The sequence below is a fragment of the Haemaphysalis longicornis genome, unplaced genomic scaffold (genome assembly GCF_048455015.1).
Source record: "Haemaphysalis longicornis isolate Haplotype H1 unplaced genomic scaffold, Haemaphysalis longicornis Haplotype H1 scaffold_1, whole genome shotgun sequence".
Taxonomy (NCBI): domain Eukaryota; kingdom Metazoa; phylum Arthropoda; class Arachnida; order Ixodida; family Ixodidae; genus Haemaphysalis; species Haemaphysalis longicornis.
The window spans coordinates 354,028,567-354,099,699 of NW_027526203.1; the positions used below are offsets into that span (position 1 = coordinate 354,028,567).

A 71,133-nucleotide genomic window follows, 5' to 3' on the forward strand; every position below is an offset into this window, starting at 1 on the left:
TGAAGCGTTTTGTTGACTAATAAATCTCTGTAAATCTCCAAAATAGGTCAACATTTTTTGTTCATTTTCGCTCCTAAAAAATGCGCTACATGAAGAGAGCTGATGGGAGCTGGGAGTGCTGCGCCAGCGATAAGCAGTAGTATTAACCAGAGTTACTCAATATGTACTGGTATTAACTCTATGCGATAAGCCACCTTACCTGACCTTACCTGCGAGTACAGTGAACTAGAATGTCTTGATCCAGTGGCGCGAACGGGAGCGCTTTGCAGCGTTCGGGCTGAAGCAAAGCGCGTCTACCGCCGCCAGGGGCGCCACTGCGCCTTCTTCGAAAACGGTACCGCGGTTGCACGGGCCGTTCCTTGGGGCGCTCGCCAGCTATTGCCGCTGCCGTTTTTTACTGTGGTACAGTAATTAACCTTTATGGAAGAAAGATGCTCACTTTTGTTGTCCCTGTACTTTTCTAAGAACGTTTTGTTGCTTATCAGACCCGTTTGAGCCATCGGGCAACGGCTACAAACAAATCGTCTGCTAGCGGCGCAGACGATACGAGCGGATGTGCGATACGTTGGCGGCGCGCGGTCGGACAAACTCTCCGTCTGTTTATGGCTGAGGCCGGCCTTTCATTTTCTGCGTGTTTTACGTTTCCGTGATGTTCCACAGAAGCAAGAGGTATACAATCGTCAGGAATATAGTTATTGCGAGTGCTGTCGAATAGAGGTTGGCCAGGCCGGGTACGCGATGTCAAAACGAAGGACGGACACCTATTGCTTTGCTCCGGGTTGTCACAGTGGTTACCCTGCAGGTGCTCCCAAGGCGTCTTTGTTCGCCGCTCCTTTGGACGATGAACTGTGCAAAAAGTGGGGACAAAATTTGGGAAGACTGGACAAACTCTTGACCATATCTTCAGCCGTTGGTGAGCGCCACTTTGAGCCCGAGTGCTTATTGCGTGATTACATCCACGTAATAAACGGCTGTAAAGTGCGACTTGTACGCGGGAAGCTGTCACTGGCTCCAGGTGCTGTACCTACCATCCTGCCTGACTGTGCTTCGAATTCTGCGCGGAGCATGCACGCGGAAGCCGCAAAGGAAAAGGCGGACAAGAGTTTCAGTTTCGGCAGCCAGCAAGCAAGCTGAAGAGCCGAAAAAGATGAGGTGCACCAGCCACAACACGAGGCTCTCTCTCCGCAGTGCTCATCAAATGAAGTCGCAAGTTCTGTGGAATGATGCTTTCACAATGAGCCATCTTCAAGAAGTCAAGCTTCCTTCAAAGCTCTGGTGCCGGCTAAATTGTGCCGACGATCGAAACGTTCGTTTCGCTATACGACATCGATACGAAAAAAAAAAAAAAAGCTAGACATTTTCACGAGAAATCTGTGCTCTTCTATCCACATGACGACAAAGTGTCGCCGCAAACATTCTTTTCGTGGTGTGTTATGCGGAAGCGGTGACATATATTCCCTAGCTGTTGCGAACAGTGTGCTGCAAGAAGCTGACAGCAGTTCGGCCTGCAAAGGGGCCATGACGACTAGGAGGTTTAGTGATGTATTACACGCGCTAACACAGAAGCTGCGATCTCAAACGACACATTTGGAGACGCTGCCTTCAGCACTAAGTGCCTGGGGAAAGTTTCCTCTGAAGGTAATTTGTTTATTGCAAACTTTGCTGCTGAGAAAATCAGCCGGGTGCTACGTACTGGACGCGTGAATACTGGGTATAATTTGCTTTTGTAGAGTGAAATTCACAAGTAGGTTCATGCCGGGACTTTATTACAGTAAATATAAAAAGTAAATCCATTCGTAAAGAATTAAACATAGCAGTTGTCCGCCGGCAGCACATCGAACGCGTACGCTCGCATCGATCGTCTGCGCTGGTAGCAGACGACACCAAACAACTCGATTTATAGCCGTTTCCCTACAGCTCAAACGGGCAGATTTGCAACAAAACGTTCCTAGCAAGGTACGGAAATGCCAGACGCGAGTAGCATTTTTTTTAAGGGTTAATTACTACCCAACATCGGAACAGCGACAGCCTGCCGCGGCGGCGCCTTTCGAAGATGGCGCAGCAGCGCCACCTGGTGTTTTCTACACAGAAGAGCACGCCCCTTCCTCGCCGTTCGCGCCACTAGATCATTCTAGTTCACTATACCTGCGAGGCTGCAAGAAGAGCAGCAAGAAATCTAACCAAGCCGAAAAAAATGCAACGAAGTAAAGCCAAGCCATGCCAATGGTCTTCGTTAGATTTGATTTGGATAGCCAATATGGCGACAACAACAACGTGCGGCTGGCGTGTGTGTACGTTCGGGAAGAAGGGAAGCGGCTTCTAGCATTATTTCACATCAGACGCGTGTGCATCGCGTCATCGAGAAGTGTTGGAGATGTGTCTAACGCCCATATAACTTTGACAAGTATGAAACAGGCCGCAGCGCGATCCATCATGGACCCGTCACGTCGCGGCTCCGGACATCTTTGCTCTGTCTGCTATGCTGTGTAACGAACGCCTGACATCGAAGAAAGCGTGTGCATCACGTCATCCAGAAGTGTTGGCGATGTGTTTAGCGCCCGCCTAACATTGACAAATGTGATCCGGGCCGCCGCCCGACCCATCTTTGACCCGTCACCGCGCCGCTTCGGACTCCTTTGTTCATTCTCAAAGGAATGCCTCACGAAGAAGATACTCCATTCTAATCGCGTGCTGCGGAAGTGTGAATGCGGTTTTGAAGTTGCGTCGAAATGGGAATGGTGTTCAATCGGCCATTAATGCGCTCGATATGTACCTATGGCTGGACCGTACAGGTTTGACGAGCTTTTCTGATTGCATGCTGCAGCTATTTTGTGGATTCGCATTGCAATTTATTCGCTCGTTCTTAATCACGTTACGAAAGTATGTATCATTAAATTATTCAGCCAGATTTCTGTCAGCGAGAGGAATTTGCCTGTGTACCCGATAATAAAGTGTGTTGCCATGTTTCATTGCTTTGTTCGAACTTGCACTGGTTCTGATAGAACTAGTACACTCTGGTAGACCTATCAGACTAATACAATCTGATAGACCTACCAGACTAATACACACTGATTGACCTAATAGACTAATACAGACTGATAGAACTAATAGGCTAATACAAACTGATAGACCTGATAGACTAATACAGACTGATAGGTCTATTAGTGGCAATAAGCATATACGTGTATTAGAATTTCTATCAGAATTTTTGCTAGGGATGTGTTCTAGTGCGGGAAATGAGCTGGTGAGTCACATGGATTGTGTAGCTTATTCGAGCAAAGTTCACGTTAAAAGTGGTGTCAGATTCTAACGAGGCAATCTTTCGGATGAACCAAACTTGTGTTTTGTCTGCATGGCCCCTTTAAAGTGGGTTTCACTTTTAAGAACAATTGAACTGCCGGCAACACATTTTCCAGGGGCAGTATATGATATATCAAATATGAAGTGCCGGAGGTGTACAGGTGGCCAAAGGGAGAGGCCTTGCCAAATTGAGGAGGAGGGAGTGACATTTCTCGCTCTACGCACGCAAAAAGAAGTGTATGTATGCCATGTTTACTTCAAAAGTTGGCCGCGTATCTGCTCACTTCGCTGCAAATGTCGAGACGATAGTCTTCGGTCGCCCCTGCCACGTAAATGCCTCTCTTCTCTTTCCTACCCACCTCTCACGCTCTTCCTCTCCCGTTTCCCTCCTCCCACGATAAACACAGTGGAGGTTTGCTCAAGGCAATTAAATTTTGCCCCGTTCCGTTGCTCTTACCATCTACTAGTTACTTTTAAACTCGGAGCACTGTCACGAGAGGTCGCCTCGAACGCGTTGTGTATTTTGATGTGACTACATTATTTAATGTGTATTTTTTTATTTGCTCTTGCAAAATTAAGCAGCCATGTATGTTTTATTAAAAGAACAATGCAAATATCACTTCTGCATTGATGTCTTTCCTAAAATATGCCGAATCTTTTTGCTCAACAGTGTTGTCAAGTATGAACCTTGCCGCCAGATTTAGAAGTTTAGGAATGCCTTGCCTATATAAACGGGTCGTTCAAGAAGTCTGCTAACTTTTGGTGTGACGGCTCAATCTAAAACATACAGACATACATAGACCAAAATTTTCCCGTTGAAATAGCCCAAGAAAGACTCGTTCGGTTGTTCCCATCTATCAACTTCGGAATCTACGGGGCTCTGATAACTAATCTACGCAAAATGCACACCCAAGTAATGAAACTATAGAAGCAGTAAAGAAGACGAAAAAACTTATGAGTAAAAGGTATGGGCCGGCAACGAGGTATCATTATCGTCATCATCAGGAGGGGGAGATGAGGAAGAAATCGGCGAATGAGCGACACCCACGATGGGAGTGACGTAGGCAACGTAGGAGAATGTGACGGGCGGTGGAGCAGAGAGCCAGCAGAGGCAGAGAACGAGGCGGACCGAGCGGTTGGCGAGCTTCGCACCGTTGACAAGCTTCGCCCACCGGATTTGTCTCGTCGACGTCGAGCCGCAGCATGAAGGTAGGACTGTGCGCATCAACTTACTGTTTCTCTAGGGGATCTCACCGAGATTTATTTACATCACTCTCGGACGAAAGTAATGGAGGGACGATTTGGTATCAATTCATAGGACTGAAGGGAAATTTTTAGCTGTGGGTTTTATTGTTGTGTTATTTGTTTCTAATTCTAGAGCTTTATTATTCTTGTGCCTTATATTTGGGTTTCTTACATTGCATTTTGCCTAGCATGTGTCATTCTCTCGGTCTCATAAACCCTTTTGGTGTGTGGACGGTCGTTGTCCTCCTCCATGCTCCAAATGCGGCGAGACCCTATAGACGGTAAGGTTGAGGCCCAAGTAATTTTTATTTTGCACATGGGGCGTATTATTAACTAATCTACTTAAGACTTATATCCACGTGATGAGACATGTTTTGAATGGCATGCTTCTTTGGCGGTGACAGCGTTCTAATAGCACGCACACCGGGCCGTTCGTTTTCCAACGCCTCGCGCTTCAAAGACACGTCATCGGGATTTTGAAATACGGCAGTTTTTCTTGGGCTACTTAAACCGGAAAATTTGGTCTATCTGTCTGTCCCTCGATCCAGCCTTTCAGCCTAACGTTGGAAGTATACTTGAATGAGAGGTTAACGCTCGAACCTTTCCAAACCACTATATATGTGGAAACACACTACATACTTGTCAACATTGTTCAGGAAAAAGAAAACAGGTATATTTGAGGCAAAAACATAAATACGTAAGAGGTACCTGTGATGTTATTTTAATTAAATATACATGGGTGCTTGACTTTTGCGACAGCAAATAAACAATACGCATTGAAAAAATGTTTTGACCCGAAATACAAAGAGCGCTTGCGCCCTCGTGCCTCGTGGCGGCGTTCTATGAAGCATGGCCTCCGAAATTCCCGCGCGCGCGGTGGAATCACGGAGGCCATGTATGAAGTCCAACAGTTACGAAAGGTTCCAGTAGACGGCGCGAGTAGTCGAACGCTGTAAAAAATGACTTTATCAAGCCCCGCTCCGTGCTTATCGTGGGAAAAGTGAGGGGGAGGTGAAGAAGTTGAAAGGTTGGTGGGGGAGAGGAAAGACATTTACGCGGAGGAGGCGGCAGAAGACTGGTTTTTCGACGACATTTACAGTGAAGTAAGCAGTTACGCAGCCATTTCTTTTTATCACCAGACATGGAAACACACTGAACCTTAGCCATATAAGCCTCGCTCCAAAAAAGCGTTTTAATGTACTCAACCACGTTTTTTTTTATTACAAGGTGCGTGAGGTTTTTTTAACATTGAGGTTAGCTTGTGGGCGTGCGTCATTTCAACCAAGGCCTGGCAAAACCTCGTTTCCCGGTAAAAACCGCCGAAACTGGAAAGCGCTAGGGTTTGTTCCGAAGTACCACACTACGATACGACAATGATGATGACGATGATGATGGGGGCACGTATCATCATCAGCAGCAGCATCATCTCGGGGCGGTTAGTGGGGCGTAATTCCTCAATCGCGTAATGCCTCGTGCCTTGGCATCGCACGAGCCTGGCATATTGCTATTGGTTCGCACCGGGGCAGTTCGCAGGGACCGGGCGCCTCGGCTCTATAGCGAAGCCTTTTGTTCGATGCTGAGTGACAGTGGTATCCGCGGCGCGGTTGCGAAGGGCTGAGGCAGGAGTCCTTGAGGAGGGCAATCTCTCCCGACGTTTACAGGTGCGCTGTGTGTCCTCCTTCCCGCATTGCACCACGTCATGGCCGGTGGTGGGCGCGACGATGCCGCGTCCAGCCCAAGTGGTGTCTGCGCCATCCGTGCACCGTGATCGCCAGTTGGAGGTCGCACCGCTGCCGCCGCCGCCGTGCCCTGGTCCTTACGGACAGGCAAGTAAATACCATGGCTTTTCTGAAAGTTGGGTAAAATGAAAAAAAAAAAAAAAAAACTCCCACCTCCCCTCGCGGGAACTCCTGTGTAGATGCGACGCATAGGCGGAGCGGCGAAGGGAACGCGTTTTATAGCGCTCATAACGTTGAGGGGACTGCGTAAGCTGGTCCCAGTCGATGACGACGTTGGCGTACAGCGGCGTGGACTCTAGGTGTTTGAGCCAAGCGTGGATGTTGCTTCGCCGGAGAACGGCACACCGGTTATATGCGCAGCGCGCCCGAAGGAGAGGAAACCGCGGAAGAGAGAGTACTGCACATGCGCCGGCCCCAGCGCGTCTGCCGCGGCTATGACGCAACGTGCCGCGGCTATGACGCAACGCAATCCAACACAATCCACTTTAATCCAATCCAAATCCAATCCAACCGAATCCAAGCCAATCCAATCCAATCAAATCCAATCCAATGCCCCTCGCGAGAGAGTGTTCGTTATCGGAGAGGAGAGGGGGTGAGCGGCGGAGAGCGCAGCTCGCGCGGCGAGGAGAATGGCAGAGGGGTGGACAACGCCGACGACAACAACGACGACGACGCCGGAGGGACAAGGCGAGTGAATCAGATGCTCTGCATCTAAAAGGGGGGGGGGGGGGGCGAGGGGGCAACACTCGGGGAGACGGTATTTAGCAGCTCCAGATCTCTATAACATGACCTATATAGTTGCTTAATGCGTGGCATCGCTTAATTGCGCTTAATGCGTGGCATCGTCTGCTTGTTCTCACTTAGTTTGTTTGTCGTCGCTGTAATAATTAATGAGCACATTAAGTCAGAAAAATCACGGAAACGATTCGTGCCACGTTCAAAATACCGACAGTGAGGCAGCTCTTTGCGCCGCATGGAGGAAAAGCCGCCTGCAGTGATGAGGCGAGAAGAGTGGACATTTCATCTGTTAGTAGCTACTGCTACAGTAGAACCCCGATGATACGTCCCCCGGACTTACGACGACCCGCTTCTTACGACGGATCACCGCGGTCCTCGCAAGCTCCCCATAGAAACAATGCATTAAAAACCCGATGACATGACGGTCGAGTGCACACGGTCCGCTTCATACGACGGACACTGGCGGGGATAAACCGGCGCTTTTCCCATATTTTACACCGCTTCTTCGCCTCGTCCTGGCCTTCTTTATTCTTAACCCCCGTTGCCTTTCAAATCTGCGTTGTCACTCCGCTCTTTTCTTTGCTAGGGTGCCTCAATTCACGCGCGTCCACAGCAAGGGTGGAGGAAAATACAGGAGGCGATGGGTGCAGACACGTACCCGTTGGCACCTCATTTTGTGTCACTCGCTGGCCGCCGCAGCAAGACACTGTAGCAAGGCCGTCCTATAATTTTCGCCGCAACACGGTTTACCCGCGAAGGTTGCATTATGTGTTGAGCAGTGTCTCCACCATGTACGGCAAGGCCGTTTTTTGTTCGTCTCCGCCTTGGAATATCGTTCGTTTCGCTTGGCCTTGGCGGTTTCACACTCGCCTTTTCCCCTCTCAATTTGCTCGGCCACGTCGGCCTTATCTCGCGTAGCGCGCGGCGCTTGGCTGGCGGGCTAGATGGACGCCATGGAAGGGAGGGGGGGGCAAACCTAGGCGTTGCTTTTTTTTAACTTGGAATTTCAGCTAAATCTTTGCAAATCACGCGAGAACCCTCTAAATATAGTAGTTTAAATAGGTTCTTAGTTGACCTGTCGCGTGAGACCGTCTACTGGGCCCGCATTTACCCGCACCCCGAATATACGACAACCCGGTCATACGACGCCTTCTCTCGGTTCCTTGAAAGTCGCATTATCGGGGTTCCACTGTATATATATATAAAACTCAGCCAACGGGAACAGATCTAGGAACACCATGTGTCGTCTCGCAACGACGAGCGAGTTATTGACAAGGCAGCATTCTGGAACACAATGCACGTAGGTTTACAGCAGTAGCTTATACGCTTACATAGCGTGGGTTGGTGGGAAAGTGGAAAAACAGAAAGGGCACGTCTCGTGCCTTGCAAACATAAGGCGCGCATTTGCGTCTATCTTATCGCACCGATACGTGCACCTTCGGCTGCGGTCAGAATTAAGCTATTGCGCCGAATGTCTTCTCGTGAAATTAGGACTTTAGGCCAGACTTTGCAAACTTGTATAAATTTTTACGGAGAGCTTTATGCCTCGTCGGCTTCGCATCTTTTAAGGAAGTTTGTAAAACATGTGATAAAACATGTTGACGTAATCAGGAGACTCATTCCACATTTATAGGGATGCAGAGGTAGTTCGCAAAGGTGATTTCCGTGTTGTTGGTTACGGCCGCACCACCGTTATCCCTTTCAGCCCTGAAATTCTTATTTCGAGCGAAAATTGTTTTTTTTCTGTGTTTTAGTGGAGTTCTGCACTTCGGAAACATAGAAACAAAAAATTGAGCTGATAGTGGTAGTTATAATTAATTTACCGGCATAAAATTATTAGGCAATTAGGCAGTTAAAAATTTTCTTTCCAGGGGAAAAAAGAAACATTGGTGTCCTAAAAGCTACGACATCGTGGGCCTACAGAAAGAAAAACTTAAGCTGGTGGTGCAAGTATTTGCAGATTTATGGGCATTTTGACAAACCAGGACTTTTTCCTTACCCGCCCCGTCATCCACTAGAGCTGCTTCTTTTCAATAGCGTGCAGCTCCGGGAAAACGCACCAATGGTGATGTTTATATATTGCAAGAGGCATCCTTGAACTATTGTCCAGAAAACTGGCAGTTTTGGTTTTGTTCTCAAGGCGCTAGAAGGTTTTTTGTGTGGTATCGCCGAACCGAATAATCGGCTGCGCTTCGCTTCTGCGGCGCAGACTGCATGAATGGCCTAGTGTGCGGGGGAGGGGTGGGCTGTCCTTGGGACGGTGGGACGGTATTCTTCAGAAGCTGGCGAGATGTTTGGGGTACCTCTGCTCTTTAGACAATTTCTCCACCTTGTTCCTGGTTGGAGAGCGCGTGGTGACTTGCGGCCAATGCCAGAACAGGCAGTGCTGGCGACCCAGTGCTTCTCAAAGTGAGGTACACCTTCACGAAATATTACTTAAAGGGTAACATAGTGAGACACAACCCGCATTTGTTGCGCCACGTGCCCATATGGAGTGGTTCAGTTGTGCATTTACGGTGTCGTAGGCCGCCGTTCACCTCGAGTTCGCAGATGTCGGGTTAGTCAAGGCGGGTGACAGCAAGGCGCTTCCTCCGACTACGCGTGTGAGGGTATGCATAAGCCTCCTGTTGTGAGGAATTCGTCGCCGCGACGGTCTACAGAGTGAGCTGCTGCATTACGTACGGGGGGGGGACTACGCGAATTATTGAGACCACATGGGTTTGGGCGGCTGGCATCAAACCCATGCACGACCTTGAGCTCAGCAGCACGACGTCTTAGCCACCCGTGATCCTGCGGGGCATGTTCGTTTGTGAAAGGAGCAAACTTCCCGAAACATCTAGGATCCGCATCCGAAATAAAATGTTGGCTATACCGTTGGCTACGCCAGTGTTTTCGGATAGTGGAAGGAAAGTCTTATTGACAGGCAGTAGACGGGCAGCGCAGTGGTTTATCCAGAATTTGGATTTTGGGGCGCTTTTGGGCTTGTTTTTATATATTCCTGGGGGGGGGGGGGGGTGCTCGTGGTTGTAGAATCTTCTTGGGGGGGGGGGGGGGCTATCGAAATTCTTCTGGGGTGTAGCTGGGGGTGTTGGGAGGTGTATAAATCCCTGTGCCCGCACGAGATTCTCTCTCTCTCTCTCTCTTTTTTTTTTTCATAGCGCTTGGTGTCGCATTTCACAAAATCATGTCTGTCGTTTCGTCAGGGTGTGAAACTTGTCAGTCAAGGTCGCAGGAGGAAAGAAAGCTCCGCGAGCAAGAAAGAGTGTTGGCAGCCAACGCGCAGGTATACACTGTCTGGCATGCTATATTAGGCACAGCGGTTGCTGTACGCGCCCAAATGAAGAGCGCCGTAGTTGCAAAGGAAACTCCGGGACGAGAGTATTTGGAGGAAATTGGCATCTATACACATAGCCGGGTTTTGGCTTAGGGGTTTTATCTCCCCGTGCTTATATAAACAGTGCACGGTCGCTATTTAAGTCTCGCAGTAGTTCCAGAGAAAGCGACGTTCCAGTCCTTCCACCGATGTCGATGCTCAGCGTTGCGTTGCGTTTGTCAAGCTGCAGAACAGCGTAAACAGCGAGAAGAAAGAATGCTAAGAAACGTCTGAATACACTTAAGCACTTGCTGTGAGCGGCAAATTCGAAACTGAGTGTTCCTTCGTGTTTCGCATTCAAAGTAATGGTTTTTGCGCTACTGCAGTGGACGGCGCAGTACAGCTGTTTCTGAGGTTACGGCCGCCGAAGATTTAGATGCTTCATATTCCACAGTGTACGTACTGCCAAGCAGAGCGGGCTGGCGCGCTATGGAACGCGTCGCATAAATGGGTGATTTGTGAGCCGCTTTGCTGCTGCAGACGCCGGGCGCTGCCTTTTACCCTCAACGCAACCAAATGCTTTCGCGAGCTTTGGTGAGCTCGTCTCTGCGGGTATGTGCAAGTTCCACATGTGGAACTTGCGAGGGGGATGTTTAGGAGCAGTTTCGCCTTAGTGAAACGACTTTCAAAAATTTTAGCCGTGGTATTTGGGAGCTCTGAGAACAGGTTCTCAATAACGCTGCGTTATCCTCCGAAGACACGTAGGGAAGACATTTCCAGCTGATCTTCTGTACCCATCCTGGAAGCAGCCACCAGCCGAGGCAGAACGCTATAGAAGCAACGGCAACAAATGAAACATTTGGGATGTCTACGGTGCGCTCACGATTTCGGTCGAATTGTGCTTGACGTGAGCTTGTTACTGTTTTAGCATGCTACCAATATATCGTTTATTTTCCATCGTCATCGACCATAGGGCGGGGTGAACGTTCCAGAAGATGTCGAATGACCCACTTTAGGCCCTGTTTCAAAACATGATATGCCTCCGTTGGCATGCCCCTGCGTCTGATGATCCTAAACATGTTCGACGAAACTTCTCGGCCCTGCTATTTTATAGTTCCATAATGAGTGGGGCTAGACCCGTTAACACCCTTGAAAATCTCTTTTCAATACATAAGCAGTTAATTTTTTTTTATATCCACGAAGTTACGTGTTCTCGGTGGGGCTGGGCTTGCTCTGCTATATTCACGCTTCGAGAAATTGGGAAGCGGTCAGACGCAGTCCTGAGACGATGGGTGCGGACGGCTGGAGTTTTGGCTTCCGTATTTTTAAAACATTTTATCTTGCAATTGTTGAAGGCGAAATGTAGCACCAGTAGTCGTGATGGGTTTTTCTTTTTGTGTGCGTGTCTCTAAACGTTGTGCAGGAGCCCCCCACCGAGGATTCGTTGCAGATAGCCCCCCTCCCCACCGGAGGAAACTGCTCGGCTGTGGCCGCAGCCGTTTGCCGGCATACAGCTGGAGGCCGGGCTGCCGGGTCAACGTGGTCCGCGGCGACGCCATACCGGCGCGGACACGCCGTGTCTGACCAAACGCCCGCGTCTGTTCGGGGATTGAACCACGCGCAGCTTGACCACAGTCGGCCGCCCGTTGCCCTCGTTGCGGTGACGGAAGAACAGCGCGTTTGGCCCAACCGGTCTGTGAGCAGTGACGCGGGTACTGTGCGGGCTGCTCGCTTCATAGAGAGTTAATTACGACGAGAGGGGCGACGACGAATACGCGTTCCGGGACTCAGTTCGCCCGGCGCTAAGCGTGCGTCCGAAAAATCTCGGCTGCAGTCAAGGCCACCGAGGGAGCGAGCAAGGAAACGTGACGTCGGCTGCCGGGCCAGGCCTCGACACGGAATGGCGCAGGGGATCCATGCGCGGCAGGCCGGCAAGTCTCGGCGACAGTGGCACCGATGCTCGGGTGACGCGGGCGCACAAGCTGAAGGACGCCAGCGACGACCTCGGAAGGGTTGGAGGCGCCAGCCAGCGGCAGCCGCCAGTCCGGGGTTGGCTGGACCAGGCACCGTCGCGCGGCGGCAGATGTGGTGCAGGCGGAAGACTCCAACAGCGACTCACGGGGATTTTCATCGGCACTGCCTCTAAATGAAGACAGTGAGCGAGGCCCGTCGTCCCTCTTCTCTGAAGCGTCCCCTGCCTGGCAAGCGGACACCCCGCCCTTGAGTGCGTCAGCGAAACCGGGCCCTTCATCGAGGACCTTTCGTGTGCGTCGATGACATTTCGCAATTTCAAAACAGAATCTTATTTCGCAATTTCGAAAAAAAAAAACCTTGTTTACTATAGACGAATTAAGGATGTAAAGATTATTTGAACTCTGCAATTCTATTCTCTCGGCTCTGAATTCCTCGTCCCTGAAGTTTGCTAACACTCTAAGCAGCATTTACTGTGATGTAAATCGGTTTTGTGTACTTGCATAGCATGGCGAAGCGCTCATATATCACAACATGCCAGTTACGCTCGTCAACGCCTTAACCCTGATATTGACTAGCCAATCTAAGCTTTTCTGTTTCTGTTCGACTTGGAGACATTATCATGTCGTCGTTTCATTGAATTACCTTGCTTCTAGCTGTAAGGCGTCAGTGTGCAGGTATTAATGACGCAGAGCCTCGAACTGCGCCTAAAATTTTCGCGTGGCCCATATTGACATAAATGCACAGGTGGTGGTTTTCAGGTATTGTGCGAGCACATCCCCGCAACGTATTTTTCTACGACGTATGGAACAGCGGAGGAGGCGATCCCGAAACAATGAAACTTCATCTTATAATCTCAACATGACCCGAAAGTGTGCGGACAAATCGCAAGCGAATCTTGAAAATACTGTGCAGTGCACACGTGCCGCTTCAGCACTGTTTTTTTACAGATGATGTACGTGTGCCGGTAAATCGTTCAGGAGGATGCATATTCACCCTGGTTTGTAGACCGCTGGTTATTTTTAAGCGGCACTATTACATTTATCAATGAATTAATGCACGAATGAATGAATGAATGAATGAATTTATTGGTAACATGGTAACATGGAAAGGAAAGGCCACCAGCAGGCGTAGCTTGTCTCACCTAAGGGTGGACACCGGGACGCCTGCTGGTGTGGGGGGTGTGGAGAATGGGGAACACTGCAGTTGTACGAGAAAGGGAGGAGAAAGAGAAGCGGAGGATACATATGCATATATACAGGGCTAATAAGGACATATATAGAACACTAAGGAAAAAAAGAAAAGCCCAAACACACACACACAAAATGGGCCCATCTCCCCGCGAGGGGGACTCGAGTAAATGCGTCGCATAGGGGGTGGGTGTATTGCGTTAACGTTTAGTGTTTGGGGGGTTGGTGCTATCACGTGTACACCACGCAGCTATCACGCCGCTAGCACGCCGCTGAGTCGCCAACGCACGCCGCTGACGACGTAGTTTGAATGAGTCAAGGATATAAGGCGCGTTCGTAGCATTTCATTCTGTGTCGGCTTTGTGGCGCAGTGGGAAGAGCACCATGTACCTCGCGTTCCGCCCACAGGTAGTGAATGCGTTGTATCAGCAGCTTCTTGACGTAGTTTGAATGAGTCAAGGATATAAGGCGCGTTCGTAGCCTTTCATTCTGTGTCGGCTTTGTGGCGCAGTGGGTAGAGCACCATGTACCTTGCGTTCCGCCCGCAGGGTCGTGGGATCGAAACCAGGCGCCGGTAACTGTTATTTCTTTTTATAGTGTAGGGGAGGCTGGCTGCTGCGGACGCCGACGCACGGGTGACATCGTGAGTTACACAAATGCTCTGCATTTAAAACGGCCACAGTTCAGTTTAGCTGCAGTGAAAGCGGAGAGCCTGAATTCAGTTAGAGCAAACTGGAGGAGGAAGAGGAAGAAGAAACTTTACTGAGCAAAAATAAATTGTGGGGTGGCTTCCTAGTCCGGACGTCCATGGGCAATCCTGGCTCTGTCAGCTCGGTCAGCCAAGATCATCTGGTCGTCGAGGCGCGAGCTGGACAACATGCTCTCCCACTGCTCACGGGAAGGGTTGGGGATGGGGGGAAGGTCGGGGTTTCGGTCGCACTCCCAGACGATGTGATAGAGTGTGACTGAATTGCCGCAAACCCACACTCTGGGGAGTATTGTGTGGGGAATAGATGATTTAGTCGTACTGGATTCGGGAACGGGTTTGTTTGAATTCGTATTAATGTGTTTTCCTGCACTTTAGACAAACTGCGTTGGGCGGGGGGATAGGTCCTTCCACCTAATCTATAATATTGGGTTATTTCCTGGAAAGTCTCAATCGGCGTTGGACTGTGCTCCTCCTCTGGGGCCCGGTTGGTGAGAGCGCGGGCCAATGCATGGGCTGTGTCGTTGCCCGGGAAATCGGAGTGAACAGGGGTCCACACGATTCTGACCGTACGAGTGGGAGGGGTTTTTCTCAGGAGGCGCAGTGCTGTTGGAGGAACTGCACCAGCCGCGCAGCTTCTGCATGCCGCTTGACAATCGGTGATTATCGTAATCGCGGTGGTTTGGGTCATAACCAAAGCGATCGCTATCCGCTCCCTGGATGGAGCCGGTCTTGACTGTGAGACTGGTTGATCCCTTGAGGTGGCCACTGCAACCGCTGCTCCTCGGTAACGCTGGTATGGGGAGGTATCAGTGTACACTGCTGTGGAGTCTTCGGAATACCACCTGCCGAGTGCCGCTGCTCTTGCTTTTCTCCTCCCCTCATGATGGTCTGCCTTTTCTCCTCCCCTCATGATGGTCTGCGTGCATATTATTTGGGAGGTTGGCGACGTAAACATTCTTTCTGATTTCTGATGGAAGCGTCTGCGGTTTCTGTTTATCCTGAGCCTGCCATTTATATGTAGCCAACAGTAGTCGCCCGCAGTTGACAAGCCTAATCGCAGTTTGTGGCTTGCGAGGTGGGCCTCGATTAGTTCTTCGGCCGTGTTGTGAAGGCCGAGACTGAGCAGGCGGGCCGTGGAGGTACTCATGGGTAATCCCAAAGCTCGCTTGTAGGCTTTTCGGATGACTATGTTTACTTTTTCGAGTTCTGCCTTGAATAGGACTGTGTAAGGGGTTGTGTGCGTTATCCGGGAGATGACAAATGCTTGCACGAGTCGTATTGTGTCGTGCTCCTTCATGCCGCGCTGTCTGTTGGAGATTCGGCGAATCATGTGCGTTACTTGTTCTGCTGAATGCTTAAAGGTGGTTCACCAGGATAGTGTTCTTGGTATCCGCTTGGATTATCAGCCAGATAATTTTTAGGTGTTTTCAAGGGTTTATAGTGTGGCCGTCCAGTTTGATCTGAATGTCATTGGAGTCCTTAGCGGTGCCTTTTTTCCTGGCTAGTAGTAGCTCTGATTTTTGCGGGACACCGGAAAGGCCGCATTCCTGGGCATATTGGTTAACAATGTCGGCTGCCTGTTGAAGGCTGTGTTGAAGGCCACCCAGTGAATCAGAGCCAGTCCAAATTGTTATGTCATCTGCGTACAAGGCGTGTTTTATATCGGGAACCTCGTTGAGTCGCCTTGGAAGATCGAGTAGTGCTAGGTTGAAAAGTAGGGGGGATAACACTGACCCCTGAGGGGTCCACCTGTATCCTAGATGGATAGGGGCTGAGGAGACGTCTCCAGCTCTGAGCACTGCCACGCGGTTCGAGAGGAAGTCCGCGATGTAGTCGTAAGTTGGTTGTCCACACACCTGGTTGACCTCCCGGCCTTTCCTTTCTTTTTTCTTCTTCTCCCGTTACGTCTAGGCGCTGTAGGACTGCAGTACGTGCCATGTTGTCGAATGCCCCCTTGAGGTCCAGGGCGAGGATGGCTCTTGGGGAGTGGCGGGAGGCTGCAACTAAGATGTCTTTTTAAAGCTGGATCAGCACGGCTTGTGTTCCAAGGTGCTTGCGGAACCCGTACATGGTGTTTAACATCTGACCTGTGTGGTCCAGGTGTTCTTGAAGCCTGACGAGTATGATGCGTTCTAAAATTTTGCCCACACACGAAGTTAGAGATATCGGCCTCAGGTTGTCGATGTGAGGAGATTTGCCCGGTTTAGGGATCATCCGGACTTCCGCTGTTTTCCAGGCGATAGGGAGTTTGCCAGAGCGCAAACAGGAGTTAAAATGGTTTGTGAGGCTTTGCATGGCTCTGTTGTCGAGGTTTGTCAGGAGTTTATATGTGATTTTATCTTGCCCAGGTGTGCTGGATCGCTTGCTTTCGGCGATGGCTGTTCGAACCTTGTGTAGTTGGATGTCCCGGTCGAGCAATGGATTGGGTGTCCCAGTGTATGGTAAAGATGGAGAACCTTTCCCGGCCTTGAGGTACTTGGTTGTAAGATCTCGAATGAGGTCTTCCGTCGTGCCTTGGTAAGAATGGAGAGTTTTAGTTAACTGCTTTCACCCTTGCTTTTCAGTGGGTCAGTTAGGTATCGAAGCAACCGCCATGTCTTCCGGGTGGACAGTGTTCCCCTCCCACATCACCTGGCTCACAATAAAGTTTTTCCTCCTCCTCCTCCTCTTCCTCCTCCCCGAAGACCGTCACACATTGTCAACCAGTTTTCTTTGCATAGCGAGTTTGCATATTCCGCCGTGCTATACGCAGCTTGAGTTTTGTGTTATGTCGCTGCTTTTTCCACCTACGCGTAAGGCTGTGCCGTGCTCCCCAAATATGTAACAGCTTGGAGTCGATGTACGGGATCTGAAGAAGTGGTTATAATGTTTGTGGAGGCCTTCATGTCTTGAACGAGTTCATCGGCTCACTGCTAATAAGAAAGGTCCGGCGATGGACTCTCGCGCTCCCTCCGGATTTTGCGGAAAGTGTCCCGATCAGTGATATGCGCCGAACCAATACGGGCATTGTAGTCCTGTAGTCCCATAACCTGTATTTTGATAATGTCATGATCCGACCCTAAATATTCTGTTGTGTTGATCTAGGTGACTTCCTGGACGTTGTGAGTGGTTGAGAGGTCAGGGCATGTGTCCCTTGTCACACTGTTCCCAGTCATTGTGGGTGTATTGAGGTCGTTGATAATTGAGGTCTTGTTCGTCTATGGCTTTTGCAAGCTCCAAACCTCTTTTATTGCTGTAGCAATAGCCCCACAGCTGGAGGAAGAGAGAAAAGCATGGCTGAGCGTCCATACCAGAGGAGTGGTCTCGGCGTCGTCGCATTGCTTCGCTGCCATGGCGATATCTTCGGGGGCCTCTCTGTGGCACGTTCCGTCGCATCTCGTCAGTGGCGGACACGACCTCGAACGGCCGCTTGCAAACTTCGTGCTTGAGCGCTCACCTTCTTGGTCGTTTGTTTTCTAATTCGTGCGGACAGACAGTTGTTGCGCATTTCATACGATTGGCGATTTTTGAGAGGAAAGGATTCATCCATTTTTATTGATATTCCTGTCAGCTCTCTCTCTCTCTCTCTCTCTCTCTCTCTCTCTCTCTCTCTCTCTCTCTCTCTCTCTCTCTCTCTCTCTCTCTCTCTCATTTATCCCAGATTCACGCTTTCCATCTAGCTGTATGCCTTGGACTCTTAATATCAGTCTCTCTTTGTTTTTCTGTCGTTACTTTGAGAAGGAGGAACAAACATTTATTTTACAGATTTAGAGCAGATGAACGGCTGTTCTAGTGCAGGTAGCCGCGTGCTGTTGCTGCTCGGGTGGCCCGCTGGATCAGGTTTTGCTGGTCCTGCAGCTCCGAGCTGATCAGCGCGCATTCCCACTGCTCAGGAGTGGTGAGGGGTGCTGTGGGCAATATGGCGGTTCCATCAGCTTACCAAGAAAGGACGTAAGCGAAGTGGGGCGTAGATGCTCGAGTGTGGGAGTTTTGTTCGGCTTGAGGATTAGAACCCCCTTGGCGTGTTTCCACGACCAAAATATAGGGTACCTTATGTCCAGCAGTAGTTCATGAAACGCGTTAGGGATGTAATCGATTTGTCATGCAGATTGCGGTGCGCATTGTTAGTTACGTTGTCCGGACCTGGAGCTAAGTAACTAAGTTGATGCGAAATTTTGCGATGGCTGCCCGTCTCCGACCTCCACTTCCGAGGTGTCTCGGTCCGTTTCAGGATTTGTGAGGCCCGTGTAATTTGGTAGCTTGGGGGAGAAGTGGGGGAAAATATGTGCCACGAATTTTATCAGTGAGTTTGGTAGCTGATCCTGGGAATTAATTTATGACCTAGCTGTGTTAGACGGTTCATCAGCTCTGTCTTGGGGTAGGATCGATAAGGTTTTTGAGGAGCTGCCATGTTTTATTCGCCTCTAGATTTTCTTGAAGCTGGTCGCAAATTTGGCCACACTGGTTTCACGCGAGCTCGGTGGCGTGCTCCTCTATCTTCCCTTCCAGTGAGGCCATGCGCAACTAAGCTTGCGGTTGTATTTTTGTCGTCCCAGCGCTTCTGAATGCTTTGTGGGCAAGCCTGGCATCAATGATTAGGGATGGGATGTCGTAATAAAGATTTTTTTTTTGTGGTGTCTTTCATGTCCATTAGGAGTTGTTCAGTTCCCGTGTTTATGTCCGAGATTGGAACATCATCTGCATTGCTGTTTGGGAGAAATATGAATTCGTCCTACTCAGCTAGTGCGGCTTGATGGTTAGTGTATTTGATTTGGACGTGCTATTAGTTACTGACTCCCCACTCTTCGCAACTCGTGTGTAATGCGAAGGTAAGATCTGGAGCAGTGTCAACTTGGACGCTGTTACCTATCCTGGTGGCTATTCCGGGGCCGATAAGGATGCTAAAGTGGTGGAGTTGTATTTGCTTCCACAGATCCGTTTCTTTTTGTTATCGGAGCTGTAGCCCCACGCGGTATTTGGGGCGTTAAAATCTCCTACTACGAAAGGTTAAATCTATGGTCATGGTTCCGCTGTGCCCTATATGCCGTATTTACTCGATTCTAAGCGCCCCCTTTTTTCCAAGATCGCGATGCCCAAATTCGGGGGGCTCTTAGATTCGAAAAGCCTAAAATGACTCCCCCCCCCCCCCCCCCCACACACACACACACACTTTTCGCGGCAGTAGCTAGAGGAGACAGGCGCAAGGAACAATGTTTTATACAGCAAACATTAAAAATTTTGTAGAATTCAAATTTGGCGCCCTTCGAAGACCGCCTCATAGTCTCTACAATGGCAGAAAGAGGGCGCCAGGAGTCCGCTAGAAGTAGGAGTTGTTGCGGATTTCTCTGCTGCCAACATGGACAATGATGAGGATTTTAGAGACGATGAGAAAGAAGTGGCGCGTTTGCACGCACGCGGAATGCAGCAGGCACGCGCACAAGTTCGGAACGCTGCGCTTGGATTACCGTGCACGGCTTTGCGTCGCTCTCTTCACGGCGCGAATAAACTCTGAAGAACGGCTTTCCCTTTTCGTATCAGGAGTTCCTGTATAAACATCCCCCTCGCGAGGGGCACGATCAAATGCAGAGCATTTCCGGGGGCGCACGACGTTAAGTAGTTTGCGTTACTCAGGAGTTCCTGTATAAACATCCCCCTCGCGAGGGGCACGATCAAATGCAGAGCATTTCCGGGGGCGCACGACGTTAAGTAGTTTGCGTTACGTTAATGTTGTTGCACTTGTGGCAACTGCTGATGAGAGAGCGCTCGTCAGCAGTAATTTGAATGAGTCAACGATATAAAGCGCGTCCGTAGCGTCCCATTCTGTGTCGGCTCTGTGGCGCAGTGGGTAGAGTACCATGTACATTGCGTTCCGCCCGCAGGGTCGAGGGATCGAAACCTGGCGCCGGATAGTACAGTCCAACACGGATATATCGAACACGGGTATATCGAATTATTGTCTATATCGAACTCATAAATTATCCCCTTGAATATTCTGTGTAAAAGTATAGGAATTCGTACGTTTATATCGAACGGCATTTTCCCGGACATTGGGTATATCGAACACCGCACGAGCTGGAAGGTGCTCTTCGGCGGTCGCTGCACCCCCGATTTCCGCGGTCGCTTAGTGCCTTCGCCGAAACCCAACAGGGACAGAAGCCGGGGCATTGGAGCGTCACGCTTGCCTTCTCATGGATAACTACTCGGCCAACTAAACCACCTGCGAGCTTGACAACATCGAGCTCAAGTTTCTGCCTCCGAACACAACAGCCAGGCTGCAGCCGCTCGAGCTTCGTTCAAGGTTGGGTACAGGAGGCAATTAACTCCTCGATAGGCTTTTGATGAACCTCCGCGTGGGCACCGAGCTTAAAGTTGACCAGCTGGGGGCCATTCACATGATGACGGGTGCCTGGAACAGCGTAAAGCAGAGCGTGGCCAACTGCTTCCGGAAGGCAGGATTCGTGACGGCCGAACATTCGGAAGCTTGTGAAGACGGCGACGACGGCGAATAGGGCATGGTCGACACGTTTCGCGAGCTGTCGTCCCTCTTCCCGGCTGCTGTTCCAGCCGGACTGTCTGCCGGCGACTTCGTGAACGCTGACAGCAATGTTTAGGCGGTTGCGAACGTCGGTGACGAGGATATCGTAGCTGCCGTTGCAGGAACCCAGGCTGATAGCTCGAGTGGCGAAGATCGTCCGGACGAGGATGCGGCTACACGATCGTACTCCGCCGGTGAACTGGCGGCTGCGTTCAGCTTGATTCTACGTAGTTGCGGCGACATGGGAGGAACTGGGCTGTCACACCTGGATAGCCTCGAGAATATCGAGACCAGCGTCTTTAATTCCATGTACAGGACGAAGAAGCAGGCCAAGATCAGCGATTTCTTTTCACGCAAATAAAGCATCCTGTTGCGTCGTTAGTGCATAATTAGTTGTCATTCTTGAATGCGCCGATCGGTAAGTTGTCGTCCGCCCCAGGTGAGCTCTCAGAGCCCATATTTTTTATGTCGAATTTTTCATATATCGAACTATTTCGCGATCCCTTTGGACTTGCGCCATAAAAACCCAACCATCATCATCATCATCAGCGATCCCTTTGGAGTTCGATATATCCGAGTTCGACTGCATTTTCTTTTATATAGTGTAGGGGGAGGGGTGCGGACAGCGACGGTGCGGACTACGACGGGACAACGCGGGTGACATCGTGAGTTACTGAAATGCTCTGCATTTAAAAGAATGCGAGGTGGGGGTTGTGGCTGAGGTGTGGCAGTCAGGGCAGTTGTAGGTGAAACGGCTGGGGGAGATATGAGACAGGATGGTGCCGTTGTAGATGTATTTGTTTGGAGACGTCGCCAGATGCGGACTTTTTTGTTGGTGAGTGTGGAGTTCGGAGGAGGGTATTCTCGGCGGGTGTGGCGATAGTGCGCTAAGATATCGGAGTAGGTGGTTGGTAGTGGGTGTAGTGTATCTGTCATGTTGTCGAAGTCTCCCGTCCTCGTCGGGAGTGCCCGGTAGTGGAGTTCGTGGGCCGCAGCGTGGGCTGCTTCGTTCCTGGTGTGGGAGGCGTGACCTGGGGTCCAGATGGTGGTTGTAAGTTAGGAGGTGGTACTAGGGCTTGTAGAAGCTTGAAGGCACGTAGAGGAATTCTTCCAAGGAGGTATATTCGACAGGCTTGCTGCGAGTCTGTGATAATCGTGAGATTGCTGTATGCACTACTGGGGCTATTCCAGCAGCTTCCGCGGCAGATCGCGCGGTAAGTGGCCGCAGTGTAGATTGTACCGTTGATGTCGGTGACCGCTAGGGTTTTATGGGAAGGCGAGGGAGCGATGGGGGTGCAGCAGGTGTCGTTGTCATATCAGATTATTAAGGTTTGCCGAGCTTATATTAAATGCATCCGTAGGACCCCATCTCTCACTGTGGCTCTGCTACCACTACTATGCCACTACTATTCTCAAGTGCACCGATAAGACGTCTTTCCAAGGGAAATAGCAGCCCGATACCAAGGTAAGAAGGCCTTTTATTAAATACCCCAATTGACCCCGGGTGTATCTACGGAGCGCATCGTGACACACGTTACGGACAGACGGACGGATTTCGGGGGGAGGGGGGGGGAGTAGCCTAAGAATGGTTACGCGTGAAAGGACGGCAGGCAAGCGCTTGTCCGTCGCCCTTTCCGGTGTCTCTGTCCCTTCGCGCTGTACACTGGGCTGTTTCCCACGATGTCCTCTTACGTGTACATTTAAGATGTACATTTAAGATGTGTCTCGTCTTGCGCAATCAGTACAGCAAGGGGTGCAGACTCCCTAAAAAATCTCCTTGGATCAGCTGCTTTGCCGCGATGCAGTTGGATGACCAATCTCGAGTCCGTGGGAGTAAATTCGTCAAATAAAGAGGCCCGACGAAGGACGCGACTCGAAAAATGTGGTCTGCTCAGCAGTCACATCGCGCAGTGACAAGCGTCATGCTTGCATCGTGCGGTGTCACAGCGTATAGACCCCATTTTTCGATTCAAACCTTGTGTTGGTTGTCGCATTGGCTTATTGCATGCCACCTTGGTTGCAGTGATTGGCCTTGTCTGTGCATTGTTGGGAAGCAGTCTCGCGGACATTGTTTTGAGTGTGACAAACGCCCTAATGGCGATGTTGCTGCAAGTGGCGAATTTGTAAAATTTGTTGGATTACAACTTGCATGATTTGTGTATCTCGAAACTTCGTTTCGTCCTCATTACTGTGCTTGATTTGTAAGTACCCACTAATCAAAATTGGCGCGCGTTTTTGCATAAATGATGGAAATATTGTCGCTTAAAGAGCCTATTTAAATGATATGCAGGCAGGCGCTTGCTTGTGGGAATTCCTTCAGCGCTGAGTAGCAAGGTTAGGCTATAGCTTTAACTGGAAATTATTAAATTGCTCTTGATGCGAAAGCCGTTGTCGCATGATGAAGAGGGGTCTCATATTTATATTATTCCTTTAATGCATATGTGTGATGCAGCTGTAGACGTACGTACCATCTCCGGAGAGAGTCGGGACCGGGGGAAGGCTTCCGACACATGTGCACTCGATGGCTACGCGGTCAGCCTCTCGCACTTCAGACTCGAGCGTCAACGGTTCCCTCCACCCCACACCCACCCTTCCTGAGCCGAAGCGGCCACACTCAGCTGGCTCCAGACCAACTCCTACCCCCCCCCCCCCCCTCCACCCTCCTCCACCATATCTATCCCACCCAATATTCAGCACCTGCAACTTTTGCCCCCAGCCAGGCACCCTGTATCATCTGGTATGGGAATGCCAATAATCGCCATCTCTCACACACAATTTTCTTCCACGTACGGGGAAGGAAATTGTGTGTTTTTCCCCTTTTCTTTTCTTTTTTTCACCTCACTATGTTCACCCCCATCTGAAGTAGCAAGCCCCGTCGTTTGTGGGGCTAACCTCTTCAGTATCAATTAAAATTTTCTCTCTCTCTCTCTCTCTCTCTCTCTCTCTCTCTCTCTCTCTCTCTCTCTCTCTCTCTCTCTCTCTCTCTCTCTCTCTCTCTCTCTCTCTCTCTTCCCACGTACGAGCAGTGGGTGGACTGGCTGTCCAGCTCGGACCTCTCGACCCGGCGCATGCTGATACAAAGGGGCACGAGCACCCAGCAAGGAGCAGGGCATACCGTTCGAACGGACGCGCGCGCCACAGGGCCAGCGCTCTCACCATCCTGCACCATTGAGCTTGAAATTAAAGATGTCTCTCTCTCCACTGCGTGTACTCGCCGAAATGCACCTGGGGTAAAATTAAAACCTTCAACCTTTAAAATCTGGAGGCGTTGTGCTTTCAAGCTCATTGATCTTTTTGTTGTGCCGATCTTTGCAAGACAATACTTTAAGCGATTATGTGACAGCGTTAGTCTCAAAAGTTGGGGGCGAACCAGCATCCATTTACGGGTACTTCTACTGCTCTCGGTTTGAATAAAAGTGCCACAAGGTTCCCCTTACAATTTTTACATTCCAGCACAATAATGTTCGGGAATCGAGATGTTAGAGGTTGTCAAATGGGCGTCAAATCGCAAGAAGGGAGTAAACAGCGGGCCATGGCCCCGAAATCACCTTGAATTGGTGCATATTTGTGCAGCACTTGATATTTCGGGCAGTGCTGGATGTGGGAGGCGGGGGGGGGGGGGGGGGGGAGGCTAATAAAAGCCATTGAAAACGCCTTTAAGTCCAATGTTTGAAGGGCTGGTCGTTAGGAAGTAATGGGGAACAAGGAAGTTTGTGCTGCAGTGCCCAGAGTGCCCAACAAATATAGAGGAGTAGTTGCAGGGAACAGAACAGTTTATTTGACTAGATTTGCGAAACGTAAATAAGCATGACGAGTTGCAACACCCGTGTATTCTTCCTTGTTGGACTCCAAGCTTGTACAGCTCTAAAACTTGCAAACTATGGGAGGTTATTCTGTTTAATCTATCCCTGACTAATGTGATACTGTAGCTATGTTACGCCACTATTAAATTGCGGCATAATTTGATAACGTCTCCCCTATTCTGCTTTTGGCGCCAATAGGGTATAGTTAGTAAATTTGGAAACCACCTAGTCTCCAAACTGTAACATATCAGGCTTCCATAGATTTTCAAACGAATGAACCTGAAACATACAGGATTTCTTTATTATCCACGCTTGTAAAGGGTACATGCATGCTACTTACCTAGTGTCATTCATATGCTGCTTCCATCGTATTCTCCCAGTCTCGTGCTAAGAGTGACGAGTGACCGGTCACATCCTATTGGGAACAAGCATTACACTGGAAAACCTCTGCGTATTGCAGTTATCGGGCGGTTCAAAACGCCAGAGAAGCCGTGAAGACGCACTTACGTTCTGTGTTGCAGCTGTTTGGGTCAACAGCTGGAAGATTGGAAAAATAATTTTGTTTAGTGCACGTAGTCATAATTTTGCTTCAATAATCTTTGAGGTATCTGCTGTATAATCGCTCCCATAAACATTTAAAATATCTTGATTGAACAGGTAGCTCGCTTGTGCCGAAATTCGCGCGAAAGTACCATTTTACAGTTTTGTCTGATTAGTAAGTTGAATGGCAGAACCTATTTGGCACCTGCTTAGTCGAATAGAACGAAAATCTAAAAGGGACGGCTTTCTGGGCTGCACTAGCTCTGAAGATAATTGAGTAATACAAGGGCAGTTAACTGTGCATAAGCCAAGATTTTAGTGCGGCTTCAAACAGTTGGAATGAAAGTAACGTGATGTGCCAATTTTGTGTGGTGGGGTAGCCATTCACGAGCCGTAACTGATGATGAGTCATTCCGGAATTTAACTAGCCTTTAAGAGACACTGAAGTGAATTTGCGAAACTTCTGTTTTTGCTTGCATTGAATAGGCAGCTGCATCAAATAAGCACACGTTTCATCGTTTATCCTATCGATAGAGCAGTATTTAATTCATAAATCCTAAAAGAACAAAAAATACCATGCGACATTTGCGGCGTCCCAACAACTAACAGTAGTGATACGTATTCGTCTTGCAAGCAATGTGATTGGACAATGTCCAAGATTGGAGTTCAAACCAGTTTCGGTTTCGGTTCCCGGTTCCGTGCAACAACATGCTTGCTATCCGACGTTATCATTTGTTGGGCAGTCTCAATTTCTCAGGAATCGGCATACCGCGCTTTTGCCACGTTTTCGGCTGTAGAATGGGTCAGATAAGCCTGACAGCATTGCTTAGAATCGTTACTTTCTCTAGCCGAGGCGTTCGCAGTGGCTGAACGCCCTCCGCGTCATCGGTGACGCTGAACTAGAGCACTGCACGGGCCGCAATTTCTAGGCCCGGCCCGACCCGGCCCGACAGGGCCTCGGCCCGGGCCCGGCCCAGGTCCGACAAAATTTAAAATGTAAGCCCGAGCCCGGCCCGAGCCCGGCCCGAGCCCGACGAATTTCAAAAAAACTGAGCCCGAGCCCGGCCCGAGCCCGACAAATTTCTAAAATATGAACCCGGCCCGAACCCGACAGAATACAACAAAATGAAAAAGGCGCCTCTTTCCTGCCAGTTTTCCTTTTTCCAGTTGTGCCTGGCGCATATTCTGTTTACATGATGATGTACCAACTAGCTCGCATCGACACATTATAAGCATAAACTCGAAGAAGTTTGCTGTTACCCTAAAAGGCATCAGCAAAAAGCCAATACGACTACTTTGGATTCAATTTTCCTTTCAATTTGGATTGAACTTTGTACAACTTAAATATTCTCACTTATGAGCTGTATTTTCGGCAGTTGTTTAACTTCATTTGCCACTTCATTTGCAACTTCATTTGCCAGTCTTCGAAATCAAGGCACACCGAGGATACCTTAAATGATTACGAGCAAAAGAATAATTTTTTAGTCTTGCAATTCTTCAACAGATATTGCGCCTTTCGTTGTTTGAGCAGACGATGCGTCAGGTTTCGGCACTTCTTTTTTGTGTTTTCCTCTGTTAAGTTGGCTGCATTATTTCATTTGCACTTCTGTTCTTTCTTGCCTTTATTCATGGTTTTAAAATAATTCTTACCCGAAAAATTATGGGCTTTGCTTCAAAAATGGGTCCTTCAAACTCTGCACACGTGCAAAGTCCAGGTGACGTTTTTTTTTGTTTTGTTTTAGTTTGAAAAGCAGAGGGAAGAGACAGTCATGTTGTAGTCTGTGGCTGGAGAGCCCTTGTTTTCTAGCCCGCTTTCTCCCACTCATGCTGATGGGGCCAAATCATTTTTTTTATTGATGTGAAGGCTTTCTAAGCGCAATAGTCTTTTTTTCACATCTTTTAATGGCGCCGTAGTGAATTGGCCTTTCGTTTTTTTTTTGTTTTGTTTTCACTTAACCTGAGAGATCAACAAGAAAACATTTTGTTGTCAAGAATTTAGAATTTGCGGCACAGGATTGCCAAGCCTCAGGGTCTGCCCGGGCCGGCTCGGGCCGGCACGGCCTGAGCAAGTTTTGGTTGAAGCCCGAGCCCGGCCCGGGCCCGAGAAACTGCGTGCTACCCGGCCCGAGCCCGGCCCGCGGGCCGGGCCGGGCTAGGGCTTTCGGGCCGGCCCGAGCCCGTGCAGTGCACTACGCTGAACTGCGAGGCGCATCTAGCATGGCTCGTCCCTGCGTCGTAAGAGGCGTGTTAGCACGATGGTTCGTACCAGGCTGAGATTCGGCTGATTCGGCACTGTGCAAGCTGTCGGTGCTTATGTCAACGCCACGCCAACGAGCACGCAGTCTGCCAACTCGCTCGTGGAGCAACTAACGTTGCAGTTCGAAATGGTGAATGCAGTATTGAAAACATTATTTAAATAAAATGAGATCAACACAAAAAACACAGCCGGGGAACCGAACTTGCTCATTGCGACGCCCTTTATCTAGTTTTTCAGACTACCCGGCCTTTTTTGTTTTTACCTGTTAAAAACGCCCATGGCTTCGATATTTCGGTGCACGTTAAAGACTCCCAGGTGGTCAAACTTAAGGCGGAGCCCTTCACTACGGCACGCCTCATCGCCTGTGTAGCGTCGGCGCATTAAACCTCACAATCAATCAATCAATCAATCAATCAATCAATCAATCAATCAATCAATCAATCAATCAATCAATCAATCAATCAATCAATCAATCAATCAATCAATCAATCAATCAATCAATCAATCAATGTTTTTACCTGTTTCTGACCTCGGGCATGGGGTGTCTATTCGCGTCGCGGTATAAGAGTTACGTGCACACCAGCGGCGCGGCGCCGTGGCGCGCGCCGTTTGCCGACGTCAGCAGCCGCTGGAAACCTGTTTCCACCGAAAACGACGCGTTTTCGTTGCCGGAGAGCAAATGGATCTGAGACTCGTTTCTGCCGTGGCGCAGAGCGCCAATGAGCGATGGAGAGTGGCATGACGCGCTGGTGACGTGGCGCCAACCTGATCCCGCTTCCCCACCACCGCACGGGCCATCTCGGCAAGAATGCATATTAGTATGAAACTCTATGGCGGCGAGTTTGTGTGGCCCTCACCGGCGGCGCGGCGTCACGCCGCTGGCGGCCGTCGGCAAGGTGGCACGGCAAGTTCGCCGCTAGTGTGCACGTACCTTCATGTGCGTCAGCCATGCCATGAGGACATCTGCTGGTTTTTTGCTCCTCGTAAGGAAGTTGCCCAACCCAGCAATGCAGGAGGTTACGTCTTCTGACAACGGTCGCCTCATAGCGTGTGATATCGCCCATTGGGAATGACCAAATTTCGCATTGTCTTTGTGTACGCTCCTAATACGGTAAATGAGCACCCTTTATTTTTTCAGAACCTCGAGCAACATCTTAACACAGAGGAACTTCTTTTATTATTGGGCGATTTTTACTGCGTTCTGTCATCCATGAGATAAGTCATTCCGATAGAGATTCAAGCACCAATGTGCTGGCTGGAACGTTAGGTAAACGTGACTTGGTGGACATGTAGGAGCGCTTTGAAGCAGATAGAGATTTCCGCTACACTCACTATCAAGGACGTTGACATACACGACTTCGCAGAATATATATTCCCTTAGATCTAGTACAGCAGTGCCACGACTGTGACGTCAACCAATTTTTTTTTTCAGGCTCCCTTTTGGTTAAAGTGCACCTATTGGAAAAAAGCAACGACAAAGTTTTCCTGGGACTTGTGGAAATTAAATTGCCATCTCTTGAAAGATGAATGGTTCATGTTTTTTGTTGTAGATAAAATTTAAGGGTACGATAAAATGGAAAGCAGCGAAATTGGAGAAAACTGGGAGATGCTTAAACAAGAAGTTAAAATTAGCCCATGAAAAATCGGGATCAATTAAACGCCAAGAAACAAATAATGAAAAGTGCTTGAGAGCAACCATGGAAATTCTAACATCCCAGGAAAACAAAGCCACGGGCGTCTTTAACGACTACATAAATTTATTTATTTATTTATTTATTTATTTATTTATTTATTTATTTATTTATTTATTTAGAAATACCGCCAATCTCGTGAGAGATCATAGCAGTTGGGCAAAACAGAGTACATTGAGGTGTAAAAAAATGCAGCAAGTGTAAAAATAATATAAAGCACGAACTGGAAGTTATCGAAGAGCGCTACCGCGGTGCACTCATACGCGCGAGAGCCGAGCACTGGCCTGTAGGGGAAAGGCCCACTCAGCGAGCGCTTGGAATCGAAAAGAAGCATGTTAAGCGCACCCTGATCAGAGAGATAGAGTGAAACGGTAAGGTAACGACAAACAAAGACGAAATAATAAGCGCGTTCAAGGAGTATTATAACGCGCTTTTTGATCGAATACCAGTTGACTTGGAGGGATTTAGACGCAACTTTATCGAAGTTTTGTCTCGCCTAGATGATGAAACAAAAGAGTGGCTAGAAAGATCTATATCATCAGAATAAGTTAAGGATGCAATTGATAACTTAAACCCAGGTAAGTCACCTGAACCCGATGGATTCATCGCAGGCTATTACAAATTATTTATATACAGGCTATTCTTAGTTCTTCCCAGAATGCACAACGAAGACTATAACATAAATGTTCTGCCTCCGTCATACGCTGCTTCACATAAAGTGACTAATACCCAAATTAGAGGAAATAGAAAATCTAAAAAACGTAAAGTTACGGGCCAATTTTTTTAACCAAAGTAGATTACGAAATATTTATGAAGGATCTTGCAAGAACGCTTCAAACAGTTATTGATCGAATAGTCGGCCCGCATCCAACATGCGGAATCAGAGGCCGCAGCTATTGACAAACGTACACACGGCGAGATGTATGCTGTAGTGCGCTGACGCCGTGCACAACGGAGTCGCGGTTGTCCAGCTCGACTTGGAAAAGGCGTTTAACGTGTGTCCCACTGCAGATTCTATCTTTGGTATTTGAATATGTAAGTGTAGGTAAGGTTACTAAAGAGGGCAGACATGGCGCTTGCATACAGGATTTGCACTACCCGCCTGATTGTGAATACGTAGTTGGGTGAGATAGTTACGTACGGCAGGGCTGCCCCCTCAGACCCCGATTGCCTTGTATATTTATTGAAGCTTTATGGCAGAACACAATCCGGAGTGACGCCACGGAGGGAATTAAAATACACGAGGCCCAAGTTACGGTGCTTGCTTATGCTGATGATGGGGCTGTTTTTTGTTCTAACAAGGAAGGCATCGTGTTGGCAGTTGACACACTCGTTGTTGGTGGAGGTACACATGTCGTATGTATAGGCTGTTTATTTTTTTTTTAGTTTCAGTATTCCCTCGTATGAGTATTTCGTGAATAACGCCTGTGCACTCAGCGTCCCCCAAATATCCTTTATCTAGAGATTGCTTCTTAAAGGCACAAAAAGAGATCGCAAATGTGTGGTCGTGCCGCTGACTGCTGTGCTAGTTCACCCTGAGCAAGACGTGCTTCCCGAACCTTGGTTTTACGATTTACAATAAAAGTTTCAGTTCATTTTAATTCCTTATTACCTCTATCAACTTCGCTGACTCCTCTCCCGCCTTTAGTTGGCCCTAGATTTTCTACTAGCGGTGCAGTAGCACAGACATATGCATGCTTACAGCTCCACTGAAGCGAAATCAGCGAAGCGTAGCATGTGCGCTTGTAGAAGAGCTGAGAAGCAGGAGCGGTTCCCTCGTCCAGGAATCCAAGTGATGTGGAGTGTGCCCATGTGCTCTCGTGTGCAGCTACCTTGACTTCATAGACTTCATTAAGCTTGATACAGTCTACAAACTAAAAAAACTAAAGCCACGTTCTTCTGGGCACAATTTTGTTGTGGCTTAGTTTTAACTGAGCGAACGAATTGCGACGACCCGCCGGCGGCCGGCCGACTCACCCGGCCGCCGGCGGGTGGTCGAAACGCACCCAGAGCGGTCGAATCATACTCTAGGGACTCCATGCTTAAGATTCGCGCAGCTAACCCCACGTTTACAAATCACTTCAGTGTCCCTTAAATGGGAAGGAAATGGCAACGGATTTGGGCGTTTTTTTGTCCAGAATGTTAATTGAATGGTATGAGCTTAAAGCCAGCTGTGCTATCAGCAGCTGCAGTTTAATATTTGTTGGGAGTGCCAGCACACGTTAATGCACCTTTTTAAAACAGCTGTCATCGCGCCCACTCTGCAAGAGTAGAATATCTTGCACCGAGTTCCTGCTAAAGTGACAATGCCTGACAGGATGCAGCTCCGTGTAGGACGATTGGGCATATTCAGTGGAGTCAGTAATTAGAAGGACGTGTTCGACGAGGGTGAGTTTGGTATGGCTAGTTTTAAAGAGGTTCCGAATATATTACCCTGGTCCGGTATTGTACTTGGCATACTGGGAAAAGCACCTCCTTGTAAAGTTTAATTCAACTACGACGCTAGATAACATTTTTGGTGCACCGAGGAACTAAACCCCAGACGACGACAATAAGAGCAACAGCAGCAGCATTGTTCGGAAGTATGCACATGCTAGGGGCAAGTGTGGAATAGCCGTGCTACTATACTGCATGCTGTTCTTAGGACTAACAGCAATCGCATGGGACAATCCCCGGTATTTCAGGGAGACCCAGGGCTGACTCCGACATGGAGGGATGCAACACTCGGTAAGATTAGTGTACTTACTCATTGTGAAGCTGTCAATATCTGTAAATGAAAGAAAACTACAATGAGAAAGTTTGTACCCTCGTAACTGATTTTGAATGACCAGTAACATTTCAAACCCAGCAGTGCCGTGAAACAGCACTCTGAGAATGCAGGAACAAACGGCGCACAGAAACTTAGAAAGGCATCATTGTTACGAACAAAGGAGGCGCCGCTGCGGGGCGCAGAAGTAGAGCCAGATATGGGGAAGCTATGGGGAAGAAATGAAAGCTAAAACGTCTTTAGAGATGCACAGGGCAAAGAAATGGCACATTAGAACGGAAAATTTCTACAATAATTCCTAGGGCAGTGCTTTGCTTTTTGAGGCTAGAGCAGGTTGCTTGAGAACTAATATCTTTGTGGGGAAGCATACAGAAAATGATGGGGTGTGCGGGATCTGCGGCAAAGAAACAGAAGCTATGCGGAACATTCAAAGGTTTAAAGGAGTTTAGTGGCTTAACTGCCATACGGCTGCGAGCCCGAGGCAGCCAAAAGGCAGAAGCCCGTAAAACCAAGTGCTGGCTGCCTCCACAGGTGGATGTTATAGGACGTACAGGACAGTGGGATAATGAAACACGGAACTTAATTATATACAGGTGAGGTGGGTTATGAGGCATAATATGATTATAAGATAGTACAGGTGAGGTGGGATTATACAAAAAGTGCAGTGCAGCTGGTCACACATCTCTGTATCGCACCAAGTCTCTGAATTCGGTGTTGAAATGTTCGGTGTTGGAACATAGTGTCAAAAGGTGAGTGTATCCATCCAAGGCTATATGAGGGAAATATTCGGCTTCCCGTAGCCTTAAGGATTAAAGGTAGCACAGGGGGAGTAAACTTCAAGGCTGTCGAGGTGCGTAAAAGAAGATTGCAATGCTGGTGGAAGAAGAGCATAGAGGGGATATTGCCTAGGCCAGCTACCTCCTGTAACAGACAGCATTTATTTTGAGCCTGGAGCAGTGGTAGAATTAAACCAAGAGTACAGCATAGATATATTAGATTTTTTGGTAAGATGATACGTCATCACCCCGTTAAAAAGGCGGCACCACTAACAATTACCAATCATCGTCACGTGGACACCAAACCGCGCTTTGTTTGAAAATGCGCTAGTACTTGCTTTAGTCAAAAGGTTTAGTTTGTGTCCTTAATAAATATCCAAACGACACCGCGAATATTATCTGAGAGCCGCGACTTGTTCCTCTTGTTTTCAATTTTCACCGCAGACCTAGCTGTGCGTATACGCAAGGACTCCGGTATGGTAGTTGTTTTAGAGATAACAGGTTGAGAGCACAAAAAAACCAGTAGGGGTTGCAGACGTTATACAAATCTTATCAAACATTTTTAACAATAAAATATTGTAGAAAATACAACATATCGTGGAAAAAAATGGAAAGTTGGAATCAATTGACAACAGAACAAGAGGGGGAAAAATGTCACACTAGTAAAATGTTTAGACCTTGATACCTGTCCGATCGTTGAACGTATCTCAGCCTGGAGAAAGTTCTCTTGACATCTCAGCTGCCGTTAGGTAGGTACTACAATGTCAGTGCCGCATTTGCCAGCCTGCAGTAGCGAGCGATAAAGTTATATCAATACTGAATGAGTTAGGAAGCTGCGTTTGTGGGGCTTGCTTCCAGCAAGTACTGGTTGAGAACGGTGGTCCGTCAGCGCACGATTGTGCAGATCGCTACTTTGAAATGGTCCATTCGGGGAGAAATCGGGTTACATCGGGTTTAACCCGATTCTCCTGGAACATGCATGCTCCGTGTGTAAAAAACGAACAAACCTATTTATACTCGTTTCCGTCCCTGCCTCTTTCCGGCGTCGCTTGACCGTTCCATCGGGCGAGGGGGAAACGTACTCTCACACTCAGCGGTCGCGGCGCGCGGGCCCAACACCGACTGGAAAGGGCCGCCTTTCCCCCTCTCTGGAGTGGGCGCGCCGATCAACGGGCGCCTGGTTATGGTGGCTAGCCACCATAGCCTGGTGCGGCTGCTCCTTTGCCTCGACTATGCTCTGTAGGCATCGCGCAGGCGGGTCTACCACTAATTTATGCATTATTTTAATGAAATATTGCTAATATAAATGAGCCAGACTAGCAGTTTGTGAGTTGCGCGCTTTAAAGTACACAAGATACTTGGCAATTTAGTTCTGCTGAGCTCTTTCGTACATTTATTTCCGAGGTTTTCTTGACTGCCAACTCTTATTTCTGTGTTATATATATATATATATATATATATATATATATATATATATATATATATATATATATATATATATATATATATATATATATATATATATATATATATATGTGTGTTCGCCAGGTGGGTTCGGATCCCACCTGGCGGGCATTCTTTCTTCGCTTTCTTTCTTTCTTTCTTTCCATTTCTTGATCTGTTTCAATGGCCTACCACAACCTCCCCTTTGCTTTCCGAGGTCTTCTTGACTGCCAATCCTTATTTCTGTGTTATTTCTACGAGTCCCTCATTTCCTATTCTGATTCGCTACATGCATAGCGAGGGCCTCTGTTCTGGCAGTCTTGGTGCCATAGGGAGCTTAAGAGGGTTCAACGCTGGTTGACCACTCTCGACATGTCGTAGACACTCGAGTCACGGCGCGGGGATTAAAAAGAAGGTCCCCTTCACCCCGAGAAGTCAGAGTGGCGCTAGCTACCACCCCCAAGCACAGGAACAAAATTACATTGACATAAATACCCCAGAAAGCGGGGGAGAAAATCGCCCCGCCGGTAGCGTAGTGGTTATCGCACCAGACCGGTATTCTGGAGGTCGTGGGATTGGATCCCACCTGGCGGGCATTTTTTCTTCGCTTTCTTTCTTTCTTTCCAAATTCTTGATCTGTTTCAATGGCCTACCACAACCTCCCCTTTGCTTTCCGAGGTCTTCTTGACTGCCAATCCTTATTTCTGTGTTATTTCTACGAGTCCCTCATTTCCTATTCTGATTCGCTACATGCATAGCGAGGGCCTCTGTTCTGGCAGTCTTGGTGCCATAGGGAGCTTAAGAGGGTTCAACGCTGGTTGACCCTCTCGACATGTCGTAGACACTCGAGTCACGGCGCGGGGATTAAAAAGAAGGTCCCCTTCACCCCGAGAAGTCAGAGTGGCGCTAGCTACCACCCCCAAGCACAGGAACAAAATTACATTGACATAAATACCCCAGAAAGCGGGGGAGAAAATCGCCCCGCCGGTAGCGTAGTGGTTATCGCACCAGACCGGTATTCTGGAGGTCGTGGGTTTGGATCCCACCTGGCGGGCATTTTTTCTTCGCTTTCTTTCTTTCTTTCCAAATTCTTGATCTGTTTCAATGGCCTACCACAACCTCCCCTTTGCTTTCCGAGGTCTTCTTGACTGCCAATCCTTATTTCTGTGTTATTTCTACGAGTCCCTCATTTCCTATTCTGATTCGCTACATGCATAGCGAGGGCCTCTGTTCTGGCAGTCTTGGTGCCATAGGGAGCTTAAGAGGGTTCAACGCTGGTTGACCCTCTCGACATGTCGTAGACACTCGAGTCACGGCGCGGGGATTAAAAAGAAGGTCCCCTTCACCCCGAGAAGTCAGAGTGGCGCTAGCTACCACCCCCAAGCACAGGAACAAAATTACATTGACATAAATACCCCAGAAAGCGGGGGAGAAAATCGCCCCGCCGGTAGCGTAGTGGTTATCGCACCAGACCGGTATTCTGGAGGTCGTGGGTTCGGATCCCACCTGGCGGGCATTTTTTCTTCGCTTTCTTTCTTTCTTTCCAAATTCTTGATCTGTTTCAATGGCCTACCACAACCTCCCCTTTGCTTTCCGAGGTCTTCTTGACTGCCAATCCTTATTTCTGTGTTATTTCTACGAGTCCCTCATTTCCTATTCTGATTCGCTACATGCATAGCGAGGGCCTCTGTTCTGGCAGTCTTGGTGCCATAGGGAGCTTAAGAGGGTTCAACGCTGGTTGACCACTCTCGACATGTCGTAGACACTCGAGTCACGGCGCGGGGATTAAAAAGAAGGTCCCCTTCACCCCGAGAAGTCAGAGTGGCGCTAGCTACCACCCCCAAGCACAGGAACAAAATTACATTGACATAAATACCCCAGAAAGCGGGGGAGAAAATCACCCCGCCGGTAGCGTTGTGGTTATCGCACCAGACCGGTATTCTGGAGGTCGTGGGTTCGGATCCTACCTGGCGGGAATTTTTTCTTCGCTTTCTTTCTTTCTTTCCAAATTCTTGATCTGTTTCAATGGCCTACCACAACCTCCCCTTTGCTTTCCGAGGTCTTCTTGACTGCCAATCCTTATTTCTGTGTTATATATATATATATATATATATATATATATATATATATATATAATCATTTATATATATTATCAATCATATATATAGTCATTTCCAGCCTATCTACGCCCACTGCAGGGCAAAGGCCTCTCCCCCAGATCTCCAATTATCCCGGTCCTGTGCTAACTGCGACAAATGAATCCCCGCAAACTTCTTGATCTCATCTGCCCATCTAACTTTCTGCCGCCCCCTGCCACGCTTGCCTACTCTAGGGATCCACTCTGTTACCCTTAATGACCAAATGTTATCTTGCCTGCGCATTACATGCACTGCCCACGCCCATTTCTTCTTACTTTCTAGTAGTATGTCCTTAACACGCGTTTGTTCCCTGACCGACTCCGCTCTCTTCTTGTCCCTTAATGTTACACCTATCATCTTCCGTTCCATTGCTCGCTGAGTCGTCCTCAATTTAAGTTGAACTCTCTTAGTGATCCTCCAAGTTCCTGCCCCATCTAGAAGGACTGACAGTAAGCAAGGCTCCGTAGTCGGCTGCCGAGCCTAATGGCGCACTAGCTTCAAGACCTGTTCTTGTGACGTCATTGCAGAACGTCACGAAAACACACGATTTGGCGGGACAATGAAAATTTTAATTTTAATTGATTGATTTCTCAGTGAACAAATCATCACTTGCTTCCGGACAAGTGCTCGGGCACTATAAAACACTAAATCTTTTGAATAAAACAAACTTGTATTTTGTCTGCATGGCCCCTTTAAAGCATTTACAGGTAGCCCCGGCCGTGATTTTCCACGGGTAAATGTTGCAATTATAGATCCACAAAATTATAAAAAAACCTACCTGTCTCTGGATTGTTGGGTGACGGCACAGATGGACTGACGTAGTCACCTTCCAGTTGAAATTCCTGATCTTGTTTGTCAAGTCCGGGTGGTCTTGTGGACGTGTCAGGCGGAACATAAGGTACCAGCGGTGACATTGTACTGCTAGGATGTGCTGTGCGCAGTTCAGGCTTGCGACTTGTCGTTGTGAACACTTGGCGTGTTGGTGGTGGTGCTGTCGTTGAAACACGAGGTTGACTGTGCTGCCAAGTTGAGTGGGAAAAAACAGAGCCTTCTTTTAGCCACTGTGGCGGGGTGTACAGAGGAAAGCCATCTTCCGTCAGCGGCCGCGCGGTCCTGGGTGCCGCCGTCATAACGTAATTTGGGATTTCAGTTGGTTCAGGTTCTGTAACGGAAACTGTTACCGGTGGGATGTATGCGGGCCGAGCGGTTGGATACGACGTAACTTGCCTAGGACTTTCGCTTATGAGCGTCCGAAAATCTGTTCGTGTAAACGGCATAGTTCTGCGCTCGGGATTTTCAAAGGCAACAGATTGTCCCTTATCATCCATTGTTGAAAGCGGTTTTACATAGGGAGGGTAATGTTCGTTCGGTGTGATGGCACTTGGACGTGTAGCTGGGACTCCTGGCGCAGCGTTGGGCGGCAAAATGCTCGATTCCGTGAGTTTGGGGTCCCTTGGCCGGATGTAAGGAGGTCTCGTAGAAGTTGCTGTTTGTTGCTCTGATATTGCCGGCACCGTTGTAATGGCGTGAAGTGAATTTGATGATCCCGTCTTTGATGGGACGTTCGTCCTATATGAGGTGTACTTTGGGGGGAAGAGTGTGACTGGCACACGTATTTCTGTTGTAATCTGTGGCCTTAAGTAAGGTGGTAAGAGGTTACCTGGGACTGTAGCTGGTTTCATCCGGGATGTAGCGTAATCCGTATGTGTGGCTGCCGGTGCCGCAGTGTCCACTTGGGGCAACCGTGGAGGAATATATTTTGGCAGCTGAGTACTCGCTTCACGCGGTTCTTGGGGCACCACAATCGTGCTGGAATAAAATGATACCCTGCTACTCAAAAATGGAACTGTGCTCTCTCGTGGTAATGACGGTGGCTGCGGCCTCACATAAGTAGGCTGTTGGACAGGATCAGTAGCTTTTTGTGTAGCCGTTGATGAAAATGGGAATTTTGTTGGCAAATGGTCTGTGCCGGTGTTTGGCGATTCTTTCCCTGGTTGGGCGTGCGTAGAGGTATCCATATATGAAATTGTGGGCTTTGTCACTGATGAAGTGAAGAATGTTTGTGGTATTTTTGTGGCTGTCATTGTTACAGGCATTCCGGTTGGCTGCATTTCTGCGCTGCCGGATATCTGGGGATCAACTGTGATAGTTGTTTTATAGCTCAGGGTAGAAACAGCCTCACGTGTTGATAGAACTGTTGCAGCAGTATCCATTTCAGACATAGTCATTTTTGTGTTGTGAGGATGTGTGGTGGGAGCGAATTTAGTGGGAGATGTTCGGCCTTCTGTAGGTGAGTACACACTCGAGATGATTTTAACTGTGGTGTCTGTATTTGGGTTTAGGGCATAAGTTGGGCCGTTAGCCGTAGTCGTTGGAGGGGACATCGTAGTCGTGTTTACTGTCAAGACCGTCAGAGTCTCTGCCGTACTTGGTTTCTCACTGGTCACATCAATTGTGGGGATAAGGGTGAAAGGTGTGGAAGCCTGCGTAGTTTCAAACACTGAAGATGCGCTCGTAGTGACTGTAGTGCTGGAGCTTTCACTCGCGGTTTTTTTCAGCGTGCTGAAAGGGCCTGCAAATCTTGAAAAGGTTGGAGTTGTCACGAGTACAGTTGGAGCGGTCGTAACGCTTGTAGTGCTGGGGTTTTCAGTAGTGGTCTCAAGTGTGGTGGGGATAGTGGACGATGTAGAAACGTCACTAGTTTCAGACATTGAAGAAGCAGTTGTAGTAGCTTCAGTGGTGGGGCTCTCACTTGTGGTTGCTGTTGTCAGTATCGTAATGCGACTCGCAGTCGTCGAAGAAGGCTCGGTACTTGTGAATGCAGTTGCAACGGTTGAAATGTTTGCAGTGCTGGGGTTTTCACTGGTCACTTCCGCTGTGGTCGGTATGGTGTAAGGTGTGGTAACCTCTGTTACTTCGTACACGGGAAAAGTAATCGTGATAGCGGTAGTGCTGGGACTTTCACTCGCCACGGTTGTAGCCTGCGTGCTAAATGGATCCACATCCGTTGAAGGGGGCATTGTAGTGGTGAACACAGTGGGAGCCACTGTGATGTTTGCGATGCTCGGATGCTCACTAGTCATTTCAGTTGTGGTTGGTATGGTGGAAAGCGTGGAAACCTCTGTAAACTCGAACATTGTAATAGCGGTACTACTGGGGCTGTCACTCGCTGTGGATGTTATCGTTGTACGAAATGGACTCACGTACGTTGAAGATAGCCCAGTGGTTGTAAGTACAGTGGGAACCGTCGAAATGTTTTCTGTGCTCGGGTTTTCACTCGTCACTTCCGTTGTTGTTGGAAGGGTGGAGGTTTTCGAAATATCTGTAACACCAAACTCGGTAGAAGCTACTGTGCCAGTGGTATTGCTGGGCCGCTCACTCGTAGTGGGTGTCGTCAAGGTGCTAAATATACCCACATAGGTTGAAGGAGGCATGGTAGTCATGAACACTGTCGTGCTCGGGTCCTCACTAACTACAGTCGCGGTGGGGATGGTGGAAGGTATCGGAATATCTGTAACTTCAAGCGTAGGTGAAGTGACTGTGGTAGCGGTAGCACTGGTGCTCTCACTCTCTGTGACTGTAGTAAATGTGCTGAAGGAGGCTTCAGACGTCGACGAAAGTTCACTGCCAGTCGAAGGATTTGATGTTGAAACAGATTCAGAACTAGTACGTTCAGTGGTGATAATCGTAGCTGTAGCATCAGTAGTGGTAATTGAAGGTGCTGCACTTTCTATTGTTGCTGTAGCATCAGTAGTTGTAGTTGAAGGTGCTGCAGTTTCTACTGTTGGAAGATTTTCTGGAACCCTCATAGTTGTGCTTGGGCTTTCAGTGGTAGTGTCCATAATAGTGGAAATAATGGATGTTTGGGGAACTTGAGTGGTTGTAATCTGTTTAGAAGTCACTACGGCTGTAGAGGTGAAAATCGAAATGCTTGTTGTTTGCTTGGTCGTAGGTGAAATAGTCGTGGTTTCAGGTGGTAGAACAGTAGAATCTGTAGGTACACTTTGAGACCTCTCGGTCGTCGGGACATCTGTGACTGCGGACAGCGTAGGACTTGTCGCAGTAGTTGGAGCAGTTTCAGGACTTGTATTCGGGGATGTCGACAACATGGCAGTCGAACTTGCGCTCTCAGTAGACGTCGTTATAGGTACGTCAGTTGTAGTCACTGTATGGGTGGGTTTCGTAGTGGCAGGCTGCGTTACCCTTTCCGTTCTAGTTGTCAAGGCTGCTGCCGTGGAAGTCGTGAAAAACGTTGGATATTCTGTAGTCAGCACTGGGGGGAACAGTTCTGATGTGGTCGTCGACTGCACGGATGTTTGATTGAGTTCCCTTGTCACAACAGAGGGTGATTCAGATGTTACTGCTGAGCCACCGTCTTCACCTAAAATTAAAAGGGGGGTGGGGTTATATTCTTTATGCACATGCTTCGTTTAAACTTAGCGTTTATGCATGCGTCTACTTACCGGTGTAAGATATACCTTTCACAGCAGCAAACACGCGCTCAAAGGCCACCATTGCTTCGAAAGCCAGCTGCCGAGACAGAAAGAGGGGGTAAAATAAAGTTAGGCTAGATAACTTATGTTTAATTTTCCCAAAGCGGAAAAAGACTTAAGTTGACGTTTGTGCTAAGCGATAAGTGTATTCTCTTCGAAGTAAGACCTCTGCAAGTCCGAGTCCAGTTTTTGTTTTCGTTTGAAATGACTGTGCAAAACCCCGTAGCAGCCGATAGGCTGTGCAAATCGTCAGTAGCTAAACAGTGTAGTTTCGGGCTGGAAGATGGTCAAACATTTGCAGCGCTTTCACAAAGTCACCGTAGCAGAAAGAGGGCACAGCGGTTACCTCCAATTTATATATACGAGATCAAATTCCATTCATCCATCCATCCATCCATCCATGCATCCATGTGAGCGGACCGCTTCCCCGTTCGTGCCCAAACTTTATATGGAGGTCGCATTTTGTGCTTATTTTTTTATCACCAATAATGGCGACGGCGGTTACCTGCTTATTTAGGTGCCACCTGCTGTAGGCAAAACGAAGTGCGCGATAGCGTTTCATGGTTGGAAGGAGCCAAATGAGGTGACAGAAGATGAGAAAACCCTCTTTCCTCGCTAGTTTATGATGGTTACAAATAGTAACATGAGCTCATATAAATCACAATAAAGTATTCCCACGGCTCATTGTTACCAATACCAAAAAAGATTTAACAGCGGAGCTGTTTAGGGGCTCTCAAAGTCAGGCGATGATGCCCGTCACGCCAGGCGAAGGTACCCCGCTGGGCCGACAGATGGCCCCACCGCCTCGACGGCCGTAAGCCCTTAGACAGCCGTCCAGTGCAAAATCTCGGAAAGCGGCGGTCGTTCACCTCCCTATTGGCCGCGAGGCCCACCACTGGAGAGGCCGGCGCTGCGATCGTTTTGACGTCACTTGTAGGATCACCGTTCCTATCTCGCTGCGTAGTTGGCTTGCTGCGCGTGACACTTCGCTTAGGAAGCGCGTTCTAAAAGTATTTTCGTATTAATTTCCTTCATTTGAAGTTAATTCTCAGTGCGTCAAGCGCAGTTCGACCTAATGTTGACTGTATAACCGTGCCAACTGCGGTAGATTATCCGCAAACACCATGAGCATGGTGGTGTATTACGCATGCGACCCGATCAAAAATGTGGACTACGACGATCGTCGAGTGAAGTTTCTAGATTTCTCTTGTTTGCAAGAAATGTATAAAGCAGGAAATCGTGAAGCCTTAACTGCTCGCAGAAGCACACGCAGCCGCCGTGCCTGCCCGCACAGCCGATGCGGCTCGAACTGACGCAGGTCGCGGCAGCAACATCTTGTCGCCGCTTTTTAAAATAACACAAGTCGTTGAAAAGAAGTTCCAGATTGGTGAAAGTGGATGTTAGTGTGATGAAAAATTCTGATAGGTAGTGTCATCAGCTGTGGTTTTCAACGATGCTCAAATATCTGCTGCGATTTACGCCGACCGGCCGCGGAGGTCGGTCCCCGCAGCGCCGGCCCGTTCACGCACGGTGCGGCGAGCGGCCGAAGGATGGCTATGCTTGCGCGCAAGAACCGGCCGAGGCCGTGCAGGTATCTTGATCGTCGATCGCTTCAACGGAAATCACCGCGCTTACAGAGTTCCCAGCGCGGTGAAACGTTCTGTTAGGGACTGTCACTCGCAACTCTAACGGCGATGAAATATCTGCTGCGACGCCAAGCCTAAAGCTCCCAACATCCGATTACGTGCATCCGAAGCCGGCTGGGAGCTGTTGGCGAAGGCCCTCCCGTCGCGCGCGCGCGCGTGCTGCGTTTGGGTTCCTTTAACTTCTTGGGGGCCCCCAACGCTCGGTTCTCCTATTCTAAATATCCCCATTACCCGAAATCGACGTGTTCCTTCTCGTACGCAGCCTCGCCTTCTTGAGCAGTCGTGAGTTTCGAAATTGATGCTTGAGAAATGACGGCTTACTGTAAACATACAAAACACGCTGCAATTATAAATTACCCCGCCGAGCACCTAATGAAAACTAAATATAGCCTTGTCCGAACCCGCTCGAAGGCGTTAAAAACTCGCATTCATACCGTTCATACATTGCGGACAAGTCGCGAAAAGTAAACATCAGCCGTGCAGAGTACAGGCTACGACAGTGATCGTTAATCAAATCCTGGCATGACTATAAAAACATCGTAGGGGAAATAGGCACTGATCAAGCCAAACTGCAGGCCATAACAATACTTTAAGCATGTGCGGCGAAGCAATCTGATCAGCGTTCTCGCGTCATTCATTTACCAGGCAATACGAGCAGTTCGCGCTGTGAGATCATAAGTGAGCGACGCGTTTCCGTCGCTGTTACAAGGTGTTTGCTTGCACACACATGTCCCATCACAAGTATTTCATAATGAATTTACAGCGTACTTTTCTCGGCATCAGTTGCATCGTCCTTGGCGTTAGCTGGCTGCATATGTAAGAGCTGTGTGTCGCGATGGTAGCAACTACCTAAACGCGGCGGCGTCGCCGGGAACAAGCGAGTCGCTGATTGCTTGCCCGAATTATTTGGTTTACAGACAACTTTTTTGGTAATTTGCATCAAATACACAAGGAGCGGGCGAGACGGTGGCCACAAGAAAAACACGCTTCCGCATACGCACTGGGAATCTGCTGTAGCAGACGACAACACGATTTGGCGTCCTACAAGTGACGTCACTCGTAGGTGGCGCCACGGTATGTCCTCGAGGCCAATATAGGCACCGACAGACTACGAGACCTCTATGGGTGAGCTTCGAGTACGACAGCAAATTCTTGGCTTCTCGTGTGCTGCTCCATTGTGCTCAATGGCTTATGCGAAATGCAAGTACACCGAAGAATGACAGGGTTAGGTAATGGCTTTGTGCCGAAGCGCTGGTTCTACCCCGCTTCAAGAAATTTGGGCCGAGGAAGGCTTAGTGCGGGCTGACCTGAAATGGTTTTCCGTGCGAGTCTGGGATGGCGACGGCGGCGTAAGTCCAGTCCTCCGGGAATCGGTCCCTCCAGGTGGCCCAGGTCTCCCACAGCTGCAAGGGGGGCGCAGCCACGCGCAGGAGTAGCCGCAAGTACACCCGGTTGTCGCCGAACAACTTGTAACCGAAGCGGAGCGCCCGGTTTCCCCCGGAGTGCGGCGCCTCCAATGTGGGACTCCACATGCGTGCCACGGAGCCGCAGCTGGAGCCGTGGCACCGCTCGGCGCGCACGAAGTCTGGCATGCAGTGACCGAAACAACGCCAGCGCTCTTCAAGTATCAACAGCAGATACAAATTTTTTGTTTGTCCTCAACGCAGATTGCACAACGCTCGAGGCCTAGTGGGCTAGGCCGTTCGCACCATTTCAGATGGTGATATGAGCATTTGCTAATACTCCGTCGGCAAACCATTTTGCGACTGAAATTGGTTTTAGGAATGTTTTCTCTCGTGCTTAGCTATCCCCTTTCCCATGCCACGCTAGACGTCTGTGTCTGTCCGGTTTGCGAGGAACTATTGAGCCTCGCTAGCCGATCTTAGCTAAAAATTGTCAGCTGTTTTTGTCAAAGTGCCATGCGAATAGGCCTCCTGCGCTGGAGTTTTGGCGACATGCAGCGCCCCTAGTGGCCGACGCCTCTGGGTAGTACAAAAGCAGACGACCCTCGCCGCCCTCCATGTGTTTTCAATTACAAGCCAGAGTGAAAGTTGGTTGTGGCGCTTTGTGGCGTGTTTAAATGACTGCATACTGTATTAAATAGCCCTTAAAGTAGTTGCAGGGGGTAAAAAAAATAATGTCCGCTAAAAGAAGCCGATTTGTCGGCTTTCTTTTGAGCGAGCTGTCGTGGTGGTCGCGGGGTGGGACAGTATCGCCAGGTAGGGTGGTTTAACTGTTTGACGACAGTTAGTTTTATCTTCTTGCGTGCGGTCGACAAAGGAAAGTTCACGAGTAGCACAAACACGGAGCGCTGCTCATCCTATATCCTGAGGTAACTGCAAAAGGTTGCTTCAGCGGGAGCATGCAAGCGAACGCAAGAATTGCGCAGCGGACTCAGCTGACACTGCTGGCCTGGCACCGCCTTTGAAACGAGTGGAAATTTTGTTTCGTATTTTCGCAAACTAAATGATTCTTGCGTAACGTTTTACGCCGCACGATTTACGAACGGCAGGGTACATGTATACTAGCGAGTAGGTGGGGCAATAGCGTCAAATAAACAAATTAAGCGCTATTAAAGGACGCAAAAAATGCACCAAATCACACGCCCGCTGCCTGCAGAGATGTGTACTTCTATAAAATCACATAACACAGCCGCATACACGGCGCGGGGCCCCGAATATTTACATACGATCAGCACTGACTGTGTTGGTTTTCTAGTGCAGGGGTCGTCGAATCTGAACGTCGACACGCCAGTTTTGACTTCAAATGGAGTTAGACAGCGAGACAAGAACAGAGAATTGGCGTCCTCCAGTTGAATTGCCCCCCCCCCCCCCCCCCTCCCCAATCTTCGCACTTCGCCAGGTTATTGTCAAATATTATTAGAAATTCGCTGAATTGTTTCTTTTTGCATTCAAAGCACCCTCCTCCTCCCACCCGATTTGCCGTCCAGCCCTCCGCCGTGTCGGCTGCATGGAACTCGGCCGTTGCTGACCCTCATTCTAGGCTATTAAGTGCGGACTGGGAATGTATGCTGCAAGAGCGTAATTAGGTAAAGTGAGAGCAAACAAGGAAAGCGAGCGGCCTCTTAGTTCGCCCGACCACTTTGTTTTACGGCCACTCATTTCGGAATCGCAAAACAGATTTCACGCTTCTGACGGTCGCGGCATTTTGTCACTGAGACACGCAACAAAACGGTAAGCTAACGCTGCAGCATGTATTCGTAATGGCGACGCAAACGAGCACTGTTTAATGAACGTGCACGCATAGTGTGCAGGTACGCAAAAGAGCGGCGTACCGCAGCAGGCGAGCCTGCGGTCCTCCGGACTCGCTGGCTTTTTAAAGCGCGATCATCGCCGATTGCGACACTCTTCTTTTTTGATCGGCTGTTTTTGAGAAGTCTTTGTCACCTAGAGTATTAGTTTCAACTAGAAATTTCACTTAAAATTTCACTTCGTACGACCATCGATCGGTGAACCTGCGAGTAGCAGACGCCGTCACGGTCCCGGCACTTTCGTCGGCGTTGTAAACATGTTTAGCGCTGGAAAGCGTTTTCCTCTAATGCCAAGTTGATCGCTGAAATAGATCGGACGCGTCGGGGATGAGCTCCACGTCGCAAAATAATCGGGAGCGTCGAGCTCATTTTGCTTCTGTCAACACGGGATCCTATATGGGACCCGTGCAGCTTTGTACTACCCGGAAGTACTGCCCGGAAGCCGCTTGCGCAGCGCCCCCTGGGCTGCGCAGGAGGCCTATTCGCCGCGAGCTCGACATGTAGGTGGCGACACCGTCGCGCTGCTAGTGTGGATGCTCCGCAGAGCGGCCCGTAGGAATGCACACTGTGGGCGCGCTTCGTGTGCTTTTTTCTCGCAGTATGAGCGCACGAAAGGTGCAAACAAGAGTGGTATGCTGTAGTTCGGTTCCTCAACGTTCAATGTATAGCATGGAAGCGGCAGTCAGTTTTTATTACTACGCCAAAAAAAGCGACGGCTCATCGGGAATCTCAGAATGGCCGTAATTGTGACAATGAACTTGTACGCTGTGGCTCGTAGCAAGCTCGATCTTTCCCGACTATGGCTTTGAGCCTTCAATAACAGCATAAATAGAAACAAATCAGGAAGCCTCGATCTTTGAAATTCAGTTTACAACGGCAATCTCAATCGCTTTCACTGGTAGCATGACGCATTCTTGCATTTGTGGGATGCTCTGAAATGGTAACACTACTTAACTGCCCCGAAATTCTTTCTAAGAGCTTACGATATTTTTTGTGTGTTCAAAAGGCAACATAAAATTACTGAATTTTGATCAGCGCAGAGATATAAATGTAACCGCTCTAACGGGTCTTTTAAATGAAATTTTAGCGACTCTGAAGGAAGGTTTGATGAATAACGGTTTCGGATCACTTATTTACGGCTTTCGTCGCAAGTGAACTTGCGAATTGAATTGTCAACGCACGCAGTACAATCAACATCTCATGTTTAGCTAGGTTTTTGCAAAGTGACAAGCAGGTTTACAGTGTGCAAACCAAGCTTCTGGGACCTCACAGTGAGCACAAATTTTCTGTTACGGCTGCTCTGTTGACCAATTGCGTTCCTTTTAAAATCTAACAGGTGCCTGCAACACTGAGATGTGTTTGCATTCTTGCGTATAAGGTCACTTACGAACCCTAAAGATGGCAATAAATGAAGTTGCGCTGTTGCAGATGTAGTAAAACATTTCCTTTTTATTTCTCGTTGCGAATCAGCGCAACGGGATCCCGGTAACTACTTTGTTTTGTAAACTGAATATCGCCTTTGTCTTTTATTTTTTGAGGATTGGTTTGGTTAAAAAATGAAATTCTGTGCATTTCCTTTTTTTTTTTTTCGTGAAGAGGGGGGAGGTCCTGCCAACGGTGCAAGAGCAGAGAGAACAGAACGCACGTAACGCGAAAAGTCAAACTATGGTTATCAGTATTACTTACAATCAAAACTACACTAGGCGTTGTGTTCTGTAGCGGTGAAAAAGCAGTACTTTAACACGTATTTTCAAAATTAATTAACCCCCCTTTGATCCGAGATTGTCCAGGAATTGTGGCTCGCCTTTTTCAAAAATGTATTGAAAGCAAGCATTGTGGGAAAAAATTAAAAAAAAAATCAGCGAGTGAAGGCACACATGCCCCTCACACATGTGGGCAACAACGTGCATTATATTACGCGTTTTCTCCTCTTTCTTTAAACTTAGGTCCACCTTAAGAGGTTAAGACGTGACCATATTAGGCATTTGGTTATGCTGAGTGAGACACGTTTCTGGACAAGGTGATTCATGTCGGATTTGAAATATATGAAAATGACACACGAAATGCCACATGACAGACGCAAACTCACAACTGCTTAATTTTACCGAAAAATCCCCCCTAATACTCTTGCGCATCCATAGAAACGTATTTTAAATAATACGTAAAATTAGCAACTCAACACAGCTGAATAAATGTTTATTCCTCCTCCTGAGTATAAACAACGACTGTCCAAAAATGGTATTTATTTTAGAAATATACGGGAAGGACACGATCACAAAGGCGCTTGCTGGTGTAAAATACGTGTCCGGTAATGTATGGGCGATAGCTCAGGGGTCGTGTGCAGTGTAAATGCAGTGTAAATGTTTTTGTTTGTTTCTTCTTTCTATAAGGCTTTCTATAAGGACACAGCGCAGTTTTACAAGGGTGTGGAATTTGCACGCGTACGCAAGTCTTGTCGCTTCTTACCCGTTTCGCGTACTAAACTTTTATGCTTTAAATAATCACCACGCCACCTTCAAAAACCACCCTTCGACGTTCCCGAAACGGCAGACGACTGCACTCAACAATAGGAAAAGTGCAATGTGTGGAAGCAATGTTCACACTCAAGCGGTGACCACGGCGAAGATGTTTCGTGGAATTAAACCAGCGCATTAACCCGCAACGGCCGCTGATTATTGCGTTTCTAGAGGAAATGCGCAAGCAGAGGTAACTATGTCATTGCTTACTGCCAAACGAGCACACATATTGGTTGTTTTGTCGTGTGCAGCACGCGTCTTGCGCCGCACGCAACGTGAAAAAGCAGACGACGCGAGAGCGCCATCCACACTAGGAGCGGTTCGTCCCGCCGCCGCCAGGGGCCGACTCTGTTCGCGCTCGGGGCGAATACGCCTCGAGCGCGGCCTGTAGGGGCGCCACTGAAATCCCCCTAGCGGCCCGTTTCGAAAGCAGGCGCGGGAGTCCCCGGCCCGCTCTCCCCTGTCGCCGTTGCTTTTGGGGCTCGTTCAAGACATCGATTTACCGTTTGTCCGCGTTCGAAATACCGAATAACGTGGAGCAGGCACTCTGTTTGCAAGCCTGGTGTGTTCACGAGAGTATAAACGTTTATGACGCGATCTTAGAAAGATCTATATGAGCGCCGGGCGTGTGTCACAGGCCGGCGTCCCGAAGCCAGCATTTGCATGCAGCTGATTGCAATTCCGCTGCCCTGAAATTTAGTGGCAGTGTCTCCGTAAGCAGTGTTTCCTCCGATGGTCATGTTGCGGCCATACACACTATGATGTAAATCGACTTTGTGCACTACAAAATCCAACGGAGCACTCGGGTATATACCTGACAGCACGCAAGTTACGCCTGCCAATATCACATATCAGATATTGGTCAGTACCCTGAACAAGCCAATGCGGCGTAAATTTCGCAAACATTGTACCAAAGAAGTACGATGGATAATGCAAAATTACACTCCGGGGTCAGCACACGACGGCAAATTTAACGCTGGGTCGTACGTAGGTGAGCGCTCGCTAAGAATTCATCTGGTACATTTATCCTCCACGAGAAGCGCGAAGATGGGCTTATAGAGTAATCCGCGTCCGCGACCAAACTCTTCTTCGAAACATCGTCGTATGACACTGGGGGACTGCAGAATCTAGCATAAACCGAAATCAGAGACCCTTATCAGATACGACACTCTTCCAACGAGCCCGTGTGTACGAGATTTCGGCGCACGTTAAGGATCTCCAGGTGGTCAAAATTAATCCGGAGCCGTCCACTACGGCGTGCCTCATCGTCTCCGTTGCGTCGGCGCGTTAAACCCTGCAATCAATCAACCAACTCTTTCAACGACACCTCGTATTTCTTGTGAACTGCTTACCCTATATTCTTCAAAAAATGCGTCCGCCGAATGATCAGCCGTTCGTTGAAGGCGAAAAACAAACGAAAAGTGAACACGCAGTTGTGTGTGTGATTAATAAAACGTTCATTTGTTGATTACGCTCCGCATTTGTAAACAACGACAGTTGAGCGTCCTCCTCCTCACCCCCCCCCCCCCCATGTCTAGCGAAATATCAGTGCATTTCGCATCTAGTTGGTCTGGTGAATACTACCTTGCTCAAACAAACGTCTTTAGCATTTCAGAAGCTGCACTCGGGTTTTTTTTTATTCCCGTACGACTATTCTATTTATTGCTCCTGACTTGCAAACCATTCATTTTCCCGTGGTCATTAACATATACCTTGGTTCTTACCATAAGGCATGCATGAGTGGGCACGTATCTGACAATGCACAGCCTTTGAGTGTACTTAACATTTTCGCGTCGCTTATATTCCCATAAAAGGTACAAGTTTTTGTACGCTGTTGGGTTATCACATCCCCGAAACATATTTTTCTACGACGTACATATTCGAAGCAAAGCCGCATTTGTTGTCTGCGCTGCAAAACGAACCAACCTCTTACGGTGCCAATATCAGGTCTAAACGAGGTGACAATAAATAGAATTCACTTGTGCTGACGTGTTCGAAGGTGACAGCGGTGATATGCCGCTGCCGTCGCCGACGCCCGCAAGAGCGGCCAAGAAGCGCGCAGAACCGCCTCCCCGGGTAGCTCTTGTTGGCGTTCGAGCGCTCTACCAAGACGCCGCTGTTTTTTTTAAGCGCCCTACACGTGCAGTTAGCTTACAGACGTCACCTTAACAAGTTGTTTAGTGCGCGGAAAGGCAAAGAGAAGCGAAAGAGAACCAAAACACTGCATGACCACCTATCAGCCACGCAGCGCTAATCCCGCAAACGCCGCGGAGAAGTGGCGGCAGGCGGCGCAGCGATCGCGAATCTCGAGGCGTATATCGAATCTGCCTGTAATGCGCATGAAAACAATAATGCTCGTGCCATGCTGGTGAACGGCTTCCATGGTGAAGGGCTGTAAAACTATGCTTTCTTCTCGAGCAGTATTGAAGTAGTAATCTGACAGCAGTGTCCCAGAAACGGCGGCGCTGCCATTTTCGATCAGTGGCGCTACCTAGGCCCTAGTCTATATTCTAACTGCCTTATTTTATGCGGACGGCGACGGAACACTTCGTCAGGTATGCGTGCTTGCTTATAGTATTCCGCAAAATGCATGCTGTTCATGCTCACGCGTTAATGGCGGCTACTGCATGCTGAATAAAAGGAGCACGTTCCTCCTTTCTTACATGTTCAACTGGCTAGAAGGAAGAAAATTTACTGATGTGAAGTCAACACAAGAAATTGTCTATAGAGGTTCATAGCAAGTTAGACAACCGGTACGATGACCCCGAGCAAGCGCAGACTCTTGGGCATGTGAAGTCACATTGGCCGACTAACGGGTATACCACGGGGGGGGGGGGGGGGGGGGGTGAGGGGGCGCCTTGGCGCAATACCTTCTAGACTAGAGGGTGTTGCAAGCTCTCTTCGCTTACCCTCCTCGCCCGCCGAACGCCCACCGGCCGCGCATGGCCTCCGCGATCGGCTGCCGATCGCGGAGGCCGTGGGCCGCGGGACTTAGGCACGTCGGTGCCCGAGGGATGGCGCCAGTGGACGCAGATGAGGAACATCGAGGCACCCTACGGAGCAGTGAGTGGTGGTGTGGAAGAAGTGGGCGGGAGACTGGGATCCTGCAGACTCCTGAGGGACTGGTGTTGTGTGCCCAGGCGGTGTGGCTGGGTTTAGCCAATATGTGAGCAAAGAGTTCTTTCACGCCACCGTACTGTGCCTCATTCCTTGGCATGCCGTAGAGAGCAGGTCCACAGCCATAGCAGGAATCGGGTATCCGCTCTGCTATAACTCTCCACTGTATACCCATAGAGCATCATGAGAAAAAAAATTCAAATATTCAGTATACCTGCATCCTGTCTCCAGCCGAGCGTAGCGTTGATGTCGCTGGTCCAACCGCACATGTAGGGCTCCAGCTGGCAACTCTGACCTGCGCCGGGGAGAAAATGAAGATGAAGACATAGCATGGAGCAGTTGCTACGGGCTCCCGTACTTCACTTTTTTTTTCTCTCTCTAAAATAAACCGGGTCACAGCCTAATCATTACAGGCAGCTTCTTGGCCAATCCCCGCGCGGGGACGCGCCATGACTTAAGGATCCAACCAACCAACCAACCAACCAACCAACCAATACTTTCACAGCAAAGCTGTATATGCCTCGGTTTCCGTACATGTGTGTAGATAAATAGTCGCAGAAAGGAATTTCGCACCCAAGAGCTGGTGTTTTGTGTTTCCTTGTTGAAGGTCTCCTGGTGTGGCGTTTTGGCCGGGGTTTTTCCGGTGCAGCTTGAAAGGCTTCCGGAGCGACATTTTGGCCGGTGTCTTTCACGTTTAAGGACGCACACATCGCCGGTTTACGCTTAAGCGTACATGGGTGGGGGTGGGTATAGGGGCAGCGTGCACGTGGAGCCAGGCTTCACGCGCTCACCGATAATATGCCCGTTGTGCTGGTGGGAGATTTTAACGTGGACGTCTTACGGCCCAATGCGACCTGACTGCTGTCCGTGGTCGAGCAGGTTGGGTTGGTCTGTTACACAGCCTATGCCTATGACCCCTGACTATGACCCCTGACTATGACCCCTATGACCCCTGCAGCCTCATGTTTGTCCACTGGAATAAAATTTGAGTTCATTCAGCTAATTAGCTAGGAAGTATAATCAGTGTCAAATTACAGAGAAACTTTTGTTTCGTGCACTGCTTGTACTGCGACCATCTTCGCTGGTCATCCTTTTTGCCAGAGGAAAAGGGCACTGATTTTTTCCAAAAGGTCCTGTCTGAGTGGGCTCCATTGATTGGAGATTGTCTAAATGGTATCTCTTAAGGCTGAATTAGGCTTGTGGGGACAAGAAAAGGCAGGATGATACCGCTTATAAGCCTAGGGCCGCTAACCCTAGCAGTATCATCAGTTGCTGCTGGCTCTAACAGCCGCGCAGTTGCAGCTGGCCATGCCGAGTGCTATCACTTCCGCTATGGGAACCGATGACCCTGCAGAAACAAGGACCAGATACCGTAACATCATGACAAGAGAACTGCAGCCTGAAGATCGACTTTGTCTCGGATTTTGACGAAGGTGATGAAGAAGACGGCTGGAAGGTACAGAGTAGCCGCCGCTCGCTCGCACCAAAGCCTAATGTCAACATTAAAAGGCTGAACAAAGAGGTACCTCGTGATGTTTGATGTCCACGGGGCAAACAAAAAGATCACTGACATCCCTAAATTCGACCTTGTAAAAGTGCTTGCCAAACTCGCGCCCATTCCAGGTCCAGATGATTTCGTATCTCCAAAGATAAACTCGCACACTAATTTGATTACTGTGATGGCCTATGGCCGTGTGTACGCCGCCAGGATTGCGCAACTGACTCAAATATCGCGGGAAAACAACGCCCTTTTAAAATTGAAGCTCAACGATTTTTTCAGTTTTTGCAATACAGAAGGCAGTACCAACGTACTGTATACGGGGTCTTACCGGTACATCCCACCGCGGTACAACGGCGCATTTTATCAATGTAATTGAGCGGAACTTTACAACGAGAAGCTCGTTACTGTTGGTGTTTTCTGGGTTTCGTCTGCTACAGGGCATGCTTCCGTCAGCTTCACCTGATTACATCTGCCCGTTAGCAATGCACCGCTAGCGTCCGCATTCGTTATACAGATTTCGTCAGCACGTCCTCCCGCAGTGTTCACCCTAAACATTCTTACACCCTTTTTGGCCGAAAAGGGTGTAAGAATCTTGTGCCATGGTGAACACGTTTAAAAGGTGTTTTGGTAAAAAAAAGGCGCATGGATGAAAAAAGGATGTTCGTGTGAACACCCTAAAAAAAGGGTGCAAGGTTGCTCAACACCATAAAATAAGGGTGTGGCCAGGACAGCAGATACGCGTGGCAATGTCAATCGGCGGAGCGCGCAGCTTTCAACACAAACAGTCAATACGCACAAGTTACACTTGGAACACAAATGAATATAGCAAGAAAACCAATGGGGTGCAAGCGGTACGGGGAGTGCATACTTACTTAGAAATTGCTCTTCTTGCTTTTATATCCAGCAGAGGAAAGCCCCCCGACCGAGTCGGTGGGCTTGTCACAAAAAAACAGATATTTAAACGCTAATTTTGGAACTAGGGATTTTATTGTGAGAATATGAAAATCAACACGCGGATTTGCAAAAACTTGTTAATCACTAGGTAATTTCTATGTTCCATAACTTATAGAATTTTATTAAATATCAAACAACTCTTCCCCGCCACCTCAACACCTTTCAAAAAGGGTGTTCATTATTTCAACACCCTTTTTCCCAGAAGGGTGTAAAGCTACAAATTAGGGTGTTCGAAACTAAGAAAAAGGGCGTAAAAAAAGGCTGTAAGAAAAAGGGTGCAAGAAAAGACCGCCAACCAAGAAAAAAGGTGAAGAGACCTCCGACTTTGGAGGCTATTTTGTACCTGTTTACATGGGTGGACTGAACTTTTTCTACAAGCGGGGGGTGTTTTGTACCTCACGATGTTTAAAGCAATATGAATTGGCATAATTTATTACCGGTGAAGCTGTTTAAGCTTGAGTGAAGCTGTTTAAGCTGTGAAGCTGTTTAAGCTAGCTACGGTGGCGTTAGCAAAAAATACAAAGAAAAAGAACTTCGGCACCTGTAAAGGGTGCACCACTACAGATAGGGTACTATAACAGTGAAGTCGCCTTTCGAGCTTGTTATAGTGTGAGTACAAGTTGCGTATGCGTATGCGCCCCTCTTACTATACCGTTTCAAAGGTACTAGTCTTTTTTGGATTCTAAGCAAAAAATTGGCGCAGCTTGCAATAATGGTGCAAGGCTGGAGAAACAGCATAGCTGGGGGCCGACCTAGCTTGTTTTACCCCTTGGATCTTCTGGCATTTAGGGGGGGGGGAGGGGGGACACTGGAACAGCCTTGTAAAATCCGGTTAAACTTGGCCTCACCCCTCAGCGGTCATCCTAGCTTAGCAAGAACATTGCAAAGCTTAGCAACCATAACAAAACTTAGCAACACCGGAAGAAACTAGTTCGACCCCCAACTCCGCTGTTCTTTTTTTTGCAACTGAACACCTTTTTCACACCGTTTCAACACTTTAGAGTAAGCCAAGCGTGTTGCAATCGGTAAACACCCTTTTCGCCACATTACTATAGTCTTTTTAATTTTGAAGGTTCAAATTGGTGTTTCACGTGCCAAAGCGAAACTTGGGGCATGAGGTGCACCGAATATGGAAACGAGCGATCATTGCGTACGAATAATTATTATTTTTTGCGTTTGAAAATTTCTTGCGAGTAGAGAAGTATATGAGGGGATGTCTTGTTCTTTACAGTGCTATTATGCAACCGAGCAATGCCTTATTCAATGAACAGCTGAACACCTTTTCCACACCCTTTCAACACCCTAAGAAAAACCAAGGGTGTTGAAGTTGATCAACACCCCTTTTTTTCACAAAAAGGGTGTAGAGCTAGGAAAATGGTGTTGAGATTCAATAATAAGGGTGTAAAGGCCTCCCAAAACCCTTTTTCCATTTTTTGCTAGAAGGGTGTTAAAAAGTTTTGTGTGTTAGAGAAACTACGTCATAGGCATGGACTTCCGGCGCTAGCACGGTGCAGTTATGAACCTCCGCGAACGCATCGTCAGTTTTTCTACGAGCGATACTGTAGAAAGCTCTGACACACCTGCGAATCGTCGACGATGATGTGAGCCTGCTGGCTTATTTACCGGCCTGCGGGGTTATTTCCGTTAGACGTGACTGATGACCCGTTGAGTTGCGATGGTATTGCGGGGGTCATGAGTCCTCTTCTTCTGGACTTTGGGGTAGCCATCGCTAGGCGGCTCGTGACACTATATCGTGCGGTGAAGCAGAGGTTCTACTGACAAACTTTGTAAATGAACGTCGAGGTTTCGCCAAAGGAACTGCTTTTGCCGTCTTCGAAGAAATTGCCAGCGCAACGGATTGCTTCATGCTGCAGAGTGAAGCTTCAACTTTGGTGGCCTCGGAACTCGGAGTTAACCGTAGCTTTCTGCCATTATTTCCTCTCCATCTTCGGGGGGTCAAATTCCTGTTGCCTTTTGGCCTATTCGTTTATTTTACAAATGGGTTCAGCCGATTACACTTCGGTGGTGCCGGCCGAGGCAATTTGACTTGCGCATTCATTTTACAAGCCTGACTCAATGCGTGCCCTTGGTACCGCTCCTCTATGATGTCGTGTAGCGGGGGCGCCTGGTACACCGATAGAGTCCCTCGAGGCCAGTGATAACTCGCAGGCACTCCCGGTGCCGTCTTTCTAGCTTGCGTGTGCTGCGCTCGGGTGAGCTGGAAGCATCAATAACCACTCAGTGCGCGGTCACTCCCCAGCCACCTTTCGGCGATTTCTCTGTGACGCCTGAAATGCTTGCTTGGGCGATTGACGGCAGCCGAGCTAAGCCACGCCACCGCAAAGGATCATGACGACTGCAGTGGGGCCTGTAGTACCGTTTGATATTATCCTTTGAATGCTAACACGCAGTCACACACTGATAAATGGGTTTTTATTTCTGGCCCATATTACGTCAGTGCTGCCCATATTACGGATCTGTAGCGAAAATTTTCAAAGTTTTTATATTATTCTTCCATTTTTTAGGTTAACAAGCGTCTTTTGTGGCTGGAATGGAGCGAATGAGTTATCAAGGCCGATTTCTTTCAAAGTGAACAAAATTGTATTTTGTCTTCATGGCCCCTTTAACAGCCACAGCTGCTGAGCAAGTTTGCGTGGTCTTGTGCCCCCATCGCTGGAAAAGCATCTTGTTTTTGCACAAGAATGACGGCTCTGCCACGCACAAGATGGTCCTGTTGGAGCTGCTTTACTCAAATCATGCACTTCCAGTCGAATTTTGCACGTGCGCAGACGAGCTTCACGAAAAAGAAAGATCCTAGACGTAACGCAAAAGTCAATAAATGTTTTGAAAGTTCGAATGAGCGAAAATTCTCAAAAATAAAGTGGGTTGTCGAGCAGGACGATATGGCACCAGTGTGATTTATTTGTGCACGTTGACGTTTGCATCGTTAGGAGGTGGGTCCGAACGGACCAATAAATAGTAGTATTGACCGGCAAGTACCGATAAATGGGGTAGACACTAAACTTCCTTTTACACATTTTTGGCCGAAAACAGTGCAAAAATCTTTTCAAATGGCACACACCTTTAAAAGGTGTTCTGATTAAAAAAGACTGTAAGGATGAAAAAAGGGTGTGCCTGTCAACACCCTAAAATAAGGCTGTGGGCAGCGCAGCTACTCGTGGCCATGTGGATTGGCTGAGCGCGCCGCACGACATACAGGTGCATTCAAGAAGCACAAGTCACATTGTGAACACAAATGAATTAATCAAGAAAACCAACAGGATGCACGCCGGGGGAGAGCGAGTATATACTTACGTTACGAATACATCTACTCTTGCTTTTAGACCCATCAGAGGAAATTCCTCTGATAGCGTCGATGGGATTGTCGCAAAAATAAAAAAAAATTAGCGCTAATTTTGAGTTATGCATTTTAATGTCAGCATATGGAAGTAAGCTTGAGGATTTGCAAAACTTCTTAATCATGAGGGGGAGTGGGCAAAGTGCTGTAGTTAATATGTTTAATAAGTACTGAAATTTTATTAATGGCAATATACCCATTCAACACCCTTTCAACACCCTCCAAGAAGGGTGTTCATTATATGACCACCCTTTTCTGGGCTTAAAATGGTGTTGGCCCAACAAAAAACCGGTGTGACCACTTTGCAACAGTTTTCACAGCTTTTGGAGAGGACTAGAATGCGAAAAGTGTAACGCGTGTATTCAAGCTACCATGAGGATCAGCCACTTTGTAGTACCCCAATACCTTTCAAAAAATGTTTATTTTAATGATAGAATCAAACCATATAGATTGTGCAATTATCTTGTTATTCTACGTGATTTACGGCAATTTTTAGCCTCATCAACACTAACACGAAAAGAATGTCCAGGCGACTAACACTGATTGGTGCGTTGTATAGTTATCTCGCGGAAACTGCTAATAGAATTTACGATAATTCTATCCAGATATGTTGGGAGCCGTATTGCTTCGAAATGAGAGGCTACGGGGGTGAATGTGAACATTTTCTACCTCACGGTGTTTAAAGCGATAGGAATGGTCTTAATTAGTTTACAACTGAACACCCATTTGCACCCTATCAACACTTTACAGAAAATCGAGGGTGTTGCAGTCTGTCAACACCCTTTTTGCCACAAAAAATGGTGTAAAGCTACAAATTAAGGGGGTGGAACTTAAGAAGAAGGGCGTGAAAGACCTCCAAGCACCCTTATTACACCTATACTCCACTGTTTTTAGGCGATAAGGGTGTAAAAATGTTTAGTGTGTGCAGACGCAGCTCCCACTGCAAGAGAAGCGAAGCTGGCGAGGTGGAAGATTAAATTTAGCACCACCCGACTGCGTTTTATGTGAATCCTGCATTTGTTACCCATCCACGTTATCACCTCTGAGGCTATTTGCTCTCAAGAATGTGGATTCCCATAGTCGCTCCAGTATACCGTAGTTCTAAGTACGAGCACAGTTGTGGCTTGGTGGAGATGCCGGTGTCGTATACGCATACTTCTCCCCAATCGCGCATGCATGCCCCTCCCAGATGGGTACAAGCCTGGCACTTGCGGCGCGATACAGAACGTCAATCAAACGTGGCGACAGGCTTCTCCGTGCACCTGTGACCTAAGGGTACCAAACCACACTTATTTACGAAAACAACGCGTACAATTCATGCGAAAGAACATTTTTACCACACAAAAAAATCACGGGATTTGGCAAAATTCTGTCAGAATTGCTGGAGCTCAAGCCACTGGAGTACGCAGAATTACCCAGGCTGCAGGGACACCCCCTTTTCTGAGCTCAAGGGAAGGGGGTCGACGCACGAGCCCACTACACTATAGCTCTGCGCATCATGAAGTAACTACTCAAATATGTTTCTTTCGGAAGATACGCACCACGAGGATCAGCCACTTTGTAGTACCCCTAAATAACTCACAACAAAACAATTATAAATTCATCCAGCGTATGACCACGTCATACCAAAGGTTTTTAAATTTATAACTGATTCGTAGTGGTGGTGGCAAAACGTTTATTGAGCTTAAAGGGAAGGGGTATAAGGGCGTGGTTAGCCTCCTAAGTCCAGGAGGCCTCTAGTCCGGGCTGCCTCCAGTGCGCGCCGCACCAGGGCGACCTGGCGCTCCGGTGCGGAGCTGGTCAGCTCGGACTCCCACTGCTCAGGGGAAGGGGAGGGGTGGGGATATGGGTGTTGGGGGCAGGAGAAGACGAGGTGGTAGGTGTTGAGAGGGATGTGACAATGGGGGCAGTCGGGTGGAAAGAGAGAAGGGGAAATGTGGGATAGAATGATGTGGTTAAAGTATGTTTCGGTCTGTAGTCGGCGGAGGATGTAGGCCTGTTGGGCGGTGAGGGAAAAGTGGGGGGCGGGTATCGCCGTCGGGAGTTTGTGTGGTGGGAGAGGATGGAGTTGTACGTGAGGTCGAGAGGTGTCAGGGCTGCTGGGTCTGGGGGTGGGGGAGTTATTTGGTCGAGGCTAGGCGAGGGAAGTGCCCGGGTAATGAGTGCGCGGGCTGCGGCGTGGGCCGCCTCATTCCCTGCCAGGCCGGAGTGGCCGGGGGTCCAGACAATGGAGAGGTCAATGTCTTCAGGGAGGCGTTGAAGGAGGTGAATGGCTGCTGGCGGGGCGAGGCCGGCTTGGTAGAGGCGGCACGCTTGCTGCGAGTCGGTTATTATGGTCAGATAGGGTTGGTGGCAGTGGGTCAGGGCAGCGTGGGCGATGGCGAGGGACTCGGCGGTGAGCGTGGGGATGTGGCGGTAGGAGGCCGTGGTGGGGAGGCGGCCCTCGTTGTTAAGGACTGCGATGGTGGTGCTGTGGCGGGTTGAGGACTGCGCTATGTCGGTATAGCGGGTGTTGGGATCCGAGCCGTAGCGTTTTTCGAGGAATCGGACGCGGGCGTTGCGGCGGCCTTGGTTGTAGATGGGGTGCATATGCTTAGGGACGGAGGGACGTGGATGCGTTGACGAATGGAGAGGGGAATACGTTGGGGCGCGTGTGGGGTGGCAGGGGCCGTGCGTCCGATGACCTGAAGTACCCGTCGACCAGCCGGTGTGAGGGAGAGTCGGTGCAGGTGAGAAGTACGTTGGGCTTCCAAGATTTCTGTGAGGGTGTTGTGGAGGCCAAGCTGGAGGAGGCGTGTGTTGGAAGTGTAGGTAGGGAGGCCTAAGGCTGCTTTGTAGGTCTTGCGGATCAGAGCGTCCAGCTTGCTAGCTTCCTGTGTCTTGAGGTTGACGAAAGGGCAGCTGTATGTAAGGCGACTGATGAGGAGGGCTTGAACGAGTTTGCAGGTGTCGGATTCTTTGAGGCCGTAGGTGGAGCCGCGGATGCGCCGAATGAGGTGCGTAAGTTGGGTGATTGTTTTATGGAGCTGTGGGAGAAGAATTGCGCCGGAGCCGTCGTAGTGAAAAGGAACTCCGAGTACCCGAAGGGAGGTGACTTGGGGAATGGGAGAGCCGTGGATGGTCACTTGTGGGTCCGGGGTGGGTTGTGGGGGGCGGCCGCGGGTGCGGGCTCGGAGAACGAGGAGGGCAGACTTGCTTGGTTCGACCGTTAGGCCTCTGGGGTGGAGGTAGGAGACAGTGGTGTCGATGGCCTGCTGGAGGGCGTCTTGTTGCGCGCCGCTGGAGCCACTGGTAGTCCATATAGTGAGGTCATCGGCATAAAGCGCATGGTAGATACCGGGGATGGCATTCAGGAGACTGGGGAGGTGGAGGAGGGCGATGTTAAAGAGTAAGGGGGAAATAACGGAGCCTTGCGGTGTGCCTTTGGCAGGGGTGTGGAAGGTAGGGGATTGGAGAGGGCCGAGCCGGAGGGTGGCAGTGCGGTCCCGCAGGAACGCGGAGACGAATTGGTAGGCGCGGTGGCCGCAACCGGTGTGATTGAGATTATCGAGGATGGCTTGGTGCGTAACGTTGTCGAAGGCCCCTTTGGCATCGAGGGTGAGGAGTGTTTTGGGTGTGTCACGGCTGAGGTGGTCGAGGAGCTGTTCTTTTATTTCTATAAGGACGTCTTGGGTGGAGAGATGTTGGCGGAAACCGAACATGGTAAGGGGGTACAGGTTATGGTCTAAGCTTCGAGGTAGGTGGAGAGGCGTTGGTGAACTAGGTGTTCATAGACCTTGCCGAGACAGGAGGTGAGGGCGATGGGTCGGAGGGTGGTGGCGGAGACAGGTTTGTTAGGCTTGGGGATAAGGGTGATGTCTGAGTGGCGCCACTGTGAGGGGTACGTGCCGGCTTCCCAGTTGCTGTTGTAATAGGTGAGGAGGTCTTCAAGGGTGTCGCCCGGGAGGTTGCGGATAGTTCTATAGGTGATGTGGTCTCTGCCCGGGGTGGTGTTGCGGGTGAGGCGGGCAAGAATGGCGTGGAGTTCGGTCATGGTGAAGGGGAGGTCCATGTCGGCGTTGGGGCGTCCGGTGTATTGAAGGTTCGGGGCAGGGGGATGAGTGACCGGATCACCAAAGAGATGCTGCCTGATGGTGCGGAGAAGCTCGCGAGGGGGTTGCGAATGGTTGCGGATGAGTTGATGGATGCGGTGCATTGAGTGACGTTGAGTAGAGTGGTTGTCCAGGAGGGAGCGGAGGAGGTGCCAGGTCTTGCGGGTGTGGAGGGTACCTTGCAGGCGGGTGCAGAAGTCCCGCCAGTTTTGGTTGTGAAGCTGGCTGGAGTACGCTTGGATCTCTTGGTTCAGGCGGGCTATACGTTTTCTGAGGGTGTGGTTGTGGCGCTGGCGCTTCCATCTTTTAGAAAGGCCCCGACGGGCATCCCACATGTGGAGGAGGTGTGGATCAGCCGCCGGCGTGGCGTCTGTGAGGGCTATAGATTGAGTGTGGGCGCAAACCATCTGTTCTAAGGCCTGTGCCCAGTCGTCCAGGTTGTCGCCAATGGGTGGTAAGGAGGTGGGATCCTTGCGAAAGTTGGGCCAGTTCGTGAGGCGTGCGGTGCCTCTGCGGAGGGGTTTGTGAACGAAGGGTACGCGGAGAGTAGTGATCGCTGCCGAGGTTTTCGTCAAGCCGGTGCCACTGGGCTGTGGGGCAGTGTCTGGTGAAGGTCAGATCGGGTATGGTGTCACGGCTAACGCTATTGCCGGTTCTAGTCGGGACGGTTAGGTCGTTTTGGAGGACGAGGTGATGATTTTGGCTGGCCCGGAGCAGCGCGGTACCCTTCTTCGAGGCGTAGTGGTAGCCCCAAGTCACGTGAGGGGCATTGAAGTCACCAAGGACAAGAAGGGGGTGGGATCCAGCTATCTGTACCGCTTCTTGAAAGAGGGGTTCTATGGTCTTGAGGTGGTCGTTGGGGGGGCTGTAGATGTTGAGGATATATACGTTCGGGCGTGTGGGGCGAGTCGAGATGATTTCGACGAAGGTGTGGGGGATGGTTTGGCTGAGGCGGTGCGGTTGTGCCGGGTGGGAGTTATGAACGAGGATGGCCGTTCGTGATTGGGGATCTTGCGTGAAAGGCGTTGTATTGTGATAGGCGGGGGGTGGAGGTGTTGGTTTCCTGCAGGGCGATGGCATCGGGGGGGTCGTTTTGGGTGAAGAGGGAGAGTTGATGACGTTTGCTGTTGAACGAGCGGCAGTTCCATTGATAGACAGTTATGGTGTCAATGGGGATGTTAGGCATGATACGGGTGGTGCTTGGGTTTCTTGGGGGTACTATCAGTGGAAAGGGAGAGGCTGTCCGGGTTGCGTTGGAGGGCGAGTTCGAATTTGGCTTGGCGTTCTGTGAGAAGTTGGAAGCTCTTGACGAGAGGAGCATGGGTTTGGGCTTGGGCGTTTAAAACTTTTGCTATAGCATCTTCAATTTGGGCGGCCATGCGTGCACTGACTATTTCAGTTACACGTTCGATGATGCGGTCCTCGGAGAGGGGGGGAGGGATAGGCTGGGGAGGGGAGAGTCGCATGAGGGTGTCGACTTGTTTTGTAAGTTCGTCAAGTTGTTTTTGGAAGTGTTGTTGGAATTTTTCGAGGGCGACGGTGAGTGGGTCGGGGGAGGAAGAGGGGTGAGACGGGTTAGGGGGTGGTTGTGTAGGAGCAGTGGGAGGCGCGAGTAATTTAGCTGACCAGCTCACCTGTGGTAGGGTAGGCCCGGTAGGGTGTTGGTTGAGCGATGCCTGCGGTGGCGGGAGCGGCGGGAATTCGTGGGCATCGGTGCTCGGTCGGCTGGAGGTCTTGGTCAAGTCAAGCGGGCGCTGCTTAGATGGTGAGGAGTGGGTCGGTAGCGCTTGGGGCAGTCGCGGTGGGCCGTTGGGTGGGGTCCGTCACACAGCTTGCAGCGAGGAGTGCAGGTGTGTTGCGGTGTCGGATCGGGAGTGCCGCAGCTGTGGCACCGTGGCTTGTCGGGATGCGGGCAGACATCTTGGCGGTGCCCGATATCGCCGCAACATGAGCAGGTTTGGAGGGCTCGGCGGTATGGTCGGCAGCGGATCATTTCGCAGTCAAACTTAATATAGTAAGGAATGCGGGTTCCGGCGAAGGTGAGGAGAGCGGACCTGGTTTTACCCATAATGCGGGCATGGATGAGGTACGGGCGGTTCGTAGCCGTGAGTTCTATAAGTTGCTCCTGAGTGAGACCCTCAGGGACTCCGTGAATTACGCCACGTGCAGTGCCTGGCGGGGGCTTCATGTAGGCGGTGACAGCGTAGGTGGTCTGGCGGAGAGTTAGTTCGGTTATTCTGGAGAGTCGGTCGGCCAGGTGGGGGTCGGAAGTACCAGCCACGATGAGGTTGGTGTTGGGTTGCGCTTGGAGGGTGATGAGGGTGCGGAAGGTCGAGTCGGGTATGTTGCTTGCGGCGGCGAGACCTCGCGCTAGGTCGCTGGTCGACCAGTCGCCGACACGAAGGCCGTCATGTGGGCGGACGACAGTGAGGTAGTGGGTCGGCGGGAAGCGCGGTGGTGGTATGGTACGCACCGCTTTTGGAGGCGTCTCGGTGGCAGGGGGTGACGTAGGCGTAGATGTTGACGGCTTCTTTCGGCGGGCGTAGATGACCTCCATCCAGGGGTTCGGGCGGGGGCACGTTCGGCCGCTGAGGTGGTCATAGTCCATTTGTTGAGCGGCGTCTTCTTCGGTTGAGGTGGCAGGCGGCGGGCCGGTGCTTGGCGGCGGGAGATCGACGCCGGCGTCGGCAGGCGTAGGTTCCCTATGCGAGTCAGAGCCCGTTTCCATCTCAGTGGAGGCGGCGGGTGGCATGTGTTGCATGTGCTCCGGTGGCGTGGCGGAGGGCGCGAGCAGGTGTTCTTGCTGCGGCATGGCTGGAGAGCGGCCGCTCGCGCTAGGCCTGAAGGTAGGCCCAGCAGCGGCGCTGACGCTGGCAGACTTCGCGGTTGGCTTGTGTCGCTGCTGATGGTCGGCGTGGGCCAAGCGTGGTGTCCGTCGGTTCCTGAGATGCTTAGGAATCGATCGATGGTGGTGGCTAGCGCGTGCACGTCGAGTGATCGCGTATAGAAGGCGAAAAGCGGGAGTCGAAACGAGGTGCGGGCGCCTGTGTCGGCCCCCTGGCGGCGATCCTTCGTAGCTCCGGGCTTTCATTTTTCTGTTTTTACTTTTTTTAACAGCGAAGCTGTTTAGCAAATCGATAGAGTGTCGTGTCCGCCGTAAAAAATACCAAGAAAATGCCGAGCGCACGAGAGCGCGTGCCTCGCGGCGACCGCCCAGCGTCCCCGGTGCACGTTTGTCAAGCCAGGCATACTCACTTAGGGAGATTGGCCAAGATTGGCCAAGAAAAAAAACTTCAGAGTTCGCCCGTAATTTGTGGCAACTAGAGATGGAGTGGTTAAAAAAATAAAAAAAAGCAATAAGATGAAAACAGATTTTTTTTGTTCTTTTTAAACCAGGATAACATTAAAAAAACAAAACAAACAGAGCTCCTCCGGGGAAATTTGTTGTGATGCGGCCAGTCTGCAGTGAGGGAAACACTTTCTGAAATCAATGCCTTGACGTGAAATCGTGCGCAGCTTTTGAGAGCGGAAGCTCTGCTGGTACTTTTGTAATGCAGCATGTAACAATTATATTTTTTTAGGTGTTGACGAAAAAAAATTCATCGGGCACTTAAGTCTCTTGAGTAAGTTTAAGGCGAAAGCCAGCGATTATCGAAGACTTCTTCACCGCTGCATGGTGTTTGCGGTGCCGTCACGTTCACCTGTCACGCCGGGCACGCATCCGGATAATTCTTGTTCCATCCTGGCACGGTACAGGGTTAGCGCTGTAGTTGCCACACTTGGCCGCGGCTGTTGGCGACCCGGGTTCAAATTCCATTCGGACTCAAATAGGTTTCTATGTATATTTTATTTATTTATTTTCTTTTTTACAGGCTGCCGCAATTTGGTTTCGTTCGTGTAGTCAGCAGCAACTACGGTCACTTTATTCATTTGATAGGACATCGAAGGCCTAATGAAGTGTGTCGATTTTTTATAGATCTGCGCGGAACCGTCTTTTTTCAATTTTTGAAATAAGAAAAAAAAAATGAAAAAAAAAAGCCTTGTTTTTTCACGCCCCTCAAAATTACACGAAAACTTACATCTCTAGTGGCAACACTTGCTCGGAACGAGACACGTCATAGCGTACGCCCCTCCAAAGTGATGTCCAATGATTATCACTTCCGAAAAAAAATGAACGAAGCTCACACTTATAGCAACAATGATGGAGTAAAGGTCGTTGAGACAGCGAAGAAGAAGCGAATCGGCTGCAATCGTGGACTTTAAACCATCCTGATTGTCGTGAAGGTTGCGTGCAGCTTTGCTACCTTCACGTCTTACGCGTTAGTGGGAGCTTCCTTCATTTTTTCCACCCGTCATGTTCTCCCCCTCCTTTTTTTTCGGAGCCCACCCCCCACAGCTATGAGATCCTGCGCACGCCACTGGCTCGAGCCCGGGCTGTTAGCGGCAGAACCCGTGTCTCTGTCCCCTAGGCCACGGATGCCGAACAGCGGGCTTCTTTCAGCAGTTTGCAAAGATAACAGCGGGAGTGTTCAAAGCCAACCAATAAATGCTGCTAGATCATAGGCGTGTATGGGAAGTGTCGGCATCGCGCCTACAGGGGAATGGAATGTAGCCAAGCGAAGGTGTGTGTCGGGGTGAAGGGAGGTTTTCAAGGTGTCGTCTGCTACTACCCATCCTGAGAAATGTATCCATATACCAAACACCTGCCTTCACAGTCTTTGTCCTTACATGCCTGTTAAGAGGAAGTAACCCTGCATGTTTAGTTTACTAAAAAAAATACTCACAAATGTTTTCAAGCACACTATGAGTTCTTTGTATATTGAACACCTGCTCACTAAATCTTTATGCAGTGTAAGTGCACGCGACGATGGCGCTCTTTAGAAATTGCTGCAACGTCGCTTCGAGTACGACAGATTGCTCCACTTCTGTCCTGTATTCGCCCGTAACCGCCATGAGCTGCTAACAGTAGGTCCTGCACCTGTGACTGAACTGGAACACGTTAGTCGTGTCCGTGACGACCCCGCTACTTTAGAAATAATAACGCAGTACGCCCTTGAAAACGGTCTCTACAAATTGGTGTAGCGGTCTCACAGACTCTCTCGGACTGACCTCTTATCCACGTCCGATGTCAACAGCGACATTGCCACTCACGACTTAGTGAACTGTGCCTTCTGTGAATTGGACCCCAAGGCTAGAACTGTGTGCATTGTGTGAATTGTGACCTTTCGCTTTCTCCTCCCCCTTCCCATCCTCACTTCCCCGCAGGGCCTTATGGCCTCTCGTCTTTAATAAAGTGTTTCACTCTGCTTTTTTTTTTTTTTTATGTCAAACGCAACGATCCCACCACGCGTTGCTGCTAGCCTTGTCATGATGGCGATTTTGGGCTTTTCAACTCGTTTGCGCCCCCCATTCGGCGACAGGATCCACTAGCTAGTTCCCACACACTGTCGCTTCACTGCGCTGCGCACGACTTCGCTGATGACGGTATCGGAAGAGATGGCATCGAGTCCAGTGACGTCGAGTCTGATTAATCTGCTTTCACTGATGCCCAATGATATGGGTGATAGGTGTAATTCTCACAACGGTAAGCGAGTGCCGTGGAGTGTTGAGGACCTATTGTCCTAGGGACACTATCCGAGTGACGAACGGCTATACATACAGGGGGATCAAAATTAAGTCGACGTGTTTTTTAAAACGTAGGCGCTTGGATTTACGTGAAGACCATTTCTGCAGTGAGGTTTTGTTCCCAGGGGGACACAGAATTACGTGGTAATTATTTATGTCGGTGGCTTAACTAAAATTAAACGATTATTTTTTTAATGGCTGCACTAAGCAGGCATGTTTGTATTTAAAAGTTAAACGCAATCGTGTTTCGACGCAGATTCATTTGTTAGAATTATTCTAGCGCATTCGCACTCCGAGACATCGAACTAATTGCCGTTCGCATGATTAGGCGTGCTAGAAAGCGACGACCGGCGCAAAGCTCCTCCCTTTCTGTGTTTCAATAGCGGTTCCGCCTACTGCAGATTGCAATAACGCCAGCCAAGACTGAAAGGGTGCCAGTTATCACTTTTGCCTGCGCCTCTACCCCGTTGTCAAACTAAACACCGTACTCAACAGGCACGTGACAAAAGGAAGGGTCTTTGGGCCGGTCCTCACTGTGTTGCATGCGTAATCATGCAAACGGCCATTAAACTTCGCAGTTCGATATCTCAGAGTACGGATGCGCTAGAAGAATTCTGCTAAACGAAACTGCCTCGAAACACGATTGCGTCTAACTTTTCAATACAAACATGCCTGCTTACTGCAGCCACTAAAAAGTTAAATATTCAATTTTAGTTAATGAAGCCATCGACACCAATGATTACCACCTCATACTGTGGCCCCCTGGGCGCATTACCTCAATGTAGAGGTGGTCTTCACGTAAATCTAAGCGCCTAATTAAAAAAAAATGTGTCGACTCAAATTTGACCACCTTGTATATTGATTGATTGTAGGGTTTAACGCGCCGACGCAACGCAGGCGATGAGGCGCGCCGTAGTGGAGGGCTCCGGAGTAATTTTGACCACCTGGGGATCTTTAACGTGCACCGAAATCTCGTACGCACTGGCGTTTTTGCTTTTCGCCTCCATCAGAAAAGCGGCCGCCACGGCCGGTAATTGAACCCGCGACCTCGTGCTCAGCAGCTGAGCGCCTTAGCCACTGAGCCACTGCGGCGGGTGGCCACCTTGTATAGCGGGAGCAGGCGAAGCAGCACAACGTTTTCAATGGATGAAATGAGGAATACTGGAGAAAAGAATTAATTGATCGGGGGACGCAGGGAGTAGTATGATGAAGTCTATGAGCTCATGGGGCATTCAACGTTCACTGCACATTAACAGGCCACATTGATTACGATGAAAACAGTTGGGGTCTTACCTTGTGTGTGTTTCAGAAGTGAAGCCATGGCCAGGAGCACGGTTCCCAGCCATTCGGGAAAGGTGCTCATGGTCCTAGCTTCCTCGCGCCCGTGTGGCCGTTCGGACGGTTAGTCAGGTTCATAGTTTTCCCGTTGTGTCAAAGTGTGCGCGTGCGACGGTGGAGCGTGACGACTCCAGCGGCTCTAGCAGTAAAGATCAGGGTTCATAGGTAATGCATGCACATTAGGTTGGAGTGAAAAGAGGCGTGCATATTCGATCGGTGACCGCTTTCCTCGCGTGGAGTCAGCCACCGGCGCCACGCGAGCGCTCGCTCTCTCGTGGCGTGTTCTAAGAAAACGGCACCGATCGAAGCTGAACGCCCGCGTGATCCCTCGCTTCGATCGGGCTTGAAGACAAGCGCACGCTATTTCATATGAACTGTGGGCCCGTGTATTCGTCGCACGCTTTTGGGGTACAAAACAACATGGTGACAAATCAGTCCTAAATCAAGGCGCCGATATCACCACGTGTGCACAGCTTTAGGAGTATACGTACCTTTAGGCTTTTCCATCCACTACCGCCACTTTCGAGCACGCTGACACCACTTTTGAATTTCTCCTTCCTGCTTTGCCGGTCTGTGGCTGTTTCTTTTTTTTTTATTGTAGTGTTATGTATATCTCTGTAACCGCTGATATACGGGTGGCCGGAATTATTGACATCACCTTACATGAACTGGTAAAGAAACGTCAGCGCCGAATAATTAGTGCTGATCGCTGACACAATATTAAAATCGTAAAAGCACTTAGTAACAAAAAATGGTTCCATGGTTCCTTTGAACGGACTAAAAAAGCCCGTACAATGCATCGTGGTATTCACATTAAACTCTATTTATTTAATTAAAGAAATTGTAAATACAGAAAGAAATTGTGGGCTAAGGGGTAGCAAATCTAATTGTCAATTAGTGGCAGTTCCAGAGGGAGGGGTGCTGTAGAAGCGTCGCCTTCCAGACGCCCAAGAAAGCAGTACTTCAGTAGAACCCCGCTCTTACGTTCCTCAGTGGTGCGTTTTCCCGGCTGCTGCGTTGTTTTTGTCTAGTCCCGGCGCAGCTCACGCAGAGTCCCATGTATTAAAATCCTCACTGTTACGTCATAGCTCAGAGTACGTTCCCGGATCATCCGTCGCAATGTGACACTAGCTCCATTCGATTCAGACGCGATTCCCTGCAACGCCTGCAACGTTGCACGGTGCGCTGCACCAAAGCGCTCGATTCGCCGCTGCAGGAATGGTGCCGTGCACCGCGTCGCTCGATTGCTCATGGTGCAGCAGCGTTGCCGCCGCGGTGCAGAGAACCGCTGCACCTGCTACGGAGGAGGTGCAGCGATTCGGTGCCGTGAGCGTTGGGGCGTTGCGGGTTGGCAGGCGGCTACCGGCAGTTGCGGCGACCGCGTGAAAACATCCGTCGAGCTCGAGGATACGCGGGACGAACTTAGCGTTGCCGCTGATGCGTACGACCCAACCCAGATGGCCGTAAACATCCAGTTGTAGAGGACGACAGGCGAGGATGATTATCAGACGACTATGCCTGCACCTCGCTCGATTGTAAACACGCAGGGGCGCTTCTGACGGTGCAGCCGTGATGCACGGCACCGCGGAACCACGCTGCTGCACTGCACCGGCACCACATAAATTTCTCTGCAACGTTGCCGTGCACCCCTTCTGAATCGAATGGAGCTACTCCGAACCCGCCCGGGCTAGAGTGTACTAGAAGTTTCAGAGTGGCCCGACCGGCCGCCCGGAGAGGTGCTCATTTCGCGCAGAAAATAGCGGCGGCGCTGTAGTCAACAACCACTGAAAGCGAAAGCGGCGGCTGGCAGCGCGCACGGCCGCGCGCCCAGTCGGGCCAGGAAACGCTGCTGCTTTAAGCGCGGAGCGCTCGAAATTTGTTCTGTGGGTCGTCCAATTGCTTAAATATACTGTAGGTACAGTTTACTGTGGGTAACGAAATGAAAAATAAACGCTGCAGCTGATTTTGCGTTAGTTTTGCCCAACGTTGGTTTTGCCTTTCCCGTTCGACAAGGAAAATTACGGATTTTCCTTTGGTGCAGCATTGGTAGCGGATTGTAAATAGAGTAATTGCAGCGACATATTCTCTATTTCAATTTCCCATAAAAAGTATTTTGCGTGAAATTACCTGACATGAGCCAGTTCATGACTGCTTTATGATTGTGGTCGACGCAAATGACACGAAAAAATATGAGGAATGGGTTCATAGCTTAATTCTCTGAAGAATTTATTTATTGTCTTGCAATTTACGCTCGGACCGAAGTTATGTGGGCTAATATCATAAGTTGCGTTTGTTTTTTATTGCGTGAGTTGTTATTATAGCAGTATTTAAGCCCGCTTGGGATAATTACGGGTCACCGTGGTGGCCGAACAAAAAATGACACGCGCAAGCGAAATAACTTTTTAACTAAAAAGGGGTTAGCCCAGCGGTTAGCTCAGTTGCCCCAATGACCGTCTTTCATAGAACTATTCCCGCAACGTTCTATTAATCGCACCACCTTTCTCCTGATCCGGTCCAGCAAGGAGTTGAATCAAATTAACACAAATTTAGTTCACAAGTATGCTGAGAGTACAATTACACGCACATAAAACAAATGGAAAACATAGATCAGAAAATAGATTGACCGCGACAAAAATGAAATATAACACGTCCACTATATAGAGGTAAAGGTTCAAGAACGCTAACATGGCGGTTCAAATAAACGGAACTGGAACGCACATTTTGTTTTCATTTTCAATAGCCCAGCAAATGAAATGTAAAGCGGGAAATCATGCACAAAGTCTACACAGGTACAGGTTAAGGAATAACGCTAACATGGAGATTTAAATTGACATTTTTGGCCAACACATTTTCATAACTCGCCCTCGATCATTAGCGACGGCTAAGTTTAAGGGGGTCCTGAAATGCCTTCCGCCGATGCATGGATGTACATGTAACCAAATAAAGCAATGTATTAGCAATCTCCTCCTGCAAGAATTTTGTTAAAGCGATGAGTATTAGCTGAGAAATCGTAAATCAAAAACCGCGAATTATCGTCGCGCCGTATTTCCTCCTCCTTTCAACTGTTTCTTCGCTGTTGGCCTCCCCTC

General features: G+C 49.3%; 2 protein-coding genes across 2 annotated transcripts; one reads left to right on the top strand and one right to left on the bottom strand.

Annotated features, from left to right (window-relative positions):
• Positions 1-4,340: 4,340 nt before the first annotated feature.
• On the top strand, positions 4,341-12,871 carry LOC144170809 (uncharacterized). Its single transcript, XM_077700824.1, has 3 exons — positions 4,341-4,509; positions 6,207-6,371; positions 11,759-12,871. Exons 1-3 carry the CDS (start codon positions 4,504-4,506, stop codon positions 12,080-12,082), a joined length of 495 nt encoding a protein of 164 aa, XP_077556950.1. The 5' UTR covers positions 4,341-4,503; the 3' UTR covers positions 12,083-12,871.
• Positions 12,872-24,548: 11,677 nt separating this feature from the next.
• On the bottom strand, positions 24,549-40,489 carry LOC144170817 (uncharacterized). The gene is made up of 5 exons (XM_077700836.1): positions 36,913-40,489; positions 31,757-31,777; positions 25,030-25,059; positions 24,863-24,937; positions 24,549-24,801 (listed from the first exon to the last, which is right to left on the bottom strand). The coding sequence occupies exons 1-4, from the start codon at positions 40,241-40,243 to the stop codon at positions 24,873-24,875; spliced, it is 3,447 nt and encodes a 1,148-aa protein (XP_077556962.1). The 5' UTR covers positions 40,244-40,489; the 3' UTR covers positions 24,549-24,801; positions 24,863-24,872.
• Positions 40,490-71,133: the final 30,644 nt, after the last annotated feature.

Bases quoted from the DNA above. Each gene is read 5' to 3' on its own strand.
- LOC144170809 (XM_077700824.1), top strand. The intron at 6,372-11,758 runs GCAAGTAAATAC...AACGTTGTGCAG, and splicing joins GCCCTGGTCCTTACGGACAG to GAGCCCCCCACCGAGGATTC.
- LOC144170817 (XM_077700836.1), bottom strand. From the start codon at position 40,243: ATGTTGTCGACATCCCCGAATACAAGTCCTGAAACTGCTCCAACTACT. The intron at 25,060-31,756 runs GTAAGTACACTA...CCAATCTTCCAG, and splicing joins TATTGACAGCTTCACAATGA to CTGTTGACCCAAACAGCTGC. The intron at 24,938-25,029 runs GTAAGTGCGTCT...TGTTCCCAATAG, and splicing joins AAACAGCTGCAACACAGAAC to GATGTGACCGGTCACTCGTC.